The sequence below is a fragment of the Anomaloglossus baeobatrachus genome, chromosome 3 (genome assembly GCF_048569485.1).
Source record: "Anomaloglossus baeobatrachus isolate aAnoBae1 chromosome 3, aAnoBae1.hap1, whole genome shotgun sequence".
Lineage (NCBI taxonomy): Eukaryota > Metazoa > Chordata > Amphibia > Anura > Aromobatidae > Anomaloglossus > Anomaloglossus baeobatrachus.
The window spans coordinates 688805317-688877405 of NC_134355.1; the positions used below are offsets into that span (position 1 = coordinate 688805317).

At 46.1% G+C, this 72089-nt stretch overlaps 1 protein-coding gene across 1 annotated transcript; it reads right to left on the reverse strand.

Annotated features, from left to right (window-relative positions):
- Positions 1-5068: 5068 nt before the first annotated feature.
- On the reverse strand, positions 5069-57335 carry CIMIP2C (ciliary microtubule inner protein 2C). Its single transcript, XM_075338868.1, has 4 exons — positions 57139-57335; positions 18287-18560; positions 17816-17928; positions 5069-5204 (listed from the first exon to the last, which is right to left on the reverse strand). Exons 1-4 carry the CDS (start codon positions 57210-57212, stop codon positions 5198-5200), a joined length of 468 nt encoding a protein of 155 aa, XP_075194983.1. The 5' UTR covers positions 57213-57335; the 3' UTR covers positions 5069-5197.
- Positions 57336-72089: the final 14754 nt, after the last annotated feature.

The window sequence follows — 72089 nt, forward strand, 5'->3', positions numbered from 1 at the left end:
GGGCCATAGTTCAGGGCACTACTCTCCTGGACACTAGGGATGAAGGGGCCATAGTTCAGGGCACTACACTCCTGGACACTGGAGATGAAGGGGCCATAGTTCAGGGCACTACACTCCTGGACACTGGGGATGAAGGGGCCATAGCTCAGGGCACTACACTCCTGGACACTGGGGATGAAGGGGCCATAGTTCAGGGCACTACACTCCTGGGGATGAAGGGGCCATAGCTCAGGGCACTACACTCCTGGGCACTGGGGATGAAGGGGCCATAGTTCAGGGCACTACACTCCTGGGCACTGGGGATGAAGGGGCCATAGCTCAGGGCACTACACTCCTGGGCACTGGAGATGAAGGGGCCATAGTTCAGGGCACTACACTCCTGGACACCAGGGATGAAGGGGCCATAGCTCAGGGCACTACACTCCTGGGCACTGGGGATGAAGGGGCCATAGTTCAGGGCACTACTCTCCTGGGCACTGGGGATGAAGGGGCCATAGTTCAGGGCACTACACTCCTGGGCACTGGGGATGAAGGGGCCATAGTTCAGGGCACTACACTCCTGGGCACTGGGGATGAAGGGGCCATAGTTCAGGGCACTACACTCCTGGGCACTGGGGATGAAGGGACCATAGTTCAGGGCACTACTCTCCTGGGCACTGGGGATGAAGGGGCCATAGTTCAGGGCACTACACTCCTGGGCACTGGGGATGAAGGGGCCATAGTTCAGGGCACTACACTCCTGGGCACTGGGGATGAAGGGGCCATAGTTCAGGGCACTACTCTCCTGGGCACCGGGGATGAAGGGGCCATAGTTCAGGGCACTACACTCCTGGGCACTGGGGATGAAGGGACCATAGTTCAGGGCACTACTCTCCTGGGCACTGGGGATGAAGGGGCCATAGTTCAGGGCACTACACTCCTGGGCACTGGGGATGAAGGGGCCATAGTTCAGGGCACTACACTCCTGGGCACTGGGGATGAAGGGGCCATAGTTCAGGGCACTACTCTCCTGGGCACCGGGGATGAAGGGGCCATAGTTCAGGGCACTACACTCCTGGGCACTGGGGATGAAGGGACCATAGTTCAGGGCACTACTCTCCTGGGCACTGGGGATGAAGGGGCCATAGTTCAGGGCACTACACTCCTGGGCACTGGGGATGAAGGGGCCATAGTTCAGGGCACTACACTCCTGGGCACTGGGGATGAAGGGGCCATAGTTCAGGGCACTACACTCCTGGGCACTGGGGATGAAGGGGCCATAGTTCAGGGCACTACACTCCTGGGCACTGGGGATGAAGGGACCATAGTTCAGGGCACTACTCTCCTGGGCACTGGGGATGAAGGGGCCATAGTTCAGGGCACTACACTCCTGGGCACTGGGGATGAAGGGGCCATAGTTCAGGGCACTACACTCCTGGGCACTGGGGATGAAGGGGCCATAGTTCAGGGCACTACTCTCCTGGGCACCGGGGATGAAGGGGCCATAGTTCAGGGCACTACACTCCTGGGCACTGGGGATGAAGGGACCATAGTTCAGGGCACTACTCTCCTGGGCACTGGGGATGAAGGGGCCATAGTTCAGGGCACTACACTCCTGGGCACTGGGGATGAAGGGGCCATAGTTCAGGGCACTACACTCCTGGGCACTGGGGATGAAGGGGCCATAGTTCAGGGCACTACTTTCCTGGGCACCAGGGACTATGACACCGTTTCCTGATGGATGTGAGTGTTATTTACAGACACAATATAACAATGGGAACTTTTCGTGTCGCCGGTTGTTGTTCTCTTTCAAGGTTCCTCTGTGCAGAATCATTATTCGGAGTGCGGGTGCCCGGGCATCATTAACCCATTAGGAAACTGCGGAAGATACAGTAAAGAAAAAAAGGAAAATATAGTTCCTGTACCACGGGCAGCATTACATGAAGGCGGTTCATCCTGAGGGGCCGATCTCCTCCTGTCTTGTTTCCGAGGTACATGCTGATTTCTTGATGGATTCTTTAATGGGAACATTGCAGATTTATCCTGGCCCTTTTGCTTTACACTGCAGCTCAGCACTCTCAAATATAGTGATTGCAGCTCGGCTGAAGATGAGTTACCAGAAACGTGCTTCATATTACAGGAGGGCTCTGGCTGCTGCTCCGTCCCCTCTGCTTTACAGTCCAGCTCTGATCTTTTATTAGCCACCTTTTAGCTTGTTCCCATTGTACACAGCTGTGATGAGTGCCGCAGATCAGCCTCATTGTCTTAGTGACTTGGCCGTTCTTCTCGCCTGCAGCCCTCCAGCAGGACATGTTCTACGATCTGACCATTGTCAGTGGCTCTGGCAGATATCCCTCACATCCATGACCTATTGGGCGATTAAAGACTGGACTAATCTGAACTCCTCCACCTGCCCTGACCTCAGCCTTTGTTCTCTGACCTCAGCCTTTGTTCTCTGACCTCAGCCTTTGTTCTCTGACCTCAGCCTTTGTTCTCTGACCTCAGCCTTTGTTCTCTGACCTCAGCCTTTGTTCTCTGACCTCAGCCTTTGTTCTCTGACCTCAGCCTTTGTTCTCTGACCTCAGCCTTTGTTCTCTGACCTCAGCCTTGTGTTCTCTGACCTCAGCCTTGTGTTCTCTGACCTCAGCCTTGTGTTCTCTGACCTCAGCCTTGTGTTCTCTGACCTCAGCCTTGTGTTCTCTGACCTCAGCCTTGTGTTCTCTGACCTCAGCCTTGTGTTCTCTGACCTCAGCCTTTTGTTCTCTGACCTCAGCCTTTTGTTCTCTGACCTCAGCCTTTTGTTCTCTGACCTCAGCCTTTTGTTCTCTGACCTTAGCCTTTTGTTCTCTGACCTTAGCCTTTTGTTCTCTGACCTTAGCCTTTTGTTCTCTGACCTTAGCCTTTTGTTCTCTGACCTTAGCCTTTTGTTCTCTGACCTTAGCCTTTTGTTCTCTACCTGTCCTGACCCCAGCCTTTTGTTCTCTGACCTCAGCCTTGTTCTCTACCTGTCCTGACCCCAGCCTTGTTCTCTGACCCCAGCCTTGTTCTCTGACCCCAGCCTTGTTCTCTGACTACTTGTGTTTTCCACCGGTTCTGCTCTCGCTCTTGTTCTATACATCATTACCCAGTCCCATGCAACAAATTGTGAAGTCACCTTCAGAGAGGTGATGGAGCCAAGCAGATATAACACTTATTTCATGGCCCAAAGAATAAGAGAAAATCCTCTGGTTTCTAGAAGCCCGAGGTCATGGCTGAACACGGGGCGGTAATGTTGTGTGGTGTTGTGTTCTCTGACCTTCTGCCCGCATCCTCCACCATTGCTGATCAGGAGCGGATTCTCCCTCCACTGTGAATGTGAATCGGATCGTTAGCAGTTGATGTGGGTGGAACACAATAAAGCAGCAGAGTCGCTTCGCCTGCCCTTCATGTAAGGAAACAAGCGCTGCTCGGGAAAATGAGGTATGAAAAGCACATTAATAAGACGAGGAGGGGGTGAAGGTCACCGCTCTGCGTGTAATACGAGCTCTCATATACAGAGGCTGGATCCATCACACGTCTACCGGAGGAGCTGCAGACAGGCATCTCTGCGGCACATCTGCTGGGAAATAAGTGAACCCTATAAATCTGGTGGCCAGGAGGTCCCTGAGCCGCACACTTTGCACCCCGCCCCAGAGTGCAGATGGGCTCCACCTTTGGTTGCTGACATTGAGGTATTTGGAATCGGACTGTACCGAAGGTGTGGAGCTGACCTCACCAGGCTCCGAATATTAAGCCTCAAAAGCAGAGGGTTCCTCTAGTCTGCACTTGCCCCCTCCACCTGGTGCGCTGCTCCTTTCTTAAATTTGGCACTGACCATTTTACTACCCGGAGGTCAACTGTGATACTGAAATATGGGGGGTTGTGTATAATTTTGTGTATGTTCGTATTTTAGGCATGGTGCTCTGTCCATGCTGTGTACATTGTCCTATTTGCAGGGTGATCACCCCCTGCTGGGCTTTTGTCCCTAGGTGTGAAGGAGGGGGGCCTGGAATCCACCAAACTCTCTGCTTACCTGGAGCGAGAAGCAGGAAGATTCAGCCTCTGTGGGAGAAGCTGAGGCTCCTCTGAGAGACCTGGACATTTATCGCTTAGGCCCCTTTCACGTTGCGTTTTTCTCTACGTCCACAGGTCCCGTCGGGGCATCCATCCGGACCGCCCCTCCCCCACTCTGCAAAACGTGCTCCGGACGCATGCGCCCAACAAGGCCATTCACTGTTATGGAGCGCACTGCGTTAGCGTGTGCTCTGTTTTGTGCAATTTTGTGCACATATACGTTTCTGCAGACGGACACCCGAACGTAGTCCACCTACGTTCGGGTGTCAGTCTGCAGAAACGTATATATGCACAAAATTGCACAAAACATAGCACACGCTAACGCAGTGCGCTCCATAGTGAATGGCCCTGTTGGGCGCATGCGTCCGGAGCACGTTTTGCAGAGTGGGGGAGGGGCGGTCCGGACGGATGCCCCGACGGGACCTGTGGACGTAGAGAAAAACGCAATGTGAAAGGGGCCTTACTGGACCATATCTGTGTTCCTGGACTATTTTACCCTCTGTGTGGTGGAACATGGGGGGTGGTGTATAATTTTGTGTGTGTTCGTATTTTAGGTGTGGTGCTCTGTCCATGCTGTGTACATTGTCCTGTTTGCAGGGTAATCACCCCCTGCTGGGCTTTTGTCCCTAGGTGTGGGGAAGAGGGGCCTGGAATCCACCCAACTCTCTGCTTACCTGAGAGATTATTCAGTCTGGAGGACAAGAGAGAAGCAGGAAGATTCATCCTCTGTGGGAGAAGCTGAGGCTCCTCGGAGAGACCTGGACATTTATCCCTTACTGGACTGTATCTGTGTTCCTGGACTATTTTACCCTCTGTGTGGTGGATTATATTATGGACGTCCTAATTTGCTTGGAATAAATGCTCTTTAGATTGCTCACTCATCTCTCGCTCTGTTGTGTGATATCGGAGAAGGACCCCGTGACATCAACCAAGGACGAGGCCACCGCTGTGTTTTGCCACCATTGTGTTGTACCAAATTAGAAAACCGTAACAAGTATCCGGAGCGCCCCCTTTAATGCAGCGTATGGAGTAGAGATGATGGGGTACATGGTACAGAGGACACCAGTGCGTTCCGTTCTTTTGAGGTCAGGCCAAGGGTCCTCGTTTTTGTTGACGTCTATCGTGGTCAAAGCCTAGAAATGAAGAAAAAATTAACGATAAGATGTCAGAAGACCCAACAAACCTGCCACATCCAGGGTCGTTCCGAAGCATCGAGCCGGATTATAGGAAGTGTGGAGACCTCTAGCTGTACAATGTACGGGGTCACCGCCGCCCCATGGACTGGGTACGGGGGACCTGGCGTAAGTCACACAATAAGGCGCCAAATTCACAACAATTATTTCTGCAAGGGACAAAACCATCCAAAAGTTACTCTGCAGAGGCCATTTCCAGTGAAGGGTTCACAAACTAATTAGCCACATATTGCAATTTTTGGCCTGAAAAAGCCACACGTCCAATTATCATCCTAATGGAAAGATGGGTGTCAAAAAATCTGCATGGGGCCCCCACTGCCTGAGTCTCTGCCATGAGAAAGCGGAGCTGTAGTGTAAAGCATGAGGGAGAGACTGTGGCCCCCGGGTGCTGCTGATTTCTACCATCCTAAGAAAAGATGGCGGGCGAAAAAGAAAGGATTAAAGCCACTGCCTGAGTCTCTGCCATGAGAAAGCGGAGCTGTAGTGTAAAGCATGAGGGAGAGACGGAGCAGCTGCCTGAGGCTCTGCCATAAGGAAGCAGAGCTGTAGTGTAAAGCATGAGGGAGACACTGAGCAGCTGGTGAGGCTCTGATAGGACAGGAAGGGGATTTCAGAATAGTTATAATTAGTGAGGCCTCTTTGTTACAATAACTATTCTGAAATCCACCTCCTGTCCGATCAGAGCCTTGGACAGCTTCTTTGTCGCTCCCTCATGCTTTACACTACTGCTTCGCTTCTCTATGGCAGTCATCATTAGTGAGGCCTCTAAGTTACAATAACTGCCATAAGGAAGCAGAGCTGTAGTGTAAAGTATAAGGGAGAGACGGAGCAGCTGTGCAAGGCTCTGATTGGACAAGAGGGGGATTTCAGAATAGTTATTGTAACAAAGAGGCCTCACTAATCATAACTGCCGTAGGGAAGCAAAGCTGTAGTGTAAAGCATGAGGGAGAGACGGAGCAGCTGCTGAGGCTCTGCCATAAGGAAGCAGAGCTGTAGTGTAAAGCATGAGGGAGGGACTGAGCAGCTGCTGGAGGCTATGCCATAAGGAAGCAGAGCTGTAGTGTAAAGCATGAGGGAGGGGTAGAGCAGCTGCTGGAGGCTATGCCATAAGGAAGCAGAGCTGTAGTGTAAAGCATGAGGGAGAGACGGAGCAGCTGCTGAGGCTCTGCCATAAGGAAGCAGAGCTGTAGTGTAAAGCATGAGGGAGAGACGGAGCAGCTGCCTGAGGCTATGCCATATGGAAGCAGAGCTGTAGTGTAAAGCATGAGGGAGAGACTGAGCAGCTACATGAGGCTCTGCCATAAGGAAGCAGAGCTGTAGTGTAAAGCATGAGGGAGAGACGGAGCAGCTGGCTGAGGCTCTGCCATAAGGAAGCAGAGCTGTAGTGTAAAGCATGAGGGAGAGACGGAGCAGCTGCCTGAGGCTATGCCATATGGAAACAGAGCTGTAGTGTAAAGCATAAGGGAGAGACGGAGCAGCTGCTGAGGCTATGCCATAAGGAAGCAGCTGTAGTGTAAAGCATGAGGGAGAGACGGAGCAGCTGCCTGAGGCTATGCCATAAGGAAGCAGAGCTGTAGTGTAAAGCATGAGGGAGAGACGGAGCAGCTGGCTGAGGCTATGCCATAAGGAAGCAGAGCTGTAGTGTAAAGCATGAGGGAGGGACTGAGCAGCTGCCTGAGGCTATGCCATATGGAAACAGAGCTGTAGTGTAAAGCATGAGGGAGAGACGGAGCAGCTGCCTGAGGCTATGCCATAAGGAAGCAGAGCTGTAGTGTAAAGCATGAGGGAGGGACTGGGCAGCTGCCTGAGGCTATGCCATATGGAAACAGAGCTGTAGTGTAAAGCATGAGGGAGGGACTGAGCAGCTGCCTGAGGCTATGCCATATGGAAGCAGAGCTGTAGTGTAAAGCATGAGGGAGGGACGGAGCAGCTGCCTGAGGCTATGCCATATGGAAGCAGAGCTGTAGTGTAAAGCATGAGGGAGACACTGAGCAGCTGGTGATGCTCTGATAGGACAGGAAGGGGATTTCAGAATAGTTATAATTAGTGAGGCCTCTTTGTTACAATAACTATTCTGAAATCCACCTCCTGTCCGATCAGAGCCTTGGACAGCTTCTTTGTCGCTCCCTCATGCTTTACACTACTGCTTCGCTTCTCTATGGCAGTCATCATTAGTGAGGCCTCTAAGTTACAATAACTGCCATAAGGAAGCAGAGCTGTAGTGTAAAGTATAAGGGAGAGACGGAGCAGCTGTGCAAGGCTCTGATTGGACAGGAGGGGGATTTCAGAATAGTTATTGTAACAAAGAGGCCTCACTCATCATAACTGCCGTAGGGAAGCAAAGCTGTAGTGTAAAGCATGAGGGAGAGACGGAGCAGCTGCTGAGGCTCTGCCATAAGGAAGCAGAGCTGTAGTGTAAAGCATGAGGGAGAGACGGAGCAGCTGGCTGAGGCTCTGCCATAAGGAAGCAGAGCTGTAGTGTAAAGCATGAGGGAGGGACTGAGCAGCTGCTGGAGGCTATGCCATAAGGAAGCAGAGCTGTAGTGTAAAGCATGAGGGAGGGGTAGAGCAGCTGCTGGAGGCTATGCCATAAGGAAGCAGAGCTGTAGTGTAAAGCATGAGGGAGGGACTGAGCAGCTGCCTGAGGCTATGCCATAAGGAACCAGAGCTGTAGTGTAAAGCATGAGGGAGGGACTGGGCAGCTGCCTGAGGCTCTGCCATAAGGAAGCAGAGCTGTAGTGTAAGCATGAGGGAGAGACGGAGCAGCTGCCTGAGGCTCTGCCATAAGGAAGCAGAGCTGTAGTGTAAAGCATGAGGGAGGGACTGAGCAGCTGCCTGAGGCTATGCCATAAGGAAGCAGAGCTGTAGTGTAAAGCATGAGGGAGGGACTGAGCAGCTACATGAGGCTATGCCATAAGGAAGCAGAGCTGTAGTGTAAAGCATGAGGGAGGGACTGAGCAGCTGCCTGAGGCTATGCCATAAGGAAGCAGAGCTGTAGTGTAAAGCATGAGGGAGGGACTGAGCAGCTGCCTGAGGCTATGCCATAAGGAAGCAGAGCTGTAGTGTAAAGCATGAGGGAGGGACTGAGCAGCTACATGAGGCTATGCCATAAGGAAGCAGAGCTGTAGTGTAAAGCATGAGGGAGAGACTGAGCAGCTGCCTGAGGCTATGCCATAAGGAAGCAGAGCTGTAGTGTAAAGCATGAGGGAGGGACTGAGCAGCTGCCTGAGGCTATGCCATAAGGAAGCAGAGCTGTAGTGTAAAGCATGAGGGAGGGACTGAGCAGCTGCCTGAGGCTATGCCATAAGGAAGCAGAGCTGTAGTGTAAGCATGAGGGAGGGACTGAGCAGCTGCTGGAGGCTATGCCATAAGGAAGCAGAGCTGTAGTGTAAAGCATGAGGGAGAGACGGAGCAGCTGGCTGAGGCTCTGCCATAAGGAAGCAGAGCTGTAGTGTAAAGCATGAGGGAGAGACGGAGCAGCTGGCTGAGGCTCTGCCATAAGGAAGCAGAGCTGTAGTGTAAAGCATGAGGGAGGGACTGGGCAGCTGCCTGAGGCTCTGCCATAAGGAAGCAGAGCTGTAGTGTAAAGCATGAGGGAGGGACTGAGCAGCTGCCTGAGGCTCTGCCATAAGGAAGCAGAGCTGTAGTGTAAGCATGAGGGAGAGACGGAGCAGCTGGCTGAGGCTCTGCCATAAGGAAGCAGAGCTGTAGTGTAAAGCATGAGGGAGGGACTGGGCAGCTGCCTGAGGCTATGCCATAAGGAAGCAGAGCTGTAGTGTAAAGCATGAGGGAGAGACGGAGCAGCTGCTGAGGCTATGCCATAAGGAAGCAGAGCTGTAGTGTAAAGCATGAGGGAGGGACTGGGCAGCTGCCTGAGGCTATGCCATAAGGAAGCAGCTGTAGTGTAAAGCATGAAGGAGGGACTGAGCAGCTGCTGAGGCTATGCCATATGGAAGCAGCTGTAGTGTAAAGCATGAGGGAGAGACGGAGCAGCTGCCTGAGGCTATGCCATATGGAAACAGAGCTGTAGTGTAAAGCATGAGGGAGGGACTGAGCAGCTGCTGAGGCTATGCCATAAGGAAGCAGAGCTGTAGTGTAAAGCATGAGGGAGAGACGGAGCAGCTGCCTGAGGCTATGCCATAAGGAAGCAGAGCTGTAGTGTAAAGCATGAGGGAGAGACGGAGCAGCTGCCTGAGGCTATGCCATAAGGAAGCAGAGCTGTAGTGTAAAGCATGAGGGAGGGACTGAGCAGCTGCCTGAGGCTCTGCCATAAGGAAGCAGAGCTGTAGTGTAAAGCATGAGGGAGACACTGAGCAGCTGGTGAGGCTCTGATAGGACAGGAAGGGGATTTCAGAATAGTTATAATTAGTGAGGCCTCTTTGTTACAATAACTATTCTGAAATCCACCTCCTGTCCGATCAGAGCCTTGGACAGCTTCTTTGTCGCTCCCTCATGCTTTACACTACTGCTTCGCTTCTCTATGGCAGTCATCATTAGTGAGGCCTCTAAGTTACAATAACTGCCATAAGGAAGCAGAGCTGTAGTGTAAAGTATAAGGGAGAGACGGAGCAGCTGTGCAAGGCTCTGATTGGACAGGAGGGGGATTTCAGAATAGTTATTGTAACAAAGAGGCCTCACTCATCATAACTGCCGTAGGGAAGCAAAGCTGTAGTGTAAAGCATGAGGGAGAGACGGAGCAGCTGCTGAGGCTCTGCCATAAGGAAGCAGAGCTGTAGTGTAAAGCATGAGGGAGAGACGGAGCAGCTGGCTGAGGCTCTGCCATAAGGAAGCAGAGCTGTAGTGTAAAGCATGAGGGAGGGACTGAGCAGCTGCTGGAGGCTATGCCATAAGGAAGCAGAGCTGTAGTGTAAAGCATGAGGGAGGGGTAGAGCAGCTGCTGGAGCCTATGCCATAAGGAAGCAGAGCTGTAGTGTAAAGCATGAGGGAGAGACGGAGCAGCTGCCTGAGGCTATGCCATATGGAAGCAGAGCTGTAGTGTAAAGCATGAGGGAGGGACTGAGCAGCTGCTGGAGGCTATGCCATAAGGAAGCAGAGCTGTAGTGTAAAGCATGAGGGAGAGACGGAGCAGCTGCCTGAGGCTATGCCATATGGAAACAGCTGTAGTGTAAAGCATGAGGGAGAGACGGAGCAGCTGCTGAGGCTATGCCATAAGGAAGCAGCTGTAGTGTAAAGCATGAGGGAGGGACTGAGCAGCTGCTGAGGCTCTGCCATAAGGAAGCAGAGCTGTAGTGTAAAGCATGAGGGAGAGACGGAGCAGCTGGCTGAGGCTCTGCCATAAGGAAGCAGAGCTGTAGTGTAAAGCATGAGGGAGGGACTGAGCAGCTGCCTGAGGCTATGCCATAAGGAAGCAGAGCTGTAGTGTAAAGCATGAGGGAGGGGTAGAGCAGCTGCTGGAGGCTATGCCATAAGGAAGCAGAGCTGTAGTGTAAAGCATGAGGGAGGGACTGAGCAGCTGTCTGAGGCTATGCCATATGGAAACAGAGCTGTAGTGTAAAGCATGAGGGAGGGACTGAGCAGCTGCTGAGGCTATGCCATAAGGAAGCAGAGCTGTAGTGTAAAGCATGAGGGAGGGACTGAGCAGCTGCTGGAGGCTCTGCCATAAGGAAGCAGAGCTGTAGTGTAAAGCATGAGGGAGGGGTAGAGCAGCTGCTGGAGGCTATGCCATAAGGAAGCAGAGCTGTAGTGTAAAGCATGAGGGAGAGACGGAGCAGCTGCCTGAGGCTATGCCATATGGAAACAGAGCTGTAGTGTAAAGCATGAGGGAGGGACTGAGCAGCTGCCTGAGACTATGCCATAAGGAAGCAGAGCTGTAGTGTAAAGCATGAGGGAGGCACTGAGCAGCTGCCTGAGGCTATACCATAAGGAAGCAGAGCTGTAGTGTAAAGCATGAGGGAGAGACGGAGCAGCTGCCTGAGGCTATGCCATATGGAAACAGAGCTGTAGTGTAAAGCATGAGGGAGGGACTGAGCAGCTGCCTGAGACTATGCCATAAGGAACCAGAGCTGTAGTGTAAAGCATGAGGGAGGGACTGAGCAGCTGCCTGAGGCTATGCCATAAGGAACCAGAGCTGTAGTGTAAAGCATGAGGGAGGGACTGGGCAGCTGCCTGAGGCTCTGCCATAAGGAAGCAGAGCTGTAGTGTAAAGCATGAGGGAGGGACTGAGCAGCTGCCTGAGGCTATGCCATAAGGAAGCAGAGCTGTAGTGTAAAGCATGAGGGAGAGACTGAGCAGCTGCCTGAGGCTCTGCCATAAGGAAGCAGAGCTGTAGTGTAAGCATGAGGGAGAGACGGAGCAGCTGGCTGAGGCTCTGCCATAAGGAAGCAGAGCTGTAGTGTAAAGCATGAGGGAGAGACGGAGCAGCTGGCTGAGGCTCTGCCATAAGGAAGCAGAGCTGTAGTGTAAAGCATGAGGGAGGGACTGGGCAGCTGCTGAGGCTATGCCATAAGGAAGCAGAGCTGTAGTGTAAAGCATGAGGGAGGGACTGGGCAGCTGCCTGAGGCTATGCCATAAGGAAGCAGCTGTAGTGTAAAGCATGAGGGAGAGACGGAGCAGCTGCCTGAGGCTATGCCATATGGAAACAGCTGTAGTGTAAAGCATGAGGGAGGGACTGAGCAGCTGCTGAGGCTATGCCATAAGGAAGCAGAGCTGTAGTGTAAAGCATGAGGGAGAGACGGAGCAGCTGCCTGAGGCTATGCCATATGGAAACAGCTGTAGTGTAAAGCATGAGGGAGGGACTGAGCAGCTGCTGAGGCTCTGCCATAAGGAAGCAGAGCTGTAGTGTAAAGCATGAGGGAGGGACTGAGCAGCTGCCTGAGGCTCTGCCATAAGGAAGCAGAGCTGTAGTGTAAAGCATGAGGGAGACACTGAGCAGCTGGTGAGGCTCTGATAGGACAGGAAGGGGATTTCAGAATAGTTATAATTAGTGAGGCCTCTTTGTTACAATAACTATTCTGAAATCCACCTCCTGTCCGATCAGAGCCTTGGACAGCTTCTTTGTCGCTCCCTCATGCTTTACACTACTGCTTCGCTTCTCTATGGCAGTCATCATTAGTGAGGCCTCTAAGTTACAATAACTGCCATAAGGAAGCAGAGCTGTAGTGTAAAGTATAAGGGAGAGACGGAGCAGCTGTGCAAGGCTCTGATTGGACAGGAGGGGGATTTCAGAATAGTTATTGTAACAAAGAGGCCTCACTCATCATAACTGCCGTAGGGAAGCAAAGCTGTAGTGTAAAGCATGAGGGAGAGACGGAGCAGCTGGCTGAGGCTCTGCCATAAGGAAGCAGAGCTGTAGTGTAAAGCATGAGGGAGGGGTAGAGCAGCTGCTGGAGGCTATGCCATAAGGAAGCAGAGCTGTAGTGTAAAGCATGAGGGAGAGACGGAGCAGCTGCCTGAGGCTATGCCATATGGAAGCAGAGCTGTAGTGTAAAGCATGAGGGAGGGACTGAGCAGCTGCTGAGGCTATGCCATAAGGAAGCAGAGCTGTAGTGTAAGCATGAGGGAGGGACTGGGCAGCTGCTGAGGCTATGCCATAAGGAAGCAGAGCTGTAGTGTAAAGCATGAGGGAGAGACGGAGCAGCTGCTGAGGCTATGCCATAAGGAAGCAGAGCTGTAGTGTAAAGCATGAGGGAGAGACTGAGCAGCTGGCTGAGGCTCTGCCATAAGGAAGCAGAGCTGTAGTGTAAAGCATGAGGGAGAGACGGAGCAGCTGCTGAGGCTATGCCATAAGGAAGCAGAGCTGTAGTGTAAAGCATGAGGGAGGGACTGGGCAGCTGCCTGAGGCTATGCCATAAGGAAGCAGAGCTGTAGTGTAAGCATGAGGGAGGGACTGGGCAGCTGCTGAGGCTATGCCATAAGGAAGCAGAGCTGTAGTGTAAAGCATGAGGGAGAGACGGAGCAGCTGCTGAGGCTATGCCATAAGGAAGCAGAGCTGTAGTGTAAAGCATGAGGGAGAGACTGAGCAGCTGGCTGAGGCTCTGCCATAAGGAAGCAGAGCTGTAGTGTAAAGCATGAGGGAGGGACTGAGCAGCTGCCTGAGGCTATGCCATATGGAAGCAGAGCTGTAGTGTAAAGCATGAGGGAGGGACGGAGCAGCTGCTGAGGCTCTGCCATAAGGAAGCAGAGCTGTAGTGTAAAGCATGAGGGAGGGACTGGGCAGCTGCCTGAGGCTATGCCATATGGAAACAGAGCTGTAGTGTAAAGCATGAGGGAGAGACGGAGCAGCTGGCTGAGGCTCTGCCATAAGGAAGCAGAGCTGTAGTGTAAAGCATGAGGGAGAGACGGAGCAGCTGGCTGAGGCTCTGCCATAAGGAAGCAGAGCTGTAGTGTAAAGCATGAGGGAGGGACTGGGCAGCTGCCTGAGGCTATGCCATAAGGAAGCAGAGCTGTAGTGTAAAGCATGAGGGAGAGACTGAGCAGCTGCTGAGGCTATGCCATAAGGAAGCAGAGCTGTAGTGTAAAGCATGAGGGAGGGACTGGGCAGCTGCCTGAGGCTATGCCATAAGGAAGCAGCTGTAGTGTAAAGCATGAAGGAGGGACTGAGCAGCTGCTGAGGCTATGCCATATGGAAGCAGCTGTAGTGTAAAGCATGAGGGAGAGACGGAGCAGCTGCCTGAGGCTATGCCATATGGAAACAGCTGTAGTGTAAAGCATGAGGGAGGGACTGAGCAGCTGCTGAGGCTATGCCATAAGGAAGCAGAGCTGTAGTGTAAAGCATGAGGGAGAGACGGAGCAGCTGCCTGAGGCTCTGCCATAAGGAAGCAGAGCTGTAGTGTAAAGCATGAGGGAGGGACTGAGCAGCTGCCTGAGGCTCTGCCATAAGGAAGCAGAGCTGTAGTGTAAAGCATGAGGGAGACACTGAGCAGCTGGTGAGGCTCTGATAGGACAGGAAGGGGATTTCAGAATAGTTATAATTAGTGAGGCCTCTTTGTTACAATAACTATTCTGAAATCCACCTCCTGTCCGATCAGAGCCTTGGACAGCTTCTTTGTCGCTCCCTCATGCTTTACACTACTGCTTCGCTTCTCTATGGCAGTCATCATTAGTGAGGCCTCTAAGTTACAATAACTGCCATAAGGAAGCAGAGCTGTAGTGTAAAGTATAAGGGAGAGACGGAGCAGCTGTGCAAGGCTCTGATTGGACAGGAGGGGGATTTCAGAATAGTTATTGTAACAAAGAGGCCTCACTCATCATAACTGCCGTAGGGAAGCAAAGCTGTAGTGTAAAGCATGAGGGAGAGACGGAGCAGCTGGCTGAGGCTCTGCCATAAGGAAGCAGAGCTGTAGTGTAAAGCATGAGGGAGGGACTGAGCAGCTGCTGGAGGCTATGCCATAAGGAAGCAGAGCTGTAGTGTAAAGCATGAGGGAGGGGTAGAGCAGCTGCTGGAGGCTATGCCATAAGGAAGCAGAGCTGTAGTGTAAAGCATGAGGGAGAGACGGAGCAGCTGCCTGAGGCTATGCCATATGGAAGCAGAGCTGTAGTGTAAAGCATGAGGGAGGGACTGAGCAGCTGCTGAGGCTATGCCATAAGGAAGCAGAGCTGTAGTGTAAGCATGAGGGAGGGACTGGGCAGCTGCTGAGGCTATGCCATAAGGAAGCAGAGCTGTAGTGTAAAGCATGAGGGAGAGACGGAGCAGCTGCTGAGGCTATGCCATAAGGAAGCAGAGCTGTAGTGTAAAGCATGAGGGAGAGACTGAGCAGCTGGCTGAGGCTCTGCCATAAGGAAGCAGAGCTGTAGTGTAAAGCATGAGGGAGAGACGGAGCAGCTGCTGAGGCTATGCCATAAGGAAGCAGAGCTGTAGTGTAAAGCATGAGGGAGGGACTGGGCAGCTGCCTGAGGCTATGCCATAAGGAAGCAGAGCTGTAGTGTAAGCATGAGGGAGGGACTGGGCAGCTGCTGAGGCTATGCCATAAGGAAGCAGAGCTGTAGTGTAAAGCATGAGGGAGAGACGGAGCAGCTGCTGAGGCTATGCCATAAGGAAGCAGAGCTGTAGTGTAAAGCATGAGGGAGAGACTGAGCAGCTGGCTGAGGCTCTGCCATAAGGAAGCAGAGCTGTAGTGTAAAGCATGAGGGAGGGACTGAGCAGCTGCCTGAGGCTATGCCATATGGAAGCAGAGCTGTAGTGTAAAGCATGAGGGAGGGACGGAGCAGCTGCTGAGGCTCTGCCATAAGGAAGCAGAGCTGTAGTGTAAAGCATGAGGGAGGGACTGGGCAGCTGCCTGAGGCTATGCCATATGGAAACAGAGCTGTAGTGTAAAGCATGAGGGAGAGACGGAGCAGCTGGCTGAGGCTATGCCATAAGGAAGCAGCTGTAGTGTAAAGCATGAGGGAGAGACGGAGCAGCTGCCTGAGGCTATGCCATATGGAAGCAGCTGTAGTGTAAAGCATGAGGGAGAGACGGAGCAGCTGCCTGAGGCTATGCCATAAGGAAGCAGAGCTGTAGTGTAAAGCATGAGGGAGAGACGGAGCAGCTGCTGAGGCTATGCCATATGGAAGCAGCTGTAGTGTAAAGCATGAGGGAGAGACGGAGCAGCTGCCTGAGGCTATGCCATAAGGAAGCAGAGCTGTAGTGTAAAGCATGAGGGAGAGACGGAGCAGCTTCCTGAGGCTCTGCCATAAGGAAGCAGAGCTGTAGTGTAAAGCATGAGGGAGGGACGGAGCAGCTGCCTGAGGCTATGCCATAAGGAAGCAGAGCTGTAGTGTAAAGCATGAGGGAGGGACTGGGCAGCTGCCTGAGGCTATGCCATATGGAAACAGAGCTGTAGTGTAAAGCATGAGGGAGAGACTGAGCAGCTGCCTGAGGCTATGCCATATGGAAGCAGAGCTGTAGTGTAAAGCATGAGGGAGGGACTGGGCAGCTGTCTGAGGCTATGCCATATGGAAACAGCTGTAGTGTAAAGCATGAGGGAGAGACGGAGCAGCTGCCTGAGGCTATGCCATATGGAAACAGAGCTGTAGTGTAAGCATGAGGGAGGGACTGAGCAGCTGCCTGAGGCTCTGCCATAAGGAAGCAGAGCTGTAGTGTAAAGCATGAGGGAGGGGTAGAGCAGCTGCTGAGGCTATGCCATAAGGAAGCAGCTGTAGTGTAAAGCATGAGGGAGAGACGGAGCAGCTGGCTGAGGCTCTGCCATAAGGAAGCAGAGCTGTAGTGTAAAGCATGAGGGAGAGACGGAGCAGCTGCTGAGGCTATGCCATAAGGAAGCAGAGCTGTAGTGTAAAGCATGAGGGAGGGACTGGGCAGCTGCCTGAGGCTATGCCATAAGGAAGCAGCTGTAGTGTAAAGCATGAAGGAGGGACTGAGCAGCTGCTGAGGCTATGCCATATGGAAGCAGCTGTAGTGTAAAGCATGAGGGAGGGACTGAGCAGCTGCTGGAGGCTATGCCATAAGGAAGCAGAGCTGTAGTGTAAAGCATGAGGGAGAGACGGAGCAGCTGCTGAGGCTATGCCATAAGGAAGCAGAGCTGTAGTGTAAAGCATGAGGGAGGGACTGAGCAGCTACATGAGGCTATGCCATAAGGAAGCAGAGCTGTAGTGTAAAGCATGAGGGAGAGACTGAGCAGCTGCCTGAGGCTATGCCATAAGGAAGCAGAGCTGTAGTGTAAAGCATGAGGGAGGGACTGGGCAGCTGCCTGAGGCTATGCCATAAGGAAGCAGAGCTGTAGTGTAAAGCATGAGGGAGAGACGGAGCAGCTGCCTGAGGCTATGCCATAAGGAAGCAGAGCTGTAGTGTAAAGCATGAGGGAGGGACTGGGCAGCTGCCTGAGGCTATGCCATAAGGAAGCAGAGCTGTAGTGTAAAGCATGAGGGAGAGACGGAGCAGCTGCTGGAGGCTATGCCATAAGGAAGCAGCTGTAGTGTAAAGCATGAGGGAGAGACGGAGCAGCTGGCTGAGGCTCTGATAGGACGGGAGGTGGATTTCAGACTCTCATTCTCTAAGAATGTAGATAAGAGACGTCTCTGATTATACATGTGCAGTAATAGAGCAGAGCTGCAGTGTAAAGCATTAGGGAAGTACTGAGCAGTAGCCTGAACCTCTGCTTGGAGGCAGATTTCAGACTACATGTAACATGTGTCCCTGATCAGCACAGTGCCCCGAAGCAGAGCTGCAGTGTAAAGCATGGGGAAGGACTGACCAGCAGTTTGAGCCCCTAATGGGTCAGGAGGTAGACTTCACACTACCCCGGGCTCCAAGAGACGAGATATATAAGATGTGTCACTTATCATAATTATGCCTCGTTGAATCAAAACTGTAGTGTAAAGCATGAGGGAGGGACTGGGCATCCAATGAGACAGAGGGTCGATCCCCTCCCCAAGATCTAATGCTCCTAATGAAATATTGTCTTTCTACAGGAGGATGGAAACGTTTCGATCCTTGTTTTCCTCTCGCAGCTGTTGTTTGTTACAATGTGTCAGTTACGGAACTCTTTGGAATCCAGGATTCCACCCACTGATACAATGTAACAACCTCTACATCCAGACGATACAATGTATCCTTTGTGACCTACTCTCCTCCAGACTCGCGGTAGGACACTCACATTTGCTGGGGTAGTGGGTAGGCCTCCTCGTTCCTGACCGGCAGGATGAAGTGTGGTACCTGGTGCACGGTGCCGGTTTTGTCGCGGTAGTGATCCCGGTGTTGCTGCGCGCTCTGAAAAAAAAAAAAAAAAAGATGAATATACGACCTGTCACAACATCTGTGATGTAGACGTCACGTCAGTATTATTGGGTCTCACGGTGCGGGTTTGGGTTGGTATTTTGGGGTACTTTAGATTTTGGACTGGTCCCCATCGTTTTCCGGCCGGTATTGAAGCCAGAACCGGCATCAGCCAGTAGAGATTGCATTACTCAGATTTCTTGCAATACTGTTTCCAACCACACGGTGCGCTGTTACGAAAGCCCCACACTGCCCCTCCCGATGAGCACATGACCCCGGCCTCCACTGCTCCTCGGGGGCGGGACCCTCTGTAATCAGATACTACCATACATTGTGAGTAAATGTCACCGACCTTTATGAACCGGTTCAGATCTTGTGCGCGGTCATAATCCACGTTGAATCGGGACCACGTCGTCCTCTGCAGAGATCTGTCCCATCCTCGGGAGCGGTCACCGATCACCAGAGCGGGGTCATTGGAGGAACTTGTGGGAAATTGTCCCCCCTTATAGTACGGGCTGTGACTGGTGCTCAGGGCTGCAGAGCGGAAATCCTGAAAGCAGCGCGCCGTGGTGTTCCCATAGGTGTCACCGTACGTGAAGGACGCGGTAGGGACGTGGCCACGGTACCTGGACAGCGGGAAACGGAGAATTGGATACGGAAAATCGGGTCTATAATCAACCACTAAAGACTGTGAAGAGCGAGGGGAGTGCACAAGAGAAAGCTCCCGCAAGAGGTGACCATAGAAATCATGGGGCCCCATAGCAGAAGGTATAATTGCTGCACCCCCCCCCCAAAAACAAAAAACAACCCAAAACATAACTATTCCGCTGGGTCACATAACAACAAATGTCACAACGTTTCAGCCCTTACAAAGTAAATTTCATCCTATTGAAGCCCCCAGGTTCACCTTTCATTGCTCCCATACAGTAGGGTGCAAAAAAAGTGCCTCCAAACACTGTATGATACCCCCCATGGTCCTCCATATAGTATAAAAAACCACATAGTCCTCCATATATAATAAAGCACCCCATAGTCCTCCATATAGTATAAAGCACCCCCCATGGTCCTCCATATAGTATAATGCACCCATAGTCCTCCATATAGTATAATGCACCCCATAGTCCTCCATATAGTATAATGCACTCCATAGTCCTTCATATAGTATAATGCACCCATAGTCCTCCATACAGTATAATGCACCCCATAGTCCTTCATATAGTATAATGCACCCATAGTCCTCCATACAGTATAATGCACCCCATAGTCCTCCATATAGTATAATGCACCCCATAGTCCTTCATATAGTATAATGCACCCATAGTCCTCCATATAGTATAATGCACTCCATAGTCCTCCATATAGTATAATGCACCCCATAGTCCTTCATATAGTATAATGCACCCATAGTCCTCCATATAGTATAATGCACTCCATAGTCCTCCATATAGTATAATGCATCACCATAGTCCTCCATATAGTATAATGCACCCATAATCCTCCATATAGTATAATGCACCCCATAGTCCTCCATATAGTATAATGCACCCCATAGTGCTTCATATAGTATAATGCACCCATAGTCCTCCATATAGTATAATGCACTCCATAGTCCTCCATATAGTATAATGCACTCCATAGTCCTTCATATAGTATAATGCACCCATAGTCCTCCATATAGTATAATGCACCCCATAGTCCTCCATATAGTATAATGCACCCCATAGTCCTTCATATAGTATAATGCACCCATAGTCCTCCATACAGTATAATGCACCCCATAGTCCTCCATATAGTATAATGCACCCCATAGTCCTTCATATAGTATAATGCACCCATAGTCCTCCATACAGTATAATGCACCCCATAGTCCTCCATATAGTATAATGCACCCCATAGTCCTTCATATAGTATAATGCACCCATAGTCCTCCATACAGTATAATGCACCCCATAGTCCTTCATATAGTATAATGCACCCATAGTCCTCCATACAGTATAATGCACCCCATAGTCCTCCATATAGTATAATGCACCCCATAGTCCTTCATATAGTATAATGCACCCATAGTCCTCCATATAGTATAATGCACTCCATAGTCCTCCATATAGTATAATGCACCCCATAGTCCTTCATATAGTATAATGCACTCCATAGTCCTCCATATAGTATAATGCACCCATAGTCCTCCATATAGTATAATGCACTCCATAGTCCTCCATATAGTATAATGCACCCCATAGTCCTCCATATAGTATAATGCACTCCATAGTCCTCCATATAGTATAATGCACCCATAGTCCTCCATATAGTATAATGCACCCATAATCCTCCATATAGTATAATGCACCCCATAGTCCTCCATATAGTATAATGCACCCCATAGTCCTTCATATAGTATAATGCACCCATAGTCCTCCATATAGTATAATGCACTCCATAGTCCTCCATATAGTATAATGCACCCCATAGTCCTTCATATAGTATAATGCACCCATAGTCCTCCATATAGTATAATGCACCCCATAGTCCTTCATATAGTATAATGCACCCATAGTCCTCCATATAGTATAATGCACCCCATAGTCCTTCATACAGTATAATGCACCCATAGTCCTCCATATAGTATAATGCACCCCATAGTCCTTCATATAGTATAATGCACCCCATAGTCCTCCATATAGTATAATGCACTCCATAGTCCTCCATATAGTATAATGCACCCATAGTCCTCCATATAGTATAATGCACCCATAGTCCTTCATATAGTATAATGCACCCCATAGTCCTCCATATAGTATAATGCACTCCATAGTCCTTCATATAGTATAATGCACCCATAGTCCTCCATACAGTATAATGCACCCCATAGTCCTCCATACAGTATAATGCACCCCATAGTCCTCCATACAGTATAATGCACCCCATAGTCCTCCATATAGTATAATGCATCACGATAGTCCTCCATATAGTATAATGCACCCCATAGTCCTCCATATAGTATAATGCATCACGATACTCCTCCATATAGTATAATGCACCCCTTAGTCCTCAATATAATGCACCTCATAATCCTTTATATATTATAATCCACCCCATACCCCTTGATATAATGCACCCCATGGTCCTCCATATAGTATAATGCACATGATAGTCCTTGATATAATGCGCCCCATAGTCCTCAATATAATGCGCCCCATGGTCCCCGATATACAGTTAGGTCCAGAAATATTTGGACAGTGACACAATTTTGGCGAGTTGGGCTCTGCATGCCACCACATTGGATTTGAAATGAAACCTCTACAACAGAATTCAAGTGCAGATTGTAACGTTTAATTTGAAGGTTTGAACAAAAATATCTGATAGAAATTGTAGGAATTGTCACATTTCTTTACAAACACTCCACATTTTAGGAGGTCAAAAGTAATTGGACAAATAAACCAAACCCAAACAAAATATTTTTATTTTCAATATTTTGTTGCGAATCCTTTGGAGGCAATCACTGCCTTAAGTCTGGAACCCATGGACATCACCAAACGCTGGGTTTCCTCCTTCTTAATGCTTTGCCAGGCCTTTACAGCCGCAGCCTTCAGGTCTTGCTTGTTTGTGGGTCTTTCCGTCTTAAGTCTGGATTTGAGCAAGTGAAATGCATGCTCAATTGGGTTAAGATCTGGTGATTGACTTGGCCATTGCAGAATGTTCCACTTTTTTGCACTCATGAACTCCTGGGTAGCTTTGGCTGTATGCTTGGGGTCATTGTCCATCTGTACTATGAAGCGCCGTCCGATCAACTTTGCGGCATTTGGCTGAATCTGGGCTGAAAGTATATCCCGGTACACTTCAGAATTCATCCGGCTACTCTTGTCTGCTGTTATGTCATCAATAAACACAAGTGACCCAGTGCCATTGAAAGCCATGCATGCCCATGCCATCACGTTGCCTCCACCATGTTTTACAGAGGATGTGGTGTGCCTTGGATCATGTGCCGTTCCCTTTCTTCTCCAAACTTTTTTCTTCCCATCATTCTGGTACAGGTTGATCTTTGTCTCATCTGTCCATAGAATACTTTTCCAGAACTGAGCTGGCTTCATGAGGTGTTTTTCAGCAAATGTAACTCTGGCCTGTCTATTTTTGGAATTGATGAATGGTTTGCATCTAGATGTGAACCCTTTGTATTTACTTTCATGGAGTCTTCTCTTTACTGGTGACTTAGAGACAGATACACCTACTTCACTGAGAGTGTTCTGGACTTCAGTTGATGTTGTGAACGGGTTCTTCTTCACCAAAGAAAGTATGCGGCGATCATCCACCACTGTTGTCATCCGTGGACGCCCAGGCCTTTTTGAGTTCCCAAGCTCACCAGTCAATTCCTTTTTTCTCAGAATGTACCCGACTGTTGATTTTGCTACTCCAAGCATGTCTGCTATCTCTCTGATGGATTTTTTCTTTTTTTTTCAGCCTCAGGATGTTCTGCTTCACCTCAATTGAGAGTTCCTTAGACCGCATGTTGTCTGGTCACAGCAACAGCTTCCAAATGCAAAACCACACACCTGTAATCAACCCCAGACCTTTTAACTACTTCATTGATTACAGTTTAACGAGGGAGACGCCTTCAGAGTTAATTGCAGCCCTTAGAGTCCCTTGTCCAATTACTTTTGGTCCCTTGAAAAAGAGGAGGCTATGCATTACAGAGCTATGATTCCTAAACCCTTTCTCCGATTTGGATGTGAAAACTCTCATATTGCAGCTGGGAGTGTGCACTTTCAGCCCATATTATATATAGAATTGTATTTCTGAACATGTTTTTGTAAACAGCTAAAATAACAAAACTTGTGTCACTGTCCAAATATTTCTGGACCTAACTGTAGTATTATGTCGAATTGGTACTCCCAAACATATCCAAACCTGGGCTATGTGGTACAATATAACTACTACAAAAATGCTCCTATGTACAAGAATATAACTACTATAATACTGCCCCCTGTGTACAAGAATATAACTACTATAATACTGCCCCTATATACAAGAATATAACTACTATAATACTGCCCCTATGTACAAGAATATAACTACTATAATACTGCCCCCTGTGTACAAGAATATAACTACTATAATACTGCCCCTATATACAAGAATATAAATACTATAATACTGCTCCTATGTACAAGAATATAACTACTATAATACTGCCCCCTATGTACAGGAATATAACTACTATAATACTGCCCCTATGTACAAGAATATAACTACTATAATACTGCCCCTATATACAAGAATATAAATACTATAATACTGCTCCTATGTACAAGAATATAACTACTATAATACTGCCCCCTATGTACAGGAATATAACTACTATAATACTGCCCCTATGTACAAGAATATAACTACTATAATACTGCTCCCTATATACAAGAATATAACTACTATAATACTGCCCCCTATATACAAGAATATAACTACTATAATACTGCCCCTATGCACAAGAATATAACTACTATAATACAGCCCCCTATATACAAGAATATATCTACTATAATACTGCCCCCTATGTACAAGAATATATCTACTATAATACTGCTCCCTATGTACAAGAATATATCTACTATAATACTGCCCCTATGCACAAGAATATAACTACTATAATACTGCTCCCTATGTACAAGAATATATCTACTATAATACTGCCCCTATGCACAAGAATATAACTACTATAATACTGCTCCCTATGTACAAGAATATATCTACTATAATACTTCCCCTATGCACAAGAATATAACTACTATAATACTGCTCCCTATGTACAAGAATATATCTACTATAATACTGCCCCTATGCACAAGAATATAACTACTATAATACTGCCCCCTATGTACAAGAATATATCTACTATAATACTGCCCCTATGTACAAGAATATATCTACTATAATACTGCCCCCTATATACAGTAATATAACTACTATAATACTGCCCCTATATAAAAGAATATAACTGCTATAATACTGGATCCGGAGTCACTGGCGGCTTTATAATCAATAATAATAAATATCTCAGCGTTTATCTGGATTTCTTCTGCCAGTGACTGATGACTTTCCTCAATGAGTAACAGACTTCACTGAGGATGTGTAATTAATCCCATTATCTCCGGCTCAGCCTCATTAGCTCCGTATTATCTGTGCCCGAGAATCATCGCACGAAGGAACCGAGAGCAGAAATCCGAGAACCCCGCGCAGCAGAGACATTCCCAATAACCTGATGAGTGATCGGGAGAGGCTGTGAGCTGAAAACTCAAAAGTTCACCCTTATTTGTGTGGACCTCTACAAGTGTGATATACCATATTATTGTATTATAGTAGTTATATTCTTGTACATAGGGGCAGTATTATAGTAGTTATATTCTTGTATATAGGGGCAGTATTATAGTAGTTATATTCCTGTACATAGGAGCAGTATTATAGTAGTTATATTCTTGTACATAGGGGGCAGTATTATAGTAGTTATATTCTTGTACATAGGGGCAGTATTATAGTAGTTATATTCTTGTACATAGGGGCAGTATTATAGTAGTTATATTCCTGTACATAGGAGCAGTATTATAGTAGTTATATTCTTGTACATAGGGGGCAGTATTATAGTAGTTATATTCTTGTACATAGGGAGCAGTATTATAGTAGTTATATTCTTGTACATAGGGGCAGTATTATAGTAGTTATATTCTTGTATATAGGGGGCAGTATTATAGTAGTTATATTCTTGTACATAGGAGGCAGTATTATAGTAGTTATATTCTTGTACATAGGGGCAATATTATAGTAGTTATATTCCTGTACATAGGGGCAGTATTATAGTAGTTATATTCCTGTACATAGGGGCAGTATTATAGTAGTTATAGTGTAGCACACAGCCCAGCTTTGGTTGTTTTCTCCACATTTCAGTACAGGAGATAGCAGATTGGTAATCGGTTGTGTTTGTCACACTCGGCTGCTCGTGTTTCTTTCTCCTTTACCCCCAGCACAGATATATTATATACCTTTATACACTGTAACTTCCTGCTCTGATGCTTTCTGCTGCCTGATCCTTTTAGTGTTGCTGACGTTTAGTGTTGCTCTACCGTTGATATTTGGCATTGCTGCACCTCTGACGTTTGGTGTCCCTTTACCTCTGACGTTTGGTGTCCCTTTACCTCTGACGTTTGGTGTCCCTTTACCTCTGACGTTTGGTGTCCCTTTACCTCTGGCGTTTGGTGTCGCCATACCTCTGGCGTTTGGTGTCGCCATACCTCTGGCGTTTGGTGTCGCCGTACCTCTGGCGTTTGGTGTCGCTGTACCTCTGGCGTTTGGTGTCGCTGTACCTCTGGCGTTTGGTGTCGCTGTACCTCTGGCGTTTGGTGTCGCCGTACCTCTGGCGTTTGGTGTCGCCGTACCTCTGGCGTTTGGTGTCGCCGTACCTCTGGCGTTTGGTGTCGCCGTACCTCTGGCGTTTGGTGTCGCCGTACCTCTGGCGTTTGGTGTCGCCGTACCTCTGGCGTTTGGTGTCGCTGTACCTCTGACGTTTGGTGTCGCTGTACCTCTGACGTTTGATGTCCCTTTACCTCTGATGCTTGGTGTTGCTGTACCTCTCACGCTTGGTGTCGCTGTACCTCTGACGTTTGATGTCCCTTTACCTCTGATGTTTGGTGTCGTCCCTTTACCTCTGATGCTTGGTGTTGCTGTACCCAGGGCTGTGGAGTCGGAGTCGTGGAGTCGGAGTCGGAGTCGGAGCTCATTTTGGTGGAGTCGGAGTCGGTATAAAATGCACCGACTCCGACTCCTAAAATATATAATAAATTGGGGACAGGAGTGCAATGCAGAATGTGCTGAATATTTTACTAAATAATAACATTTAGTATAATGCTTATATTTAAGTGAAAAATTTATTGTAGTACAATGTGAACATCAGACATTTAATTGTTTTTATGATACAATAATCAAGATATTTGGATAGAACATAAAATATTTATTGAAATACAACTTTAGAACACAAAAAACTAATAAATTGTAAATATGTAATATATTATATATATATATATATATATATATATATATACAGTGTATATACACACACAAGATATATATGTAATCTACTGTATATTACATAGTGTATTACATATTTACAATTTATTACAGTTTTTTGTGTTCTAAAGTTGTATCCAATAAATATATTTTATGTTCTATCCAAATATCTTGATTATTGTATCATAAAAATTATTAAATGTCTGATGTTCACATACACATATTCATGTACTACAATAAATTTTTCACCTAACTATAAGCAATATATGTAGGAGTCGGAGTTGGAGCCGGAGTCGGAGTCGGAGCCGGAGTCGGAGTCGGTGCAAGAGAATTTGAGGAGTCGGAGTCGGAGTCGAAGGTTTGGCTTACCGACTCCACAGCCCTGGCTGTACCTCTCACGCTTGGTGTCACTGTACCTCTGATGTTTGATGTCCCTTTACCTCTGATGTTTGGTGTCGTCCCTTTACCTCTGATGCTTGGTGTTGCTGTACCTCTGGCGTTTGGTGTCCCTTTACCTCTGATGTTTGGTGTCGTCCCTTTACCTCTGATGCTTGGTGTCGCTGTACCTCTGGCGTTTGGTGTCGCTGTACCTCTGACGTTGCTCTGCTTCTGTCTATATGTTGTGTATAGCTGAATCCTGCAGACTTGTATACTGTGCATGCTGCGCCGTCTCCCGAGTGATCACACGCTCCTTATACTGCAGGTCTGTAAATATTGAAGGCTCTGCTGTATTACGCCCCTCGCGGCCCCTGTCCCCCCTTTCTCGAGTCCATTATACAAGCCCCGCTTGTCACTGCACAGAACAGACACAACAGCTGAGCGCAGCGTAAATCCTCGCTTCACTTCTTCATGTAATTGGTCTTCTGGGAGCGCGGAGCCCCGGATGTCACTGAATTATGTGTATGGAATGTGCTGGAAATTGTTGGATAATGGTGGATCGCTGAGGGCAAACAAATACATGCCTGCGAGGAGGCGGCGCTGGCGGCACACAAGGGACGGGAGCGGACGGAAAACGGGGCTATAGTCTATACTATTCATTGCGGTCACATCCCACCGAGAACCACGTCTGTAAGGAGTGCGTATGTTCTGCCCGGGTTACGTGCGTTTCCTCCGGGCTCTCCCCACACTCCACAGACTGATAGGGGATTCAGCTTGTGAGCCCCGATGGGGACAGTGATGATGAGGATGTGCATAATGGTGCTATATGGGCGCCATTCACACTTCTGCATAAAACACAAACGTGGACGATCGGAGCCGGAGTCCTCCGTGTCCTGGGTCAGGGGCGCCAGCAGTGTATGTTCTTACCATCAGGGGCTTTCCGGTAGATATTACACAGCTTCTCCTGTGTTTCCAATGCTAAACCCGTACAGCGCACGGATTGTACACGGATTGTAGAGCGACGCCATCCGTGCTCCATAGGGTTCACATGGACCCATGGACTTGTACTGGCCCTTGTCTTCTGTGCTGCTGGAAAGAAGACATGTCCCCGCGTGTCTGTCCCCGCGTGTCTGTCCCCGCGTGTCTGTCCCCGCGTGTCTGTCCCCGCGTGTCTGTCCCCGCGTGTCTGTCCCCGCGTGACCATGTGTCTGTCCCTGCGTGTCTGTCCCTGCGTGTCTGTCCCTGCGTGTCTGTCCCTGCGTGTCTGTCCCTGCGTGTCTGTCCCTGCGTGTCTGTCCCTGCGCGTCTGTCCCCGTGCCTGGCACATGCACCGGCTCCATGTAAAAACACTGCAAACATGTGAAAAACACGAATGTCACACATGTCAGAAACACAGATGTGTGAACGGGGTCTAAGTGAGTGAAATAGATCAGTAGATCACCAGGGACATATCTTTAGAACACTGGTCCAGCAGTAAATCACTAAGGTCCAGATTGTAAGCACTAGTTCAACAGGTAGAGATCACCAAAGTTAAGTCACTAGATCCCTAGATTCCAAGGGATAGATCCCTAGATTCCAAGGGATAGATCACTAGATTCCAAGGGATAGATCACTAGATTCCAAGGGATAGATCACTAGATTCCAAGGGATAGATCACTAGATTCCCAGGGATAGATCACTAGATTCCAGATTCCCAGGGATAGATCACTAGATTTCAAGGGATAGATCACTAGAACACTACTTAGTTCAACAGCCATAGATCACTAGAACTGGATAATCTAGTTCAACAAGGCTGGATCACCAGACATAAATCACCAGGGATAGATCACTAGAATATTCGATTACCAAGGATAGATCACTAGAATATTACAATACCAAGGATAGATCACTAGAATAATAGATTACCAGAGATAGATCAGTAGATTACCAGGGACAGAACGATAGAACATTAGTTTATTAAAGATAGATCACTAGATTACCAGGAATTGATCACTTGAATACTATATTACCAGGGATAGCTCAGTAGATTACCAAGGATAGATTACTAGAACACTAGATTACTAGCAATGGCTCACAAGATGACCAGGGATAGATCACTAGATATCCAAGAATAGATCAGGGATAATCACTAGTACACTAAATTACCAGGGATAGTGCACTAGATTACGGGGATAGATCTCTAGATTCCTAGATCACCCGTATGAATTACTGCACCGGCCGGACTCCTGCTGGAATGGGTCACTCATTAGGGAGGGGTTCTGCACATGGTGCTGGGGATCTGTATGTATTCATATGTAGACGGAAATATCAGGATCCCATTACCACTGATTCTGTTGGATCCAGTGATCATATGATGGAGGCTGTGTATATACTGTGTATATATATGTGTGTGTGTCTGTGTGTGTGTCTGTGTGTGTGTGTATGTATATATATATATATATCAGTGCTAGCCAAAAGTATTGGCACCCCTGCAATTCTGTCAGATAATACTCGGTTTCTTCCTGAAAATGATTGCAATCACAAATTCTTTGGAATTATCTTCATTTAATTTGTCTTCAATGAAAAAAAAAAAAATTGTCATAAAGCCAAATTGGATATAATTCCACACCAAACATAAAAAAGGGGGTGGACAAAAGTATTGGCGCTGTGTGAATAATCCTGTGCTGCTTCTGTAATTTGCGTAATTAACAGCGCCTGTAACTTACCTGTGGCACCTAACAGGTGTTGGCAATAAGTAAATCACAGCCAGTTGACATGGATTAAAGTTGACTCAACCTCTGTCCTGTGTCCTTGTGTGCACCACATTGAGCATGGAGAAAAGAAAGAAGACCAAAGAACTGTCTGAGGACTTGAGCATCCAAATTGTGAGGAAGCATGAGCAATCTCAAGGCTACAAGTCCATCTCCAAAGACCTGAAAGTTCCTGTGTCTACGGTGCGCAGTGTCATCAAGAAGTGTAAAGCCCATGGCACTGTGGCTAACCTCCCTAGATGTGGAAGGAAAAGAAAAACTGACGAGAGATTTCAACGCAAGATTGTGCGGATGGTGGATAAAGAACCTCGACTAACATCCAAACAAGTTCAAGCTGCCCTGCAGTCCGAGGGTACAACAGTGTCACCCCGTACTATCCGTCAGCGTCTGAATGAAAAGGGACTGTATGGTAGGATACCCAGGAAGACCCCACTTCTTACCCCGAGACATAAAAAAGCCAGGCTGGAGTTTGCCAAAACTTACCTGAGAAAGCCTCAAACGTTTTGGAAGAATGTTCTCTGGTCAGATGAGACAAAAGTAGAGCTTTTTGGGAAAAGCCATCAACATGGAGTTTACAGGAAAAAAAAGAGGCATTCAAAGAAAAGAACACGGTCCCTACAGTCAAACATGGCGGAGGTTCCCTGAAGTTTTGGGGTTGCTTTGCTGCCTCTGGCACTGGACTGCTTGACCGTGTGCATGGCATTATGAAATCTGAAGACTACCAACAAATTTTGCAGCATAATGTAGGGCCCAGTGTGAGAAAGCTGCGTCTCCCTCAGAGGTCATGGGTCTTCCAGCAGGACAATGACCCAAAACACACTTCAAAAAGCACTAGAAAATGGTTTGAGAGGAAGCACTGGAGACTACTAAAGTGGCCAGCAATGAGTCCAGACCTGAACCCCATAGAAGACCTGTGGAGAGATCTCACAATGGCAGTTTGGAGAAGGCCCCCTTCAAATCTCAGGGACCTGAAGCAGTTTGCCAAAGAAGAATGGTCTAAAATTCCAGCAGAGCATTGTAAGAAACTCATTGATGGAACCGGAAGCGGTTGTTCGCAGTTATTTTGGCTAAAGGTTGTGCAACCAAGTATTAGGCTGAGGGTGCCAATACTTTTGTCTGGCCCATTTTTGGAGTTTTGTGTGAAATGATCAATGATTTGATTTTTGTTTCATTCTCTTTTGTGTTTTTTCATTGCAAGTAAAATAAATGAAGATAATAATACCAAAGAATGTGTGATTGCAATCATTTACAGGAAGAAACGGAGCATTTTCTGACAGAATTGCAGGGGTGCCAATACTTTTGGCCAGCACTGTAGATGTAGTATATGTATCCTCACAGAGAGCTGGAAATTACGGTAACTGTTTGGTTTCTGAAATGCAGAGAAGCAACAATAAAATATTAGAATATTGGCTGACCGTTGATGATAGCGACACCTAAAAGTTTTATTTTTTTACTGAAATGTGTTTATTTTGAGCTAGAAAACAACTTTTCCAATTGTGTTTTATTACACACTTTACATGGTTTTCCCTCTAAAGTCTCCATATTGCACCATCTACTGCAGAGTGAACTGAGAATCTGTCAGTGAGCTCCCTGTAAAGGGAAGTATGTAACTTTTCGGTGTTTTCCTGAGCTCCTCTGTGGTCACTTATACTGATAATCACATGAAAGTGAGGATCAGACAGATCCGAGGTACATGTGAAAAATAGGACATAGCACCTAACATTGGGTCCGTGTGCTGCCCAATATCCACACAGAATGCAAAGCGATAAACTCTCCATATCAAAATGAGCTCACTGACACATACTCAGTTTACTCTGAACTAGCACATAGCACCTAACATTGGGTCCGTGTGCTGCCCAATATCCACACAGGAAGCAAAGCAATGCAAACTCTCCATATCAAAATGAGCTCACTGACAGATACTCAGTTACCTCCAGCCAACAATGTGCAGGGAAATAACCTGTAAAAGCCAAACGGTGACACATTTTTAATTAAACCCAATTGCAAAAATTAGTTATAGCCCCAAATCCATGCAAATAAGGCCCCCCCCCCCCAAAAAAAAACTAATTGCCTCTGAAGGTGAATTGCTATATTTTATTGGTGAAGATGTCATGAGAGGTCTTAATTCTATGACACCACTTTGCGCCATTTCTAGTAGCGTGTATGCGTCCCCGGCCGTGCGCCCGTTCTGCGCGGAGTGTTACTTCAGGCTCCCGGAGGAGCTTCCGTGTTCCCTGGAATGAGGTCAGGACGGGTAATTGCTCTTCTTCTCCCCTCAGTAACGCGGCGGCTGCAGTGTAAGTGCCGCGTCTTGTTAGGTGAGCCAGTAACGCGATCCCCGGCCCCGGATTATGTAACCAGCTGATCAAATATTCATTTCCACTAAGGAAACTGCATTTGTTTTCCGTTCCGGCAAAGAAACGAGGCTTTGTTATCACCAGGGAAGGAGACGGGAGCAGAAAAAAACAGGGACTGAAATGTTTCCTAAACCGGTACTATGAACAGTCAAGCCGTGTTCACACTGGATCCTCATCAAAATCCTCAAAAACATATAAAAAAAAACACCGCAAAAACATCAAGTGTGAACACACCCGAAACGTGCATGGCGTTTCTTGGAAGACGATCCTCATCATTGATTTGCAAAATGACAAAGGACGTTCCAGGATAAGTTCCAAACCGCTCCAGCAAAAGAAAAACTCCTCCGGGGAAAAAAAAAGGTTTCTTGGAGTGGATTCTGTTTTTAAAATCAATAAGTCATGGTCTCGAAATATCTGACAGGTTCTGACAGGAGAATTTCTTATTTATCAATCAAAGAAGCCGAGCACATCTGCTCCCACTGAAGATTTTATTCTCATATATGAGGAGACCGCTCAAAATTACCTTTCAGAAGCAAAATATAAGAGTGTCTGACTTTCTAGGATTACATCTGTTTTTTTTTTTATAGTAATACTGCAAAGGAATAGCTGTAAACAATCACATTTTCCCCATCCTTAAAACATAAATCCCTTAATTCCCAGCTCACCAGATAAGAAACTTGTACCCATTATCTTCATATATAAAGAGACAGCTCAAAATTACCTTTCAGAAGCAAAATATAAAGGCCACGTCACACTAAGCAACATCGCTGCAAAGGAACAACTTTTGTGACGTAGCAGCGATGTTGCTAGCGATGTTGTTGTGTGTGACATCCAGCAACAACCTGGCCCCTGCTGTGAGGTCGTTGGTTGTTGCTGAATGTCCTGGACCATTTTTAAGTTGTTGCTGTCCCGCTGTGAAGCACAGATCGCTGTGTGTGACAGCGAGACAGCAACAACTAAATGTGCAGGCAGCAGGGAGCCAGCTTCTGCGGACGCTGGTAACCACGGTAAACATCGGGTAACCAAGAAGCCCTTACCTTGGTTACCCGATATTTACCTTTGTCACCAGCGTCCGCCGCTCTCAGCTGTCAGTGCTGGCTCCTGCTCTCTGCACACGTAGCCACAGTACACATCGGGTAATTAACTCGATGTGTACTGTGGCTAGAAGTGCAGGGAACAGGAGCCGGCACTGGCAGTGTGAGAGCGGCGGACGCTGGTAACGAAGGTAAATATCGGGTAACCAAGGTAAGGGCTTCTTGGTTACCCGATGTTTACCGTGGTTACCAGCGTCCGCAGAAGCCGGCTCCTGCTGCCTGCACACGTAGCAGAGTACACATCAGGTAATTAACCCGATGTATACTGTGGCTAGGTGTGCAGGGAGCCAGCGCCGCTAAGCGGTGTGCGCTGGTAACCAAGGTAAATATCGGGTTGGTTACCCGATATTTACCTTAGTTACCAAGCGCAGCACCGCTTCCACGCGGCGCTGGGGGCTGGTCACTGCTGTGTGACAGCTCACCAGCAACCCATGTAGCGATCCCTGCCAGGTCAGGTTACTGGTGGGATCGCTGGAGCGTCGCTTAGTGTGGCATCTCACCAGCGACCTCCTAGCAACTTACCAGCGATCCCTATCAGGTTGTATCGTTGTTGGGATCGCTGGTAAGTTGTTTAGTGTGACTGGGCCTTAGGGGTGCTTCACACACAGCGAGCTCGCTGCCGAGATCGCTGCTGAGTCATGCTTTTTGTGACGCAGCAGTGACCTCATTAGCGATCTCGCTGTGTGTGACACTGAGCAGCGATCTGGCCCCTGCTGCGAGATCGCTGCTCGTTACACACAGCCCTGGTTCGTTTTCTTCAAAGGCGCTCTCCCACTGTGACACACAGATCGCTGTGTGTGACAGCGAGAGAGCGACAAATGAAGCGAGCAGGGAGCAGGAGCCGGCATCTGGCAGCTGCGGTAAGCTGTAACCAAGATAAACATCGGGTAACCAAGGTGGTTACCCGATATTTACCTTAGTTACCAGCCTCCGCAGCTCTCACGCTGCATGTGCTGCCGGCTCCGGCTCTCTGCACATGTAGCTGCTGTACACATCGGGTTAATTAACCCGATGTGTACTGTAGCTAGGAGAGCAAGGAGCCAGCGCTAAGCTAAGCGGTGTGCGCTGGTAACTAATGTAAACATCGGGTAACCATACCCGATGTTTACCTTAGTTACCAGTGTCCGCAGCTTCCAGACACCGGCTCCGTGCAAGCGCAGCGTCGCTTGCACGTCGCTGCTGGCTGGGGGCTGGTCACTGGTCGCTGGTGAGATCTGCCTATTTGACAGCTCACCAGCGACCATGTAGCGATGCAGCAGCGATCCTGACCAGGTCAGATCGCTGCTGCATCATGTGAAGGTACCCTTAAAGTGTCTGACTTTCTAGGGTTACATCTGTTTTTTATAGTAATACTTCAAAGGAACAGCTGGAAACAATGACATATAAATCCCTTAATTCCCAGCTCACTAGATAAGCAACTTGTAACCATTATCTATTCTAGATAAGACTTTGTTTGGCCTTCAATAAATCTTTATCTTCTACCCTATCGCCCAGACAGGAGAAGCTTAGATAAGCAAAGTCTGGACAATACCTTACACTCCCCCTCTTCACACATCAGCAGATACAGAATCATGAGTGCAGAGAACTACAATTACTTATAATATTCAACTATTAATTCAAGATTAAAATTCCTATAAAAGTTTCATGTAAAAAGGTGCAGATCTCTCCCTGAAAGACGCACTTGTCCTTAACGCGCGGATGCTTCGTCATTCAGCAGCCCTGGCATCCAAACGGTCTGTACTGTCAGTTCTAATTTATCAAGAGGAGACTTGCCCTGATAAAGAGGCTGTCATGGCTTATGTGTAGTGCTGAGCTGCAATGCTAGATGGAACCTATAGACCAGGGTGGTGCTGTATCTCGAATGGAAAAATGTTTTGAGTTGGAATGTGTTTTCTACTTTTCTTATCCCTTTTAAGCTAAAAATATCATCCACAACGCTTTTTAGTGATTTCCCCCCCCCACCGCCCACCTTCATTCTTAAATGATCCAAAGCAAAGATGGCAACCAAATCTGCTCTGCCACCATTGTGGATTTACTTTCCGTCGTCACAAGTTTTATTCTAAATCTTTATGTTGGAGACCAGCGATTGCCACTGTCGGGGTTCGCCTACGTTACAGCTCACGGACTGTAGCCCTTTATGCTGACATTTCTTTAGCATTTTTGCTGTACTTCCCCTTTAAGGCACCGTGTTCAGCCCTTAATATCGCTGAGTATCAGCGTGGACACCGGTGACGGCGCGTTTCAGAGCGTGACTTGTGAACCAGGCCGGGGACGCGGTGCCGACATCAATAATTAATTCATAATAAATAAATAATTGAATGGAACTAATTAAACAGCAATAAAGTTTTTCTCGCTCCTGACACTGATAGTCTGCGGTGCGCGGCTCCGCCATCCCCCGGGAATTTTCATATTCAGCCGGACGATGCAATAAGCAGGCAGCCGAGGTCTCACAACCCGCGACCAACCTGACACCATAGACCAAGAAAATAAAAACTGGGGCTACACTGGGACTGTGGCCTTCATAGAGCTCCTGAGAATGAAGGCTGCGGCTACATGGTGACTGTGGCCTTCATAGAGCTCCTGAGAACGAAGACTGGGGCTTCACGGCGACTGTGGCCTTCATACAGGTCCTGAGAATGAAGGCTGTGGCTACACGGTGACTGTGGCCTTCATACAGGTCCTGAGAGTGAAGGGTAAGGCTACACGGCGACTGTGACCTTCATACAGTCCTGAGAATGAAGGCTGAGGCTACACGGTGACTGTGACCTTCATACAGGTCCTGAAAAGGAAGGCTGTGGCTACACGGTGACTGTGGTCTTCATACAGGTCCTGAGAATGAAGGCTGTGGCTACACGGTGACTGTGGCCTTCATACAGGTCCTGAGAATGAAGGCTGTGGCTACACGGTGACTGTGGCCTTCATACAGACCCTGAGAATGAAGGCTGTGGCTACACCGAGACTGTGGCCTTCATACAGGCCCTGAGAATGAAGGCTGTGGCTACACGGTGACTGAGGCCTTCATACAGGTCCTGAGAATGAAGGCTGTGGCTACACGGTGACTGTGGTCTTCATACAGGTCCTGAGAATGAAGGCTGAGGCTACATGGTGACTGTGGCCTTCATACAGGTCCTGAGAATGAAAGCTAAGGCTACACGGCGACTGTGACCTTCATACAGTCCTGAGAATGAAGGCTGAGGCTACACAGCGACTGTGACCTTCATACAGGTCCTGAGAAAGAAGGCTGACGCTACACAAAGACTGTGATCTTCATACAGACCCTGAGAATGAAGGCTGAGGCTACACGGAGACTGAGGCCTTCATATAGGTCCTGAGAATGAAGGCTGTGGCTACACGGTGACTGTGGCCTTCATACAGACCCTGAGAATGAAGGCTGTGGCTACACCGAGACTGTGGCCTTCATACAGACCCTGAGAATGAAGGCTGTGGCTACACCGAGACTGTGGCCTTCATACAGGCCCTGAAAATGAAGGCTGTGGCTACATGGAGACTGTGGCCTTCATACAGGTCCTGAGAATGAAGGCTGTGGCTACACGGTGACTGTGGCCTTCATACAGGTCCTGAGAATGAAGGCTGAGGCTACACGGCGACTTTGGCCTTCATAAAAGTCCTGAGAATGAAGGCTGAGGCTACACGGCGACTGTGGCCTTCATACAGCCCTGAGAATGAAGGCTGCGGCTACACAGCGACTGTGGCCTTCATATAGGTCCTGAGAATGAAGGCTGACGCTACACGGAGACTGAGGCCTTCATATAGGTCCTGAGAATGAAGGCTGTGGCTACACGGTGACAGTGACCTTCATACAGGTCCTGAGAATGAAGGCTGCGGCTACACGGTGACAGTGACCTTCATACAGGTCCTGAGAATGAAGGCTGCGGCTACACGGTGACAGTGACCTTCATACAGGTCCTGAGAATGAAGGCTGCGGCTACACGGTGACAGTGACCTTCATACAGGTCCTGAGAATGAAGGCTGTGGATACACAGTGACTGTGGTCTTCATACAGGCCCTGAGAATGAAGGCTGTGGCTACACGGTGACTGTGGCCTTCATACAGGTCCTGAGAAAGAAGGCTGTGGCTACACGGAGACTGTGGCCTTCATACAGGTCCTGAGAATGAAGGCTGTGGCTACACGGTGACTGTGGTCTTCATACAGGTCCTGAGAATGAAGGCTGCGGCTACACGGAGACTGTGACCTTCATACAGTCCTGAGAATGAAGGCTGAGGCTACACGGGGACTGTGGCCTTCATACAGGCCCTGAGAATGAAGGTTATGGCTACACGGTGACTGTGACCTTCATACAGGTCCTGAGAATGAAGGCTGAGGCTACATGGTGACTGTGGCCTTCATACAGGTCCTGAGAATGAAGGGTAAGGCTACACGGCGACTGTGACCTTCATACAGTCCTGAGAATGAAGGCTGAGGCTACACGGCGACTGTGACCTTCATACAGGTCCTGAGAATGAAGGCTGACGCTACACAAAGACTGTGATCTTCATACAGACCCTGAGAATGAAGGCTGAGGCTACACGGAGACTGAGGCCTTCATATAGGTCCTGAGAATGAAGGCTGTGGCTACACGGTGACTGTGGCCTTCATACAGACCCTGAGAATGAAGGCTGTGGCTACACCGAGACTGTGGCCTTCATACAGACCCTGAGAATGAAGGCTGTGGCTACACCGAGACTGTGGCCTTCATACAGGCCCTGAGAATGAAGGCTGTGGCTACACGGAGACTGTGGCCTTCATACAGGTCCTGAGAATGAAGGCTGTGGCTACATGGTGACTGTGGCCTTCATACAGACCCTGAGAATGAAGGCTGTGGCTACACGGTGACTGGCCTTCATACAGACCCTGAGAATGAAGGCTGTGGCTACACCGAGACTGTGGCCTTCATACAGGCCCTAAGAATGAAGGCTGTGGCTACACGGTGACTATGGCCTTCATACAGGTCCTGAGAATGAAGGCTGAGGCTACACGGCGACTGTGGCCTTCATACAGCCCTGAGAATGAAGGCTGCGGCTACACAGCGACTGTGGCCTTCATACAGGTCCTGAGAATGAAGGCTGACGCTACACGGAGACTGAGGCCTTCATATAGGTCCTGAGAATGAAGGCTGTGGCTACATGGTGACTGTGACCTTCATACAGGTCCCGAGAATGAAGGCTGAGGCTACACGGCGACTGTGACCTTCATACAGTCCTGAGAATGAAGGCTGCGGCTACACGGTGACAGTGACCTTCATACAGGTCCTGAGAATGAAGGCTGCGGCTACACGGTGACTATGGCCTTCATACAGGTCCTGAGAATAAAGGCTGCGGCTACACGGTGACAGTGACCTTCATACAGGTCCTGAGAATGAAGGCTGCGGCTACACGGTGACTATGGCCTTCATACAGGTCCTGAAAATGAAGGCTGAGGCTACACGGTGACTATGGCCTTCATACAGGTCCTGAGAATGAAGGCTACGGCTCCACGGTGACTGTGACCTTCATACAGTCCTGAGAATGAAGGCTGAGGCTACACGGCGACTGTGACCTTCATACAGGTCCTGAGAATAAAGGCTGCGGCTACACGGTGACAGTGACCTTCATACAGGTCCTGAGAATGAAGGCTGCGGCTACACGGTGACTATGGCCTTCATACAGGTCCTGAAAATGAAGGCTGAGGCTACACGGTGACTATGGTCTTCATACAGGTCCTGAGAATGAAGGCTGCGGCTCCACGGTGACTGTGACCTTCATACAGGTACTGAGAATGAAGGCTGAGGCTACACAGCGACTGTGACCTTCATCCAGTCCTGAGAATGAAGGCTGAGGCTACACGGCGACTGTGACCTTCATACAGGTCCTGAGAATGAAGGCTGAGGCTACACGGCGACTGTGACCTTCATACAGTCCTGAGAATGAAGGCTGAGCCTACACGGCGACTGTGACCGTCATACAGGTCCTGAGAATGAAGGCAGACGCTACACAAAGACTGTGATCTTCATACAGACCCTGAGAATGAAGGCTGAGGCTACACGGAGACTGAGGCCTTCATATAGGTCCTGAGAATGAAGGCTGTGGCTACACAGCGACTGTGGCCTTCATACAGACCCTGAGAATGAAGACTGTGGCTACACCGAGACTGTGGCCTTCATACAGGCCCTGAGAATGAAGGCTGTGGCTACACGGAGACTGTGGCCTTCATACAGGTCCTGAGCATGAAGGCTGTGGCTACACGGAGACTGTGGCCTTCATACAGGTCCTGAGAATGAAAGCTGTGGCTACACGGTGACTGAGGCCTTCATACAGGTCCTGAGAATGAAGGCTGTGGCTACACGGTGACTGTGGTCTTCATACAGGTCCTGAGAATGAAGGCTGAGGCTACACGGGGACTGTGGCCTTCATACAGGCCCTGAGAATGAAGGTTATGGCTACACGGCGACTGTGACCTTCATACAGGCCCTGAGAATGAAGGCTATGGCTAAACGGTGACTGTGACCTTCATACAGTCCTGAGAATGAAGGCTGCAGCTACACGGTGACAGTGACCTTCATACAGGTCCTGAGAATGAAGGCTGCGGCTACACGGTGACTATGGCCTTCATACAGGTCCTGAGAATAAAGGCTGCGGCTACACGGTGACTATGGCCTTCATACAGTCCTGAGAATGAAGGCTGAGGCTACACGGTGACTATGGCCTTCATACAGGTCCTGAAAATGAAGGCTGCGGCTCCACGGTGACTGTGACCTTCATACAGGTCCTGAGAATGAAGGCTGCGGCTACACAGCGACTGTGGCCTTCATACAGGTCCTGAGAATGAAGGCTGAGGCTACACGGCGACTGTGGCCTTCATACAGCCCTGAGAATGAAGGCTGAGGCTACACGGTGACTGTGACCTTCATACAATATACGGATAAGGCTGCACATCAAACTTAGATAATGGTATAATGCCTCAAGCATATGGACAAATATTGGAATATACAATGAAAAATGCTACTTGCTAATTTGAACATGTGAATAATGAATTGCATACCTGCTATGAATATTAGGAAAAAGGAGATATTTAGCAATCGCATTGATCAATGTAACTGAGCCCCAAGGCCTCGTCAAGGCATATCTCTATATTGGGGTCCCTAGCTCTGTGACCCTAACTGTGTGTCATCTCATTGCAATTAAAAACTGCTATGGGTGGAGAGGGGTAACTAAGGACTTTCTTATATAGGAGATGGAAAAAACATGGCCGAAAGGGGCGGAGCTGTGTTCACATTCAGAAAAAAACTACATATAACTGAATAGGATAACTGAAGTGAGCACTATAGTATGTAATTTTTGGCTTGCACTCATAATATATATATTAGTGCTCACTTCAGTTATCCTATTCAGTTATATGTAGTTTTTTTCTGAATGTGAACACAGCTCCGCCCCTTTCGGCCATGTTTTTTCCATCTCCTATATAAGAAAGTCCTTAGTTACCCCTCTCCACCCACAGCAGTTTTTAATTGCAATGAGATGACACACAGTTAGGGTCACAGAGCTAGGGACCCCAATATAGAGATATGCCTTGACGAGGCCTTGGGGCTCAGTTACATTGATCAATGCGATTGCTAAATATCTCCTTTTTCCTAATATTCATGGCAGGTATGCAATTCATTATTCACATGTTCAAATTAGCAAGTAGCATTTTTCATTGTATATTCCAATATTTGTCCATATGCTTGAGGCATTATACTATTATCTAAGTTTGATGTGCAGCCTTATCCGTATATAGTATGTATTTTTGGCTTGCACTCATAATATATATATTAGTGCTCACTTCAGTTATCCTATTCAGTTCTGTGACCTTCATACAGTCCTGAGAATGAAGGCTGCGACTACACAGCGACTGTGACCTTCATACAGCCCTGAGAATGAAGGCTGAGGCTACACGGCGACTGTGACCTTCATACAGGTCCTGAGAATGAAGGCTGTGGCTACACGGAGACTGTGGCCTTCATACAGGTCCTGAGAATGAAGGCTGCGGCTACACGGTGACTGTGGCCTTCATACAGATCCTGAGAATGAAGGCTGTGGCTACACAGCGACTGTGGCCTTCATACAGGTCCTGAGAATGAAGGCTGCGGCTACACAGCGACTGTGGCCTTCATACAGATCCTGAGAATGAAGGCTGAGCCTACACGGCGACTGTGACCTTCATACAGGTCCTGAGAATGAAGGCAGACGCTACACAAAGACTGTGACCTTCATACAGGTCCTGAGAATGAAGGCAGACGCTACACAAAGACTGTGATCTTCATACAGACCCTGAGAATGAAGGCTGAGGCTACACAGCGACTGTGGCCTTCATACAGCTCCTGAGAATGAAGGCTGAGGCTACACAGCGACTGTGGCCTTCATACAGGTCATGAGAATGAAGGCTGCGGCTACACAGCGACTGTGGCCTTCATACAGGTCCTGAGCATGAAGGCTGTGGCTACACGGAGACTGTGGCCTTCATACAGGTCCTGAGAATGAAGGCTGTGGCTACACGGTGACTGAGGCCTTCATACAGGTCCTGAGAATGAAGGCTGTGGCTACACGGCGACTGTGACCTTCATACAGATCCTGAGAATGAAGGCTGTGGCTACACGGAGACTGTGGCCTTCATACAGGTCCTGAGAATGAAGGCTGCGGCTACACGGTGACTGTGGCCTTCATACAGATCCTGAGAATGAAGGCTGTGGCTACACAGCGACTGTGGCCTTCATACAGGTCCTGAGAATGAAGGCTGCGGCTACACAGCGACTGTGGCCTTCATACAGCTCCTGAGAATGAAGGCTGCGGCTACACAGCGACTGTGGCCTTCATACAGATCCTGAGAATGAAGGCTGTGGCTACACAGCGACTGTGACCTTCATACAGCTCCTGAGAATGAAGGCTGCGGCTTCACGGCGACTGTGGGCTTCATACAGTCCTGAGAATGAAGGCTGTGGCTAAACAGCGACTGTGGCCTTCATACAGGTCCTGAGAATGAAGGCTGCGGCTACACAGCGACTGTGGCCTTCATACAGATCCTGAGAATGAAGGCTGCGGTTCCACGGTGACTGTGGCCTTCATACAGTCCTGAGAATGAAGGCTGCGGCTCCACGGTGACTTGCCTTCATACAGGTCCTGGGAATGAAGGCTGAGGCTACACGGCGACTGTGACCTTCATACAGATCCTGAGAATGAAGGCTGTGGCTACACGGTGACTGTGGTTTTCATACAGGTCCTGAGAATGAAGGCTGCGGCTACACGGTGACTGTGGCCTTCATACAGATCCTGAGAATGAAGGCTGTGGCTACACAGCGACTGTGGCCTTCATACAGGTCCTGAGAATGAAGGCTGCGGCTACACAGCGACTGTGGCCTTCATACAGCTCCTGAGAATGAAGGCTGCGGCTACACAGCGACTGTGGCCTTCATACAGATCCTGAGAATGAAGGCTGTGGCTACACAGCGACTGTGACCTTCATACAGCTCCTGAGAATGAAGGCTGCGGCTTCACGGCGACTGTGGGCTTCATACAGTCCTGAGAATGAAGGCTGTGGCTAAACAGCGACTGTGGCCTTCATACAGGTCCTGAGAATGAAGGCTGCGGCTACACAGCGACTGTGGCCTTCATACAGATCCTGAGAATGAAGGCTGCGGTTCCACGGTGACTGTGGCCTTCATACAGTCCTGAGAATGAAGGCTGCGGCTCCACGGTGACTTGCCTTCATACAGGTCCTGGGAATGAAGGCTGAGGCTACACGGCGACTGTGACCTTCATACAGATCCTGAGAATGAAGGCTGTGGCTACACGGTGACTGTGGTTTTCATACAGGTCCTGAGAATGAAGGCTGCGGCTACACGGCGACTGTGACCTTCATACAGATCCTGAGAATGAAGGCTGTGGCTACACGGTGACTGTGGTTTTCATACAGGTCCTGAGAATGAAGGCTGCGTCTACACGGCGACTGTGACCTTCATACAGATCCTGAGAATGAAGGCTGAGGCTACACGGTGACTGTGGCCTTCATACAGGTCCTGAGAATGAAGGCTGAGGCTACACGGTGACTGTGGCCTTCATACAGTCCTGAGAATGAAGGCTGAGGCTACACGGAGACTGTGACCTTCATACAGGTCCTGAGAATGAAGGCTGAGGCTACACGGTGACTGTGACCTTCATACAGATCCTGAGAATGAAGGCTGTGGCTACACGGAGACTGTGGCCTTCATACAGGTCCTGAGAATGAAGGCTGCGGCTACACGGTGACTGTGGCCTTCATACAGATCCTGAGAATGAAGGCTGTGGCTACACAGCGACTGTGGCCTTCATACAGGTCCTGAGAATGAAGGCTGCGGCTACACAGCGACTGTGGCCTTCATACAGCTCCTGAGAATGAAGGCTGCGGCTACACAGCGACTGTGGCCTTTATACAGATCCTGAGAATGAAGGCTGTGGCTACACAGCGACTGTGACCTTCATACAGCTCCTGAGAATGAAGGCTGCGGCTTCACGGCGACTGTGGCCTTCATACAGTCCTGAGAATGAAGGCTGTGGCTACACAGCGACTGTGGCCTTCATACAGGTCCTGAGAATGAAGGCTGCGGCTACACAGCGACTGTGGCCTTCATACAGATCCTGAGAATGAAGGCTGCGGTTCCACGGTGACTGTGGCCTTCATACAGGTCCTGGGAATGAAGGCTGTGGCTACACGGTGACTGTGGCCTTCATACAGTCCTGAGAATGAAGGCTGCGGCTCCACGGTGACTGTGGCCTTCATACAGATCCTGAGAATGAAGGCTGTGGCTACACAGCGACTGTGGCCTTCATACAGGTCCTGAGAATGAAGGCTGCGGCTACACAGCGACTGTGGCCTTCATACAGATCCTGAGAATGAAGGCTGAGCCTACACGGCGACTGTGACCTTCATACAGGTCCTGAGAATGAAGGCAGACGCTACACAAAGACTGTGACCTTCATACAGGTCCTGAGAATGAAGGCAGACGCTACACAAAGACTGTGATCTTCATACAGACCCTGAGAATGAAGGCTGAGGCTACACAGCGACTGTGGCCTTCATACAGCTCCTGAGAATGAAGGCTGAGGCTACACAGCGACTGTGGCCTTCATACAGGTCATGAGAATGAAGGCTGCGGCTACACAGCGACTGTGGCCTTCATACAGGTCCTGAGCATGAAGGCTGTGGCTACACGGAGACTGTGGCCTTCATACAGGTCCTGAGAATGAAGGCTGTGGCTACACAGCGACTGTGACCTTCATACAGCTCCTGAGAATGAAGGCTGTGGCTACACAGCGACTGTGACCTTCATACAGCTCCTGAGAATGAAGGCTGCGGCTTCACGGCGACTGTGGGCTTCATACAGTCCTGAGAATGAAGGCTGTGGCTAAACAGCGACTGTGGCCTTCATACAGGTCCTGAGAATGAAGGCTGCGGCTACACAGCGACTGTGGCCTTCATACAGATCCTGAGAATGAAGGCTGCGGTTCCACGGTGACTGTGGCCTTCATACAGTCCTGAGAATGAAGGCTGCGGCTCCACGGTGACTTGCCTTCATACAGGTCCTGGGAATGAAGGCTGAGGCTACACGGCGACTGTGACCTTCATACAGATCCTGAGAATGAAGGCTGTGGCTACACGGTGACTGTGGTTTTCATACAGGTCCTGAGAATGAAGGCTGCGGCTACACGGCGACTGTGACCTTCATACAGATCCTGAGAATGAAGGCTGTGGCTACACGGTGACTGTGGTTTTCATACAGGTCCTGAGAATGAAGGCTGCGTCTACACGGCGACTGTGACCTTCATACAGATCCTGAGAATGAAGGCTGAGGCTACACGGTGACTGTGGCCTTCATACAGGTCCTGAGAATGAAGGCTGAGGCTACACGGTGACTGTGGCCTTCATACAGTCCTGAGAATGAAGGCTGAGGCTACACGGAGACTGTGACCTTCATACAGGTCCTGAGAATGAAGGCTGAGGCTACACGGTGACTGTGACCTTCATACAGATCCTGAGAATGAAGGCTGTGGCTACACGGAGACTGTGGCCTTCATACAGGTCCTGAGAATGAAGGCTGCGGCTACACGGTGACTGTGGCCTTCATACAGATCCTGAGAATGAAGGCTGTGGCTACACAGCGACTGTGGCCTTCATACAGGTCCTGAGAATGAAGGCTGCGGCTACACAGCGACTGTGGCCTTCATACAGCTCCTGAGAATGAAGGCTGCGGCTACACAGCGACTGTGGCCTTTATACAGATCCTGAGAATGAAGGCTGTGGCTACACAGCGACTGTGACCTTCATACAGCTCCTGAGAATGAAGGCTGCGGCTTCACGGCGACTGTGGCCTTCATACAGTCCTGAGAATGAAGGCTGTGGCTACACAGCGACTGTGGCCTTCATACAGGTCCTGAGAATGAAGGCTGCGGCTACACAGCGACTGTGGCCTTCATACAGATCCTGAGAATGAAGGCTGCGGTTCCACGGTGACTGTGGCCTTCATACAGGTCCTGGGAATGAAGGCTGTGGCTACACGGTGACTGTGGCCTTCATACAGTCCTGAGAAAGAAGGCTGCGGCTCCACGGTGACTGTGGCCTTCATACAGATCCTGAGAATGAAGGCTGTGGCTACACAGCGACTGTGGCCTTCATACAGGTCCTGAGAATGAAGGCTGCGGCTACACAGCGACTGTGGCCTTCATACAGATCCTGAGAATGAAGGCTGAGCCTACACGGCGACTGTGACCTTCATACAGGTCCTGAGAATGAAGGCAGACGCTACACAAAGACTGTGACCTTCATACAGGTCCTGAGAATGAAGGCAGACGCTACACAAAGACTGTGATCTTCATACAGACCCTGAGAATGAAGGCTGAGGCTACACAGCGACTGTGGCCTTCATACAGCTCCTGAGAATGAAGGCTGAGGCTACACAGCGACTGTGGCCTTCATACAGGTCATGAGAATGAAGGCTGCGGCTACACAGCGACTGTGGCCTTCATACAGGTCCTGAGCATGAAGGCTGTGGCTACACGGAGACTGTGGCCTTCATACAGGTCCTGAGAATGAAGGCTGTGGCTACACGGTGACTGAGGCCTTCATACAGATCCTGAGAATGAAGGCTGAGGCTACACAGTGACTGTGGCCTTCATACAGACCCTGAGAATGAAGGCTGAGGCTACACGGTGACTGTGGCCTTCATACAGGTCCTGAGAATGAAGGCTGTGGCTACACGGCGACTGTGACCTTCATACAGATCCTGAGAATGAAGGCTGTGGCTACACGGAGACTGTGGCCTTCATACAGGTCCTGAGAATGAAGGCTGCGGCTACACGGTGACTGTGGCCTTCATACAGATCCTGAGAATGAAGGCTGTGGCTACACAGCGACTGTGGCCTTCATACAGGTCCTGAGAATGAAGGCTGCGGCTACACAGCGACTGTGGCCTTCATACAGCTCCTGAGAATGAAGGCTGCGGCTACACAGCGACTGTGGCCTTCATACAGATCCTGAGAATGAAGGCTGTGGCTACACAGCGACTGTGACCTTCATACAGCTCCTGAGAATGAAGGCTGCGGCTTCACGGCGACTGTGGGCTTCATACAGTCCTGAGAATGAAGGCTGTGGCTAAACAGCGACTGTGGCCTTCATACAGGTCCTGAGAATGAAGGCTGCGGCTACACAGCGACTGTGGCCTTTATACAGATCCTGAGAATGAAGGCTGCGGTTCCACGGTGACTGTGGCCTTCATACAGTCCTGAGAATGAAGGCTGCGGCTCCACGGTGACTTGCCTTCATACAGGTCCTGGGAATGAAGGCTGAGGCTACACGGCGACTGTGACCTTCATACAGATCCTGAGAATGAAGGCTGTGGCTACACGGTGACTGTGGTTTTCATACAGGTCCTGAGAATGAAGGCTGCGGCTACACGGCGACTGTGACCTTCATACAGATCCTGAGAATGAAGGCTGTGGCTACACGGTGACTGTGGTTTTCATACAGGTCCTGAGAATGAAGGCTGCGTCTACACGGCGACTGTGACCTTCATACAGATCCTGAGAATGAAGGCTGAGGCTACACGGTGACTGTGGCCTTCATACAGGTCCTGAGAATGAAGGCTGAGGCTACACGGTGACTGTGGCCTTCATACAGTCCTGAGAATGAAGGCTGAGGCTACACGGAGACTGTGACCTTCATACAGGTCCTGAGAATGAAGGCTGAGGCTACACGGTGACTGTGACCTTCATACAGATCCTGAGAATGAAGGCTGTGGCTACACGGAGACTGTGGCCTTCATACAGGTCCTGAGAATGAAGGCTGCGGCTACACGGTGACTGTGACCTTCATACAGATCCTGAGAATGAAGGCTGTGGCTACACAGCGACTGTGGCCTTCATACAGGTCCTGAGAATGAAGGCTGCGGCTACACAGCGACTGTGGCCTTCATACAGCTCCTGAGAATGAAGGCTGCGGCTACACAGCGACTGTGGCCTTTATACAGATCCTGAGAATGAAGGCTGTGGCTACACAGCGACTGTGACCTTCATACAGCTCCTGAGAATGAAGGCTGCGGCTTCACGGCGACTGTGGCCTTCATACAGTCCTGAGAATGAAGGCTGTGGCTACACAGCGACTGTGGCCTTCATACAGGTCCTGAGAATGAAGGCTGCGGCTACACAGCGACTGTGGCCTTCATACAGATCCTGAGAATGAAGGCTGCGGTTCCACGGTGACTGTGGCCTTCATACAGGTCCTGGGAATGAAGGCTGTGGCTACACGGTGACTGTGGCCTTCATACAGTCCTGAGAATGAAGGCTGCGGCTCCACGGTGACTGTGGCCTTCATACAGGTCCTGGGAATGAAGGCTGAGGCTACACGGCGACTGTGACCTTCATACAGATCCTGAGAATGAAGGGTGAGGCTACACGGCGACTGTGACCTTCATACAGATCCTGAGAATGAAGGCTGTGGCTACACGGTGACTGTGGTTTTCATACAGGTCCTGAGAATGAAGGCTGCGGCTACACGGCGACTGTGACCTTCATACAGATCCTGAGAATGAAGGCTGCGGCTACACAGCGACTGTGGCCTTCATACAGATCCTGAGAATGAAGGCTGCGGTTCCACGGTGACTGTGGCCTTCATACAGGTCCTGGGAATGAAGGCTGTGGCTACACGGTGACTGTGGCCTTCATACAGTCCTGAGAATGAAGGCTGTGGCTACACGGCGACTGTGACCTTCATACAGGTCCTGAGAATGAAGGCTGTGGCTACACGGCGACTGTGACCTTCATACAGGTCCTGAGAATGAAGGCTGTGGCTACATGGGGACTGTGGCCTTCATACAGGTCCTGAGAAGGAAGGCTGAGGCTACACGGCGACTGTGACCTTCATACAGGTCCTGAGAATGAAGGCTGTGGCTACACGGCGACTGTGACCTTCATACAGGTCCTGAGAATGAAGGCTGTGGCTACATGGGGACTGTGGCCTTCATACAGGTCCTGAGAAGGAAGGCTGAGGCTACACGGCGACTGTGGCCTTCATACAGGCCCTGAGAATAAAGGCTGTGGCTACACGGCGACTATGGCCTTCATACAGGTCCTGAGAATGAAGGCTGTGGATACACGGTGACTGTGGCCTTCATACAGGTCCTGAGAATGAAGGCTGTGGCTACACGGCGACTGTGGCCTTCATACAGGTCCTGAGAATGAAGGCTGTGGCTACACGGCGACTGTGGCCTTCATACAGGTCCTGAGAATGAAGGCTGTGGTACACGGCGACTGTGGCCTTCATACAGGTCCTGAGAATGAAGGCTGAGGCTACACGGGGACTGTGACCTTCATACAGTCCTGAGAATGAAGGCTGCGTCTTTGTTCCTATGTGGATTTGCAAACGTTAATCTGGTTTTTTTTATGTTTCTTTTGGAGTAATGGCTTCTTCCTGGCAGAGTGGTCTTTCAGACCATGTTGATACAGGACTCGTTTCACTGTGGACACAATCTTACCAGCTTCCTCCAGCATCTTCACAAGGTCTTTCGCTTTTGTTCTTGGGTTGATCTGCACATGTCTGACCAAAGCACGTTCATCTCTGGTGCACAGAACCCGCCTCTTCCTGAGCGGTATGATGGCTGCACATTCCCCTCTTGTGTGTACTTGCGTATAAATGTTTGTACAGATGAACGAGGCTCCTTCAGATATTTAGAAATTGCCCCCAAGGATGAACAAGACTTGTGCAAGTCCACAATTCTCTTTCTGAGATCTTGGCTGATTTATTTTGACTTTGACATGATGCGACACAAAGAAGCCGTGTGTTTCAGGTGCATTACAATACATCCACAGGTGTGTCTGTAATTAACTCAGGTGTTACCAATAAACCTATCAGAATGTTCTAAACACATGACATCATCATATGGGTGGTCCCATATTGTTTAAAGGCACAGTACTCTTAGTGTATGGAAACGTTTGACTTTACGGAAAGTAATAAAAATGCTTTCAATCATTCTCTCTGTCTTTCATTATTCTGGCATTTGGCAAATATAAGTAATTTTGGTTCCTAATTGACTGAAAACGGGAGAAAAACCTGCAGATGTGTCTGTATAGAGAGGGAGGAAAAACCTGCAGATGTGTCTGTATAGAAAGTGAGGGGAAAAATCTGAAGATGTGTCTGTATAGAGAACGGAGGGGAAAACCTGCAGATGTGTCTGTATAGAGAGCAGAGGGAAAAACCTGCAGATGTGTCTGTATAGAGAGCGGAGGGAAAAACCTGCAGATGTGTCTGTATAGACAGCGGAGGGAAAAACCTGCAGATGTGTCTGTATAGAGAGCGGAGGGGAAAACCTGCAGATGTGTCTGTATAGACAGCGGAGGGAAAAACCTGCAGATGTGTCTGTATAGAGAGCGGAGGGAAAAACCTGCAGATGTGTCTGTATAGAGAGGAGGGAAAAACCTGCAGATGTGTCTGTATAGAGAGCGGAGGGGAAAACCTGCAGATGTGTCTGTATAGAGAGCGGAGGGCAAAACCTGCAGATGTGTCTGTATGCAGAGCAGAGGGAAAAACCTGCAGATGTGTCTGTATAGAGAACGGAGGGAAAAACCTTCAGATGTGTCTGTATAGAGAGCGGAGGAAAAACCTGCAGATGTGTCTGTATAGAGAGCGAAGGGAAAAACCTACATATGTGTCTGTATAGAGAGTGGAAGGGAAAACCTGCAGATGTGTCTGTATAGAGAGCAGAGGGAAAAACCTGCAGATGTGTCTGTGTAGAGAGCGGAGGGAAAAACCTGCAGATGTATCTGTATAGAGAGGAGGGAAAAACCTGCAGATGTGTCTTTATAGAGAGAGGAGGGGAAAAACCTGCAGATGTGTCTATATAGAGAGCGCAAGGGGCACAAGATATCTGAAATCTCTTGAAGGAGAGAGAGCAAAACACTGCAGGCGTCTCCAGTCTGGATCCCACATACAGGAGCTTATATCCCAGCTTCTTAGTCTCCTGTACATGTGACGTCTAAGCTTATTCTCCTGTACAATGTGAAGACATAACATGCAGCAGCCCAGATCTCAGCTTCATGGACAGATTTAAAGGGACAGACCACAAATCAGCTCCTAAGTATGAGAACCGCACATACAGCAGCTTCAATCTCACCTTAATATTCCCTTTAAGAGAGGAGGGAGAGTTTTTGAAAAGTCACGCTGCAGTGTAAAGCATCACCCACAATAATAGGGGTCAATATATAATTAATAAAAATATAGAGAACCCCGGCACACAAAAAGTGAAACTTGAAATAACTTTTATTCAGTTTTTATTCAGTTTTTTATGTTGACGTTTCGGCAAAAATTGCCTTTTTCAAAACTAAAAAAATAAACATATATACAATTATTAGTACCATAAATACATAGGATATTATTAATCATATCCATATAAATCATGATAACATCATATATACCTAATAAAGTCATGGAAGAATGTATATCTTGTGAAGAATGTCTTTAGACTTGACAAGGATATTTATCTAAAATAAAGGCCCATATATTAGAAACAAACACAAGAAAAAAACTTTTACATTGAATATAGAGGAAATTTCCATATATATATACATATCAAGATCTCCCTTATGGTACAAAAGTAAAACAAGAAATACCAATAAAGTACATCCATATGTAACAATAAACTGATTGAGTTACCTTAAATGGCATAAATAAGAAATCCTAGTGAGGATATGGGAAGCAGATGCCACAATAAAGGTAAACTGAAAAGTAGAGACATAGCGGTCAAACAAGTAAAAAAGGCAATTCCCATAGAGAGACAATTCCCATAGAGAGACAAAGCGCCAAACCATTACCTGTACCCTGGGAGATCAGTGGTGGAGTGGAACGAAACAGAGCCGCAGTGAGGTTTAAATACCTAGTGAGGGCGGGCCAACCTAATTGATTAATCCAAGGAGGAACGCATGATGACACGCAAGCTAGCGCATGCGCGATGAATGCGGAAGTACGCGCATGCGCAATAGCAAAAGAACCAGTGAAATGGAGCGCACGATGAGACGCAAGCAACTCGGAAGTGCGCGCATGCGTGAAATAGAAAAAAGAGAGCGGTGAGACGGGGTGACCCGGATAGAAGCTCCATGTTAACTGAAGAAACCTCATCGTGTCTAAAAAGAAAAAAAGAGGAAATATAAGTAACAATAACAATATAATTACTTATTAGAGAAACTTCTAGTAACATTGGCAAGATTACAGCAAACACTAAGGCGTACTATATATAAATATAAATATAAAAATTACACATATTTGAATAAAACCAAAAATAGAACGGACCCCATATCTCCTGCTCAATAATCATACTCCCTATTAAGACCATTAGGGGAACGAGTATTAAGCATATGAATCCAATAGGATTCTCTGTTCTTCAATTTCCGGACCCTGTCACCTCCTCGTCTCAATGGAGAAACATGCTCCAATACTTGAAAACGAAGCTGGGACACTGTGTGTCCACATTGTGTAAAATGATGAGGAATTGGTAACATAGTCATCCCACATCGAATGGTGGATTTATGTTTCCCTATGCGGTCTCGGACATGCTGGGTAGTCTCCCCAACATATCCGAGACCGCACGGACACTTTATTAAATAGATAACAAATGATGTGTCACAAGTGAAAAAATCTTTTATATGAAAAACCTTCCCAGTTCGGGGATGTGTAAATTGACTACCCTTAGTCATATTTGAGCAATGGGGACAATGAAGACACGGATAGTTACCCTTCTTGGGTGTCGAAAGAAATGTTTGTCGAGACCGAAGAATCGATGATCCAATGTCCGTTAGTTAACATGGAGCTTCTATCCGGGTCACCCCGTCTCACCGCTCTCTTTTTTCTATTTCACGCATGCGCGCACTTCCGAGTTGCTTGCGTCTCATCGTGCGCTCCATTTCACTGGTTCTTTTGCTATTGCGCATGCGCGTACTTCCGCATTCATCGCGCATGCGCTAGCTTGCGTGTCATCATGCGTTCCTCCTTGGATTAATCAATTAGGTTGGCCCGCCCTCACTAGGTATTTAAACCTCACTGCGGCTCTGTTTCGTTCCACTCCACCACTGATCTCCCAGGGTACAGGTAATGGTTTGGCGCTTTGTCTCTCTATGGGAATTGTCTCTCTATGGGAATTGCCTTTTTTACTTGTTTGACCGCTATGTCTCTACTTTTCAGTTTACCTTTATTGTGGCATCTGCTTCCCATATCCTCACTAGGATTTCTTATTTATGCCATTTAAGGTAACTCAATCAGTTTATTGTTACATATGGATGTACTTTATTGGTATTTCTTGTTTTACTTTTGTACCATAAGGGAGATCTTGATATGTATATATATATGGAAATTTCCTCTATATTCAATGTAAAAGTTTTTTTCTTGTGTTTGTTTCTAATATATGGGCCTTTATTTTAGATAAATATCCTTGTCAAGTCTAAAGACATTCTTCACAAGATATACATTCTTCCATGACTTTATTAGGTATATATGATGTTATCATGATTTATATGGATATGATTAATAATATCCTATGTATTTATGGTACTAATAATTGTATATATGTTTATTTTTTTAGTTTTGAAAAAGGCAATTTTTGCCGAAACGTCAACATAAAAAACTGAATAAAAACTGAATAAAAGTTATTTCAAGTTTCACTTTTTGTGTGCCGGGGTTCTCTATATTTTTATACGTGTAATTTCCCCTGAGCACCTTCACTCAGTGAGCCGGACTTTCACTCAGTGTTATCTATTATTTTTTGGCCTGAGCTCCTGACGTACCATATCTACTATGGCTTCAAATATTTTTTCTTATAATGAAGAAGAACTATCTGCTATTCATTCAAGAGTTACTACTTCTGGTCAATTTTTGTCTATCCCAAGTGAAGAATCCAGGACTAAGGAATATGAGCGTGAGTTGAGACGTCAGGTAGCCCTGGAGCTCCATCTAGTTACACTTGCTGAATATTATAAGGTCAGAAGGATACCACGTGGTTTGCGTGTATCATTGCGACCCACATTGTTTTCTGACAACCAGGATTTTTGTACGACATTTGAGCATATTTTGAACAAATGTTCATATGATTTAATGACTCTTACGATCGATTATTTGCATAAAGAATTGGCTACAATTTCAAATCAAATATCATCTATTGAAGGACAGTTATCAAATACATTCTCTCCTACCGATCTATCCAATATGAAGTCCAAAATGGACTCAACCATTTCGGATTATAAGAAAATTCTCCAAGAACGTAAGCGAAATAAATTTATACGTGATGAGGAGGATTACAAACGTGGTCAAGTATACAGGTGGCGGTGCGGTGAGCCTCCTCAGCGCAGACGTTTCCAGCCCAGGACTGGCTTTTCTTCTTCTGCAAGTTCTGGCAGTGATATGGATTCACATCAGGCACCTTTTTTAGGACCACGTCGCGTCATTTCACAAAGAAGACGAGGAGGGGGCAGAGGAGATCAACTGCTGGGGGATCGTATGACAACGAGATCACAGGTAGGACGGACCTCATTTTCAATATCTCCTCCTATACCCTGTCCCCCCTAGAGTCTCAGGTTTTACAAAAAGGTCTATCTTTTTGTCCAACTCCTCATTTTGATTCTTTTCTGCTTGAACAGGAATTAAATAAATTTTATAGATCGGTAAGACTTAAGGTTCATTTCAATCAAGGATCCTTAGATCAGAATCCTGTGTTGCCAGATACTCAGCCCGATATCCAATTCTCCTTTAGCAAACTTAACTTAACGATGCCTAGTAGCTTCATGCCTCCGAGAACCTACCATCCCGCTGAGACCTTCATTTCTCTTGTTAAATCGGATGTGGACAATTTTGTGAATACTGTTAAAAATGGGGAGTTGCGGATTAAGAAAAATCTTACTCCTGGTGAAACCCAAGCATTACGGTCTCTTCAGAATAATTCAGCTATCATAATAAAACCAGCTGATAAGGGCGGATCCTTGGTGGTGATGGACAAGAGTTATTATGTCTCCGAGATTAAAACCCAATTAGCTGATGAATCCACATATTTACCATTATCACATGATCCATCTGGAAACATTAAGAAAGATATTTTAGATATGATCCAACGTTATTCCAGTTTAGGAATTATTGATTCTAAATTGGCGACTTATTTGAACAAAGTCAATCCTGTCACTCCAGTCTTATATACTTTGCCAAAAATACATAAAGATTTGTGGCACCCACCTGGACGACCTATAGTGGCTGCTGTTGACTCTTTGCTATCACCTTTAGCAATAACGTTGGATCGTATCTTATCACCTTTAGTTTCCAAAACTCCTTCGTATTTACGTGATACGGGGGATTTTTTACATCAGCTACAGACTCTTAGTCCATTCCCACCTGGCTCGCTCCTTATCACTTTGGATGTCAATTCCCTTTATACAAGTATTGACCACTCTTTTGGTATCTCAGCGGTTTCTTGGTTTTTGAATCAATATAGTGATTTTTCCCCAGTTCAGAAAGATTTTTGCCTTGATCTTTTGTCCATTGTCCTTCATAAAAATTATTTCCTTTTTCAGGATCAATTTTATTTTCAGATCAAAGGCACAGCGATGGGCTCTAATGTCGCCCCACCGTACGCAAACATATATATGACTCATTTTGAGTCTATGTTTGTGTATACCCATCAGCTGTTCCGCAATCATGTAGCGTTTTATAAACGATACATTGATGACATCTTCATTGTTTTTACTGGATCTCAGTCGCTTTTCGACGAATTCTTTCAGTACTTAAACACCAGGGTTACTGGCCTTTCTTTTACTCAACATGTGGATGCATCTTGTATCAATTTTCTTGATACACTGATTCATTTGGACCAAAGAGGCGGAATTCTTTCTGACATGTATGTGAAACCTACAGATCGTAATAGTCTGTTGCATTATACTAGTAATCATCCACGGCATTTGAAAAATTCCCTGCCAATTTCACAGCATAAAAGGGTATCACGTAATGTTACAATGTTGAATCAGCGTTCACAGAGGCATGAAGAGATGTCACTAAAATTCCTTCAGCGCGGTTATCCTGCGTCATTAGTTAAGTCTGCCTTTCAGGAGAGTTTACATTCAACTCGCAAACCTAGGAGAGTGGGTCCTTTAATTTCCTTCGTTAATACATTCCATCCATATCATCCTATCATTAAGAATATTATACTCAGACATTGGCAGGTATTGCAGAGATCATATCCTAAAATTACTGAATTCTCTACTCCTCCTTTATTTAGTTATAAACGTTCCCCTAATCTCCGTGACCTTTTGGTCAAAGCGGACATTGGATCATCGATTCTTCGGTCTCGACAAACATTTCTTTCGACACCCAAGAAGGGTAACTATCCGTGTCTTCATTGTCCCCATTGCTCAAATATGACTAAGGGTAGTCAATTTACACATCCCCGAACTGGGAAGGTTTTTCATATAAAAGATTTTTTCACTTGTGACACATCATTTGTTATCTATTTAATAAAGTGTCCGTGCGGTCTCGGATATGTTGGGGAGACTACCCAGCATGTCCGAGACCGCATAGGGAAACATAAATCCACCATTCGATGTGGGATGACTATGTTACCAATTCCTCATCATTTTACACAATGTGGACACACAGTGTCCCAGCTTCGTTTTCAAGTATTGGAGCATGTTTCTCCATTGAGACGAGGAGGTGACAGGGTCCGGAAATTGAAGAACAGAGAATCCTATTGGATTCATATGCTTAATACTCTTTCCCCTAATGGTCTTAATAGGGAGTATGATTATTGAGCAGGAGATATGGGGTCCGTTCTATTTTTGGTTTTATTCAAATATGTGTAATTTTTATATTTATATTTATATATAGTACGCCTTAGTGTTTGCTGTAATCTTGCCAATGTTACTAGAAGTTTCTCTAATAAGTAATTATATTGTTATTGTTACTTATATTTCCTCTTTTTTTCTTTTTAGACACGATGAGGTTTCTTCAGTTAACATGGAGCTTCTATCCGGGTCACCCCGTCTCACCGCTCTCTTTTTTCTATTTCACGCATGCGCGCACTTCCGAGTTGCTTGCGTCTCATCGTGCGCTCCATTTCACTGGTTCTTTTGCTATTGCGCATGCGCGTACTTCCGCATTCATCGCGCATGCGCTAGCTTGCGTGTCATCATGCGTTCCTCCTTGGATTAATCAATTAGGTTGGCCCGCCCTCACTAGGTATTTAAACCTCACTGCGGCTCTGTTTCGTTCCACTCCACCACTGATCTCCCAGGGTACAGGTAATGGTTTGGCGCTTTGTCTCTCTATGGGAATTGTCTCTCTATGGGAATTGCCTTTTTTACTTGTTTGACCGCTATGTCTCTACTTTTCAGTTTACCTTTATTGTGGCATCTGCTTCCCATATCCTCACTAGGATTTCTTATTTATGCCATTTAAGGTAACTCAATCAGTTTATTGTTACATATGGATGTACTTTATTGGTATTTCTTGTTTTACTTTTGTACCATAAGGGAGATCTTGATATGTATATATATATGGAAATTTCCTCTATATTCAATGTAAAAGTTTTTTTCTTGTGTTTGTTTCTAATATATGGGCCTTTATTTTAGATAAATATCCTTGTCAAGTCTAAAGACATTCTTCACAAGATATACATTCTTCCATGAATTTATTAGGTATATATGATGTTATCATGATTTATATGGATATGATTAATAATATCCTATGTATTTATGGTACTAATAATTGTATATATGTTTATTTTTTTAGTTTTGAAAAAGGCAATTTTTGCCGAAACGTCAACATAAAAAACTGAATAAAAACTGAATAAAAGTTATTTCAAGTTTCACTTTTTGTGTGCCGGGGTTCTCTATATTTTTATACGTGTAATTTCCCCTGAGCACCTTCACTCAGTGAGCCGGACTTTCACTCAGTGTAATATATAATTAATGACAATACTTTAAAGGATCTATACCAAGTATAGTGAAAGGCAATGAAGAGGTTAACTCCGACCCGCGTCTCACAACATACACGCTTACCCAGGCATGAGAGCAGGTGGGATGTAGGTGACATTGTGGATGGTGACGAGGGTGCCCGCGCTCCTGGATGCCATCTGTCCGCTGCGCCCCAGTAATGTGATTCACAGGGAAATCCAAGCCCCCAGCAGCAGGGAGCAGAATCCCAACTGTCAGCCTGATCCCTACTGTTACTGCACGGACGCCTGACTCCTAACAAACCGTCACCGAGCAACAGCGCAACAACATGATGTCACCATACACAGAAACAACTACAGGGCTACACTATGAAGTCACAATACACAGAAATAACTACAGGGCTACACTATGAAGTCACAATACACAGCAATAACTACAGGGCTACACTATGAAGTCACAATACACAGCAATAACCACAGGGCTACACTATGAAGTCACAATACACAGCAATAACCACAGGGCTACACTATGAAGTCACAATACACAGAAACAACTACAGGGCTACACTATGAAGTCACAATACACAGAAATAACTACAGGGCTACACTATGAAGTCACAATACACAGCAATAACCACAGGGCTACACTATGAAGTCACAATACACAGAAACAACTACAGGGCTACACTATGAAGTCACAATACACAGAAACAACTACAGGGCTACACTATGAAGTCACAATACACAGAAATAACTACAGGGCTACACTATGAAGTCACAATACACAGCAATAACCACAGGGCTACACTATGAAGTCACAATACACAGCAATAACCACAGGGCTACACTATGAAGTCACAATACACAGAAACAACTACAGGGCTACACTATGAAGTCACAATACACAGAAATAACTACAGGGCTACACTATGAAGTCACAATACACAGCAATAACCACAGGGCTACACTATGAAGTCACAATACACAGCAATAACCACAGGGCTACACTATGAAGTCACAATACACAGAAACAACTACAGGGCTACACTATCAAGTCACAATACACAGAAACAACTACAGGGCTACGCTATGAAGTCACAATACACAGAAATAACTACAGGGCTACACTATGAAGTTACAATACACAGAAATAACCACAGGGCTACACTATGAAGTCACAATACACAGAAATAACCACAGGGCTACACTATGAAGTCACAGTACACAGAAATAACTACAGGGCTACAACATGACGTCACAATACACAGAAATAACCATAGGGCTACACTATGAAGTCACAATACACAGAAATAACTACAGGGCTACAACATGATGTCACAATACACAGAAACAACTACAGGGCTACACTATGAAGTCACAATACACAGAAATAACTACAGGGCTACAACATGATGTCACAATACACAGAAATAACCATAGGGCTACACTATGAAGTCACAATACACAGAAATAACCACAGGGCTACACTATGAAGTCACAGTACACAGAGATAACCACAGGTCTACACTATGAAGTCACAATACATAGAAACAACTACAGGGCTACAACATGAAGTCACAATACACAATAATAACTACAGGGCTACACTATGAAGTCACAATACACAGAAATAACCACAGGGCTACACTATGAAGTCACAATACACAGAAATAACCATAGGGCTACACTATGAAGTCACAATACACAGAAATAACCACAGGGCTACACTATGAAGTCACAATACACAGAAATAACTACAGGGCTACACTATGAAGTCACAATACACAGAAATAACCACAGGGCTACACTATGAAGTCACAATACACAGAAATAACTACAGGGCTACACTATGAAGTCACAATACACAGAAATAACCACAGGGCTACACTATGAAGTCACAATACACAGAAACAACTACAGGGCTACAACATGAAGTCACAATACACAGGAATAACCACAGGGCTACACTATGAAGTCACAGTACACAGAAACAACTACAGGGCTACAACATGAAGTCACAATACACAATAATAACTACAGGGCTACACTATGAAGTCACAATACACAGAAATAACTACAGGGCTACACTATGAAGTCACAATACACAGAAATAACTACAGAGCTACACTATGAAGTCACAATACACAGCAACAACTACAGGGCAACAACATGAAGTCACAATACACAATAATAACTACAGGGCTACACTATGAAGTCACAATACACAGAAATAACTACAGGGCTACACTATGAAGTCACAATACACAGAAATAACTACAGGGCTACAACATGATGTCACAATGCACAGAAACAACTACAGGGCTACACTATGAAGTCACAATACACAGAAATAACCACAGGGCTACACTATGAAGTCACAATACACAGAAATAGCTACAGGGCTACACTATGAAGTCACAATACACAGAAACAACTACAGGGCTACAACATGAAGTCACAATACACAGAAACAACTACAGGGCTACAACATGAAGTCACAATAGACAGAAATAACTACAGGGCTACACTATGAAGTCACAATACACAGAAATAACTACAGGGCTACAACATGATGTCACAATGCACAGAAACAACTACAGGGCTACACTATGAAGTCACAATACACAGAAATAACCACAGGGCTACACTATGAAGTCACAATACACAGAAATAACTACAGGGCTACACTATGAAGTCCTAATACACAGAAATAACCACAGGGCTACACTATGAAGTCACAATACACAGAAACAACTACAGGGCTACAACATGAAGTCACAATAAACAATAATAACCACAGGGCTACACTATGAAGTCACAATACACAGCAATAACCACAGGGCTACACTATGAAGTCACAATACACAGAAACAACTACAGGGCTACACTATGAAGTCACAATACACAGAAATAACTACAGGGCTACACTATGAAGTCACAATACACAGCAATAACCACAGGGCTACACTATGAAGTCACAATACACAGCAATAACCACAGGGCTACACTATGAAGTCACAATACACAGAAACAACTACAGGGCTACACTATGAAGTCACAATACACAGAAACAACTACAGGGCTACACTATGAAGTCACAATACACAGAAATAACTACAGGGCTACAGCCCATAACTATTGTATATACACCCGATATGTAACAATCACACAGCTACAGCCGGTGATATCACACTGTACATTACTACTGTGTATATACACCCAGCATATAACACAATCCAACAACTACAGCCGGTGATATCACACTGTACATTACTGCTGTATATACACCTGACATAACACAATCCCACAGCTACAGCCGGTGATATCACACTGTACATTACTGCTGTATATACACCTGACATAACACAATCCCACAGCTACAGCTGGTGATATCACACTGTACATTACTGCTGTATATACACCTGACATAACACAATCCCACAGCTACAGCCGGTGACATCACACTGTACATTACTGCTGTATATACACCTGACATAACACAATCCCACAGCTACAGCCGGGGATATCACACTGTACATTACTGCTGTATATACACCTGACATAACACAATCCCACAGCTACAGCCGGGGATATCACACTGTACATTACTGCTGTATATACACCTGACATAACACAATCCCACAGCTACAGCCGGTGACATCACACTGTACATTACTGCTGTATATACACCTGACATAACACAATCCCACAGCTACAGCTGGTGATATCACACTGTACATTACTGCTGTATATACACCTGACATAACACAATCCCACAGCTACAGCCAGTGACATCACACTGTACATTACTGCTGTATATACACCTGACATAACACAATCCCACAGCTACAGCTGGTGATATCACACTGTACATTACTGCTGTATATACACCTGACATAACACAATCCCACAGCTACTGCCGGTGACATCACACTGTACATTACTGCTGTATATACACCCTGCATGTAACACAATCACACAACTACAACCGGTGATATCACACTGTACATTACTGCTGTATATACACCCTGCATGTAACACAATCACACAACTACAGCCGGGGATATCACACTGTAATTACTGCTTTATATACACCTGACATAACACAATCCCACAACTACAGCCGGTGACATCACACTGTACATTACTACTGTATATACACCCTGCATGTAACACAATCACACAACTACAGCCGGTGATATCACACTGTACATTACTACTGTATATACACCCTGCATGTAACACAATCACACAACTACAGCTGGTGATATCACACTGTACATTACTACTGTATATACACCCTGCATGTAACACAATCCCACAACTACAGCCGGTGATATCACACTGTACATTACTGCTGTATATACACCTGACATAACACAATCCCACAGCTACAGCCGGTGATATCACACTGTACATTACTACTGTATATACACCCTGCATGTAACACAATCACACAACTACAGCTGGTGATATCACACTGTACATTACTACTGTGTATATACACCCAGCATGTAACAATCCAACAACTACAGCCGGTGATATCACACTGTACATTACTGCTGTATATACACCTGACATACAATCCCACAGCTACAGCTGGTGATATCACACTGTACATTACTGCTGTATATACACCTGACATAACACAATCCCACAGCTACAGCCGGTGACATCACACTGTACATTACTGCTGTATATACACCTGACATAACACAATCCCACAGCTACAGCCGGTGACATCACACTGTACATTACTGCTGTATATACACCCTGCATGTAACACAATTACACAACTACAGCCGGTGATATCACACTGTACATTACTGCTGTATATACACCCTGCATGTAACACAATCACACAACTACAGCCGGGGATATCACACTGTACATTACTGCTGTATATACACCAGACATAACACAATCCCACAGCTACAGCCGGTGATATCACACTGTAATTACTGCTTTATATACACCTGACATAACACAATCCCACAACTACAGCCGGTGATATCACACTGTACATTACTACTGTATATACACCCTGCATGTAACACAATCACACAACTACAGCCGGTGATATCACACTGTACATTACTACTGTGTATATACACCCAACATGTAACACAATCCTACAACTACAGCCGGTGATATCACACTGTACATTACTGCTGTATATACACCTGACATAACACAATCCCACAGCTACAGCCGGTGATATCACACTGTACATTACTGCTGTATATACACCTGACATAACACAATCCCACAGCTACAGCCGGTGATATCACACTGTACATTACTGCTGTATATACACCTGACATAACACACTCCCACAGCTACAGCCGGGGATATCACACTGTACATTACTGCTGTATATACACCTGACATAACACAATCCCACAGCTACAGCCGGTGACATCACACTGTACATCACTGCTGTATATACACCTGACATAACACAATCCCACAGCTACAGCCAGGGATATCACACTGTACATTACTGCTGTATATACACCTGACATAACACAATCCCACAGCTACAGCCGGTGATATCACACTGTACATTACCGCTGTGTATACACCCAGCATGTAACACAATCCCACAGCTGGTGATATCACACTGTACATTACTGCTGTATATACACCTGACATAACACAATCACACAGCTACAGCCGGTGATATCACACCGTACATTACTGCTGTATATACACCTGACATAACACAATTCCACCGCTACAGCCAGGGATATCACGCTGTACATTACTGCTGTATATACACCCTGCATGTAACACAATCCCACAGCTACAGCCAGAGATATCACACTGTACATTACTGCTGTATATACACCTGACGTAACACAATCCCACAGCTACAGCCAGTGATATCACACTGTACATTACTGCTGTATATACACCTGACATAACACAATCCCACAGCTACAGCCGGTGACATCACACTGTACATTACTGCTGTATATACACCCAGCATGTAACACAATCCCACAGCTACAGCTGGTGATATCACACTGTACATTACTGCTGTATATACACCCTGCATGTAACACAATCCCACAGCTACAGCCGGTGATATCACACTGTACATTACCGCTGTATATACACCCAGCATGTAACACAATCCCACAGCTACAGCTGGTGATATCACACTGTACATTACTGCTGTATATACACCTGACATAACACAATCCCACAGCTACAGCCGGTGATATCACACCGTACATTACTGCTGTATATACACCTGACATAACACAATCCCACAGCTACAGCCGTTGATATCACACTGTACATTACTGCTGTATATACACCTGACATAACACAATCCCATAGCTACAGCCGGGGATATCACACCGTACATTACTGCTGTATATACACCTGACATAACACAATCACACAGCTACAGCCGTTGATATCACACTGTACATTACTGCTGTATATACACCTGACATAACACAATTCCACCGCTACAGCTGGGGATATCACGCTGTACATTACTGCTGTATATACACCTGACATAACACAATCCCATAGCTACAGCCGGGGATATCACGCTGTACATTACTGCTGTATATACACCTGACATAACACAATCCCACAGCTACAGCCGGTGATATCACACCGTACATTACTGCTGTATATACACCTGATATAACACAATCCCACAGCTACAGCCGTTGATATCACACTGTACATTACTGCTGTATATACACCTGACATAACACAATCCCATAGCTACAGCCGGGGATATCACACCGTACATTACTGCTGTATATACACCTGACATAACACAATCACACAGCTACAGCCGGTGATATCACACTGTACATTACTGCTGTATATACACCCTGCATGTAACACAATCCCACAGCTACAGCTGGTGATATCACACTGTACATTCCTGCTGTATATACACCTGACATAACACAATCACACAGCTACAGCCGGTGATATCACACTGTACATTCCTGCTGTATATACACCTGACATAACACAATCACACAGCTACAGCCGGTGATATCACACTGTACATTACTGCTGTATATACACCTGACATAACACAATCACACAGCTACAGCCGGGGATATCACACCGTACATTACTGCTGTATATACACCTGACATAACACAATTCCACCGCTACAGCTGGGGATATCACGCTGTACATTACTGCTGTATATACACCTGACATAACACAATCCCATAGCTACAGCCGGGGATATCACGCTGTACATTACTGCTGTATATACACCTGACATAACACAATCCCACAGCTACAGCCGGGGATATCACACTGTACATTACTGCTGTATATACACCTGACATAACACAATCCCATAGCTACAGCCGGGGATATCACGCTGTACATTACTGCTGTATATACACCTGACATAACACAATCCCATAGCTACAGCCGGGGATATCACACCGTACATTACTGCTGTATATACACCTGATTATATCCCACTTTGTGTTCCTTCTGTATCTGCTTTATGCTTCTTTTTAGATGATTGTGTAGAGTGGATGTAATTGTAACAAACCTCCAGCTGTAGGAAGTTCAGTAGGTTGTAAGCAGTGGATGTGATGGAATATGATTGCATTCATAAACAGCAAGTCTTTTACAAAGGTAGCCTCGATAAGATTTTGTATAATAAACTCTCCTGTTTGTTACAATGTATCAGTGCAGGTAAATTAATTTCTCGTGTGGGATTGTCCGGAGCGGATACAATATATCAGTATTTCATCCGGAGCCTTCACAATTCCCGGCCGGTGCTTCCTATGCAGTGTCTATAGGCTCAGTGCTGCCCCCGTGTGGCCGCGGCTGGGAATGTTCCGCACAGCTTCCCTGGATTTCTATTGCTCGGCTGCGGCTTCCTCTATGTGTATGTGATGATATGCACGGGTATAACATGCACAGATGCAGCAGAGGGGAACTGCTCATCATCTGTTGCGTTATCCCTGCAGTCCTATGTAAGTCACGTGACAGAGCAGCACACCTCCAGCACGGGGCACACTCGGCTCTGCTACATCGGATATAATCAGTCCTGGAGCCTGTGAAGAGCTCTCCTGCCAATAGCACTGAGTGACCCCACAATAGCTGCCTGCCCCAGGCTGAGGATAGCCCCTTCCTGCTGTACCCCACAGAGACCCTCAACAAATCCTCCTGGAGACCCCCTGTCATTTCCAATATCTGTACTGTAGAGACGTGGACATACAGGGGGCAGCACTGTTACCCCGTATAGGGTGGGCGATCCAGCCATGATCACTGGTCAATAAATAATACCGTCATATATTGTATATTGAGTGATGCTATAATATAGCGTCCATATTGCCCTGCCATCTATTCAACAAATAGTGCTGCCGTATACAATCAATGCAATACAGCAGGTATAGCAAATAGAACAACATAATGATAGTATTGCCCTATACAGCTCATATAGCAAATACCACAGTAATAATACTGCCATATATAGCCCATGTCGTACAATATATACAGCCTACATAACACAACATAATAATATTGCCTTATACAGCCTATGTAACACAACAATAATAATAATAATACTGCCATATACAGCTTATGTAATACTGTATATAAAGCTCATACAACCCCATAGTAATAATGCAGCCATATATAGCCTAGATAGTACTGTATATATATCCTATATAACAAAATAATAATAACAATAATAATGTCATATACAGCCTACATCAGACTCTATATCTAGCCTATATAACACTACAGTAATAATACTGCCATATACAGTCTATGTAATACTGTATATATAGCCTATATAACACTACAGTAATACTGCCATATACAGCCTAGATAATACTGTAATATAGCCTGTATAACACTACAGTAATAATACTGCCATATACAGCCTATGTAATACTGTATGTAGAACCTGTTTAACACTATAGTAATAATATTGCCATATACAGCCTAGATAATACTGTAATATAGCCTGTATAACACTATAGTAATAATATTGCCATATACAGCCTAGATAATACTGTAATATAGCCTGTATAACACTATAGTAATAATATTGCCATATACAGCCTAGATAATACTGTAATATAGCCTGTATAACACTATAGTAATAATATTGCCATATACAGCCTAGATAATAGTGTAATATAGCCTGTATAACACTATAGTAATAATATTGCCATATACAGCCTAGATAATACTGTAATATAGCCTGTATAACACTATAGTAATAATATTGCCATATACAGCCTAGATAATAGTGTAATATAGCCTGTATAACACTACAGTAATAATACTGCCATATACAGCCTACATAATATTGTGTATACAGTATATAGCCTATATAACTACAGTAATAATACTGCCATATACAGTCTATGTAATACTGTATATATAGCCTATATATCACTACAGTAATAATACTGCCATATACAGTCTATGTAATACTGTATATATCGCCTATATATCACTACAGTAATAATACTGCCATATACAGTCTATGTAATACTGTATATATAGCCTATATATCACTACAGTAATAATACTGCCATATACAGTCTATGTAATACTGTATATATAGCCTATATATCACTACAGTAATAATAGTGCCATATGCAGCCTAGATAATACTGTATATATAGCCTATATATCACTACAGTAATAATACTGCCATATACAGTCTATGTAATACTGTATATATAGCCTATATATCACTACAGTAATAATACTGCCATATACAGTCTATGTAATACTGTATATATAGCCTATATATCACTACAGTAATAATAGTGCCATATGCAGCCTAGATAATACTGTATATATAGCCTATATATCACTACAGTAATAATACTGCCATATACAGTCTATGTAATACTGTACATATCGCCTATATATCACTACAGTAATAATATGCCATATACAGTCTATGTAATACTGTATATATAGCCTATATATCACTACAGTAATACTGCCATATACAATCTATGTAATACTGTATATATCGCCTATATATCACTACAGTAATAATACTGCCATATACAGTCTATGTAATACTGTATATATAGCCTATATATCACTACAGTAATAATACTGCCATATACAGTCTATGTAATACTGTATATATAGCCTATATATCACTACAGTAATACTGCCATATACAATCTATGTAATACTGTATATATCGCCTATATATCACTACAGTAATAATACTGCCATATACAGTCTATGTAATACTGTATATATAGCCTATATATCACTACAGTAATAATACTGCCATATACAGTCTATGTAATACTGTATATATAGCCTATATATCACTACAGTAATAATACTGCCATATACAGTCTATGTAATACTGTATATATAGCCTATATATCACTACAGTAATAATACTGCCATATACAGTCTATGTAATACTGTACATATTGCCTATATATCACTACAGTAATAATACTGCCATATACAGTCTATGTAATACTGTATATATAGCCTATATATCACTACAGTAATAATACTGCCATATACAGTCTATGTAATACTGTATATATAGCCTATATATCACTACAGTAATAATACTGCCATATACAGTCTATGTAATACTGTATATATAGCCTATATATCACTACAGTAATAATTCTGCCATATGCAGCCTAGATAATACTGTATATATAGCCTATATATCACTACAGTAATAATACTGCCATATACAGCCTATGTAATACTGTATATATAGCCTATATATCACTACAGTAATAATACTGCCATATACAGCCTATGTAATACTGTATATATAGTCTATATATCACTACAGTAATAATACTGCCATATACAGTCTATGTAATACTGTATATATAGCCTATATATCACTACAGTAATAATACTGCCATATACAGTCTATGTAATACTGTATATATAGCCTATATATCACTACAGTAATAATACTGCCATATACAGTCTATGTAATACTGTATATATAGCCTATATATCACTACAGTAATAATACTGCCATATACAGTCTATGTAATACTGTACATATTGCCTATATATCACTACAGTAATAATACTGCCATATACAGTCTATGTAATACTGTATATATAGCCTATATATCACTACAGTAATAATACTGCCATATACAGTCTATGTAATACTGTATATATAGCCTATATATCACTACAGTAATAATACTGCCATATACAGTCTATGTAATACTGTATATATAGCCTATATATCACTACAGTAATAATTCTGCCATATGCAGCCTAGATAATACTGTATATATAGCCTATATATCACTACAGTAATAATACTGCCATATACAGCCTATGTAATACTGTATATATAGCCTATATATCACTACAGTAATAATACTGCCATATACAGCCTATGTAATACTGTATATATAGTCTATATAGCACTACAGTAATAATACTGCCATATAATAAGCCTAAATAATACAGGTATTCTGGTTTCCAGCCACGCTCCAAAGACATACTGATAGGGAATGTAGATTATGAGCCCCAATGGGGACAATGATGATGACGTCTGTAAAGCGCTGTGCAGTAAATGGCGGTACATAAGGACGTAAACTTATATAACGCCATATTAATAATTTTGCCATATTCAGTTGTAATAATTTCATAGTATTCAGTGTGGCCGCACTAGTGACTTGTATAGGGGTACAACTATGCGCTCACCGTTCGCATCTATACCTTTATTAATGCATCCCATTATTTTATCAGCCTTGGCAGCAGCTGCCTGACGCTGGTCACTAAAATTGAGTTTGCCGTACACCCGTACACCGAAGTATTTTTCAGTGACAGTTTTACCCAGTGTTTTACAATTAAGTACATAATAATAAATTGTATTTCCTCTGCCCAAGTGCATCATCTTACATTTATCCATATTAAACTTCAATAATCGCTTCTCAGCTCAAACCTCCAGCTTATACAAATCCCTCTGTAATATTAAATTATCCTCTGCTGTCTAAATTACCATACTGAGTTTTGTATCAAATATTGAAATTCTACTCAGTATGTCCTCTACAAAGTCATTAATAAATATATTAAAAAGAAGAGGGCCCAATACTGACACCTGTTGAATCCCACTGTTAAATGTGACCAACGCGAGTGTGTTCCATTAATAACATCCTCTGTTTCCTATCACTGAGCCAGTTGGTAACTCAATTACACAAATTTTTCTTGTACAAATGTTCTCATTTTCTGTTTTAACCTTTTCTATGACACCCTTAAAAAGTCCAGAGAGACAACATCCATGGCCAGTTTAGAACTTGCTTCTTTTCTAGAATCTGGTCAGATTAGTCTGAAAGGAGCTACACTACAATAATAATGCTGCCCTACAACGCACATAAAATACAGTATGTTATACCACAGTTAGAATACTTCCATATACATCCCATGCAGTGGCATGCAAAAGTTTGAACACCCCTGGTCAAAATTACTGTTGTTATTTTTGAACAGTTAAGCAAGTTGAAGATGAAATGATCTCTAAAAGGCATAAAGTCATCTTTTACATTTTAAAAATTACAAAAAGAAAATAGGGCTGATGCAAAAGTTTGGGCACCCTTGGAGATTTGTGCGCTCAGATAACTTTGACCAAGGTTTCAGACCTTAATTAGCCTATTAAGGTTATGGCTTGTTCACCATCATTGTTAGGAGAGGTTGGGTGATGAAAATTTCACAACTTTATAAAAACCCAGCCTCCTCCTCTTCTTCTAAGCAGCTGCCTAGCACTCTGAAAATAGTGAAGGCCCCCAAAGCAGGAGAAGGCTATAAGAAGATAAAGCGTTTTCAAGTTGCTCTTTCCTCAGTGCAAAGTGTAATTAGGAAATGGCCGTTACCAGGAACAGTGGAGGTCAAGATCAGGTCTAGAAGACCAAGCAACATTTCTGTGAGATCTGCTCGTAGGATTGCTAGGGAGGCAAATCAGAGCCCCTGCATGACTGCAAAAGACCTTCAGGAAGATTTAGCAGACTCTGGAGTTGTGATACATTGTTCTACTGTTCAGAGACACCTGCTCAAATATGACCTTCATGGAAGAGTCATCAAAAGAAAACCTCTCCTGCGTCCTCACAATAAAATTCAGGGTCAGAAGTCTGCAAAAGAGCATCTAAACAAGCCTGATGCATTTTGGAAACAAGTCGTGTGGACTGACTTTATGGCCACAATGATCAAAGGTATGTGTGGAGAAAAAGGGCACAGAATTTCAGGAAAATAATATCTCGCCAACCATTAAGCATGGGGGTGGATCAATCATGGTATGGGGTTGTGCAGCCAATGGCACAAGGAACATTTCACGGGTAGAGGGAAGAACGGATTCAATGAATTGTCAACAAATTATTGATGCAAGCATAACACCATCTGTAAAAAAGATGAAGCTGAAGAGGAGAGAAGTGGAGAAAAGAGGAGAAAAGAAGAAAGGATGACTTTTACAAATCGATAATGATCCTAAACACACATCAAAATCCACATACCAGACGAGCCAGGAATCTCACAGAACTGGAAGATGTCTCCAAGGGAAGAGCAATGCATGCAACTCAAGCCAGGAATCTCACAGAACTGGAAGATGTCTCCAAGGATGAGCAGTGCATGCAAGACGAGCCAGAAATCTCACAGAACTGGAAGACGTCTCCAAGGAAGAGCAGTGCATGCAAGAAGACCCTTGAATCTCACAGAACTGGAAGACGTCTCCAAAGAAGAGCAGAGCATGGAAGACAAGCCAGGAATCTCACAGAACTGGAAGACGTCTCCAAGGAAGAGCAGTGCATGCAAGATGAGCCAGGAATCTCACAGAACTGGAAGACGTCTCCAAAGAAGAGCAGAGCATGCAAGACAAGCCAGGAATCTCACAGAACTGGAAGACGTCTCCAAGGGAAGAGCAGTGCATGCAACTCAAGCCAGGAATCTCACAGAACTGGAAGATGTCTCCAAGGATGAGCAGTGCATGCAAGACGAGCCAGAAATCTCACAGAACTGGAAGACGTCTCCAAGGAAGAGCAGTGCATGCAAGAAGACCCTTGAATCTCACAGAACTGGAAGACGTCTCCAAAGAAGAGCAGAGCATGCAAGATGAGCCAAGAATCTCACAGAACTGGAAGACGTCTCCAAAGAAGAGCAGAGCATGCAAGATGAGCCAAGAATCTCACAGAACTGGAAGACGTCTCCATGGAAGAGCAGTGCATGCAAGATGAGCCAAGAATCTCACAGAACTGGAAGACGTCTCCATGGAAGAGCAGTGCATGCAAGAGGAGCCAGGAATCTCACAGAACTGGAAGACGTCTCCATGGAAGAGCAGTGCATGCAAGAGGAGCCAGGAATCTCACAGAACTGGAAGACGTCTCCATGGAAGAGCAGTGCATGCAAGAGGAGCCAGGAATCTCACAGAACTGGAAGACGTCTCCAAGGAAGAGCAGTGCATGCAAGAAGACTCTTGAATCTCACAGAACTGGAAGACGTCTCCAAAGAAGAGCAGAGCATGCAAGATGAGCCAAGAATCTCACAGAACTGGAAGACGTCTCCAAAGAAGAGCAGAGCATGCAAGATGAGCCAAGAATCTCACAGAACTGGAAGACGTCTCCAAAGAAGAGCAGAGCATGCAAGATGAGCCAAGAATCTCACAGAACTGGAAGACGTCTCCAAAGAAGAGCAGAGCATGCAAGATGAGCCAAGAATCTCACAGAACTGGAAGATGTCTCCATGGAAGAGCAGTGCATGCAAGATGAGCCAAGAATCTCACAGAACTGGAAGACGTCTCCAAAGAAGAGCAGAGCATGCAAGACAAGCCAGGAATCTCACAGAACTGGAAGACGTCTCCAAAGAAGAGCAGAGCATGCAAGATGAGCCAAGAATCTCACAGAACTGGAAGATGTCTCCATGGAAGAGCAGTGCATGCAAGATGAGCCAAGAATCTCACAGAACTGGAAGACGTCTCCATGGAAGAGCAGTGCATGCAAGATGAGCCAAGAATCTCACAGAACTGGAAGACGTCTCCATGGAAGAGCAGTGCATGCAAGATGAGCCAAGAATCTC

Excerpts from the sequence above, each read along its gene's own strand:
- CIMIP2C (XM_075338868.1), bottom strand. The coding sequence starts at position 57,212 with ATGGCATCCAGGAGCGCGGGCACCCTCGTCACCATCCACAATGTCACC. Across the intron at positions 18,561-57,138 it reads CCACCTGCTCTCATGCCTGG|GTACCGTGGCCACGTCCCTA; the intron begins GTAAGCGTGTAT and ends CCCGCTGTCCAG. Across the intron at positions 17,929-18,286 it reads ATCTGAACCGGTTCATAAAG|AGCGCGCAGCAACACCGGGA; the intron begins GTCGGTGACATT and ends TTTTTTTTTCAG.